Consider the following 70,894-nt stretch of genomic DNA (forward strand, 5'->3'; position numbering starts at 1 on the left):
ATATCAAATTTGCCATATTTTGTGATATCTTGTTTATGGTTATTTTATGGATAATTGTTATGTGAAATTTTCGATGTTGTGAAATGAAATGAGTTTATTAAATACTGTCACTTTAATTAGTGCCATGTGCTTATGGACAATCGTTACACCTCGGCATGTTCCGCCGCCTTTGGTCGGGGTGTGACAGGTGGGTTCCTTTTCGACTCCCATTTCTTCGTTTGAGGCGGTTCACGGGTTGTTAGACAAGTCAGGCCTCGGGTTCGGGTTGCGCTTACGCTTTGAACCAAGTTTGGGTTTGTCCATGTCCTTATCTCCATGAATTATATTATTATTATTATTATTATTATTATTATTATTATTATTATTATTATTTAATACAACACCTACCAACCCTACATATATAAATCAAGACCCACACCCCCTTCTTTCTTTATCTTTCTTCTTCGCCGCCCCTCCTACACTACCGCCGCCACCACGAAACCTCCGGCCACCCAGGCGCTGGCCACAGGAATATTGAGCCTCTCACAAGTTCTAGCCGCATGGAGGTTCCATTCGAATCACACGAGACGAATCGTATAAAAAGGGATCGCACTAAACTAATCGCACACGGGTTTGTATCGCACGACGTTCGAGTCGCGCAAATGGTTTCACAGAATCAATTCGCGCCAATGGTTTCACAGAATCGATTCACATGGAATCGATTCGCACAAAAGCGACGGGACCTGGTTCCACCTGCAACTCGGGCCGCTATGAATGCAGGGCCAGGTTAAGGGGTCTATTTCGGGTCCTTCGGTTGAGCTTCAGCATCGCAACCGGGTTTGGGTTCCTTAGTTTTGGTCGAGCCATTCGAGATTCGAGTTCCGTAGCTTCGTTGAAACCCACTTGCACCGCGCCGTCGCTACAGCTGTGCCTTTCCTTACCACGGCCACTTGCACCTTGTTATCATTTATTATTATTACTAGGTTAGTTACCCATGTAGTACACGGGTTGTAATAAATAAATTTATTTAAATAATAATACAACGTGAAATATAAAAAAGTACGATTAACAGATATGAAGATACATTATATGGTAGAATAAATTACACATTACAAAATATAAAAATAAAAGGCTAGTAAAAAATTCATAAATCGTTAAATATTTTTTGTACACAATAGTTGTAGCTTTATTTGAAATTTTGCTTTCTGTATCAAAACTTAGTAGTTTCACATTGTTTCTATTTCTAACTTTAGATGATGCGACACATAATTGGTCATGAGTTAAATAAATTGTCTAAAAAATAAACCAACCATATATAGTGATTGACCTTAGCTTTTATTAATTTTCATTGCAAATCAAACACGAAGTAAAATATTTCATTCTTTGAAATTAATTATTTTATCTAAAAGGTGTAGGAGTTTTTTAGGAATAAAAGTGTGAGTTCCAGTATTACTTCCGGTTGTGATTTCGGCTTCTATAACATGGTTATCATATTGTATTTTCACATGTAGTTTGGTTTCATTGCATAGACCATTTAAGCAACATCACTTCAACATCATTTTTTTAGGTCTAACTTATGAATTAATAACCTTAGATTTTGAGGCCATTTAGAACATCAGAAAACTAATACTTTCTTGTAAGGTATCATTTTATGTCTGATAGATATCATCTGAATAATGGTATATTTTTCATCTCCCAGAAACATGGATTGCAAACATTTGATAATTACTTGAATGACCTCATTTTTCGGTGCAAGTGTAACTTTCACTAAATAAATCTATATTTTTGAAATCCTTAATAATAAAATATATACAAAGTCAATTTACCATCTAATTAACAGTGTGCTAATGTCTAACATTTGTATTCCTAAAGTAAGAAGTTCTCCTATCCATCTAAAAAACCAAAACATGTAATCTGATGTTTATATTTTTGTGAATTTTTAAGATGATGAACTTAACATAAAACATAAATGATGTGTTGATTAAATAGTCAGTTAAAAAAAAGAATTAAATTGCTACTTTTTTAAACCAACCCGTGGACCGAAACTCATTATAATCATAAACTATTTGGCTTGAACCATGTTTGATACTTTAGTTAGTTAAAGAAACCCACTCGTTTAAAGTAACATAAACACTGAGAATATATCATTAGTAAATTTGTCTTATTTAAGGGTATGAAAGAAAAAAAAATTGTAATGTATTAAATGTCATATATATTTAACAAGTGTAAGTTTATTGAAATTTTAATTATATCATATATATTTTATATGTTAAAGTTTATTGAAATTTAATTGTAAATTAATCTTGCCTCCTTATCTAATAATATAATCTCTTATAAAACCTTCCTATTAATTAAGTAATATAATATATTTAAAACCTTAATTTTTTAAATCATTATTCAAAATCAACGTAAAAATTGGTTACTTATAAAAATCTAATATTAATTTTTTAAATAAAGAAAGAATTATTAAAAATAAAGAAAGAATTATTAGAAAGAGAAAAATGAAAAATTTAAAAGAAAAAAAATGAATTACAAAATTATTAATAAAAAAAAAGAAATGTATTTAATATGAGAGAGAGGAGGGAAAATTTTGTAAGGATCACCATGGTGATTACGTGTGTCACTTAGAATCTTTATTTATTAAATAGTATCGATTATCATTTTTGTTAAACTCTTTGTTATTATTATTATTTGATTCGATTGAAACTCGTCTAAATCGGGTTCATGGTGTCGGTTTCATAAGCTTGTTTTGGTTTCAAACTTCCAAAGTTCATTCATTTATTATTAGATCTAAAAGGAATGAAAACAAGATGAGAACGAACATAAACGATTATGATATACTCATACCTTACGGATTGCTCAGATCTAGCTTGTTTGAAGCCTTAAACGAATCTTTAAAATCTTGGATTTAACGTTGTGTACAGAGGTTTGTGTGTATGGGTGTGTGTGTAGGATGGTTGGAGAAATGATGATGAAATGATGACGATAAGGATAAGATTTAGGGTTTTAGGGGTTTAAATAGGCAAAGCCCAAAGGCTTTTAGACCCATAATTGTGTTCAAGTCTATTAATCTTAATAATCTCATCTTTTCTTATTATTTAATTTACTAAATAACACAACACGACTCGTAACTAAAATAACTCGTCTTATTTAATTAAACTAAATCTCAAAACAAGGATATTACAAAGTGGTTATGTGTTTACCAAAACTTATGGATGCATTATTGTTATTATTGTTATGTATTTGTATTAGAGGACACCAATCACATATTTGACTAATATGAGACATGTGTATAAGTCTATAAGTTGTGTATTGTTTTAAGTAAGGAGGAGCCGTTCTTTCATGAAAGTCGACAAAAAATACACATGGCCGCTAATAAATTGGGGTGAGCAATAACGAATTAAAAACCGATGAAACCGAACCTAAATTAACCTAATTACCAAAAATAGGTTATCGGTTATATTTGTGCTGTCACTTAACCGAGATTAACCGAACCGAACCCATTCATATTTTCATATGTTTTTAGCTTAAATACCTCCGTTTTATACATTTCATGTTTTATACACCGCCATTTCATGTATTCGTACCTTCATTGCATGTATTTATACTTTCATTCATGCATTTATGTACCCATTTCATGTATTTCAAAGTAATATATTTTAGCCAAAAATTGATTTTGTTTAGTAACCAAACCAAACTGAAAACCCAAAAACTAATCAAATAAACAAAACCGGTCAACCAAAACTGATTGGTTAATTTGATTAGCCGAATGCACAGCCTTAGGGAAGATCAACGAAACCGGTTCCTGGAACCGAACCGGTGGACCCGAACCGGTTCCTACCCGATTTTTGTAGGAACAGGACCCTATCTGATTCAACCCGATGATCCGTGACCGGTTCTTGCATTTCTGAGTGGGGGCGGGTAGGAACCGGAACCGAACCGGAACCGGTTCTGGAACCGAACCATCCGGAACCGGTTCCTAACCGGTTCTAGCCGTTGGATCGAATATAGCCGTTGGAAATCGTTTTTTTTGGCCGTTTTTTGACCGTTGGGATCAAAAATAGCCGTTTTTTGGCTCCCCCAAGCACCCCACTACTAGTATAAATAGGTATTTGGTGTCATGGGTTCATCACAACACTCAAAACGCAAACCCGAACGCAAAAAAATACAAAAAAACGCTATTACAACGTTTTGAGTTCTCTAATCTCTTGTTTTCTCTTCTTCTATATTCATATTTGTTGTTATGGCTGCCTCACAATCATCGGTTGGTCAAGGTTCCAACGCCGAAACAAGTTTCGTTCGTATTGTACCTCATAATCGTAATCAAGAGATTTGGTGCAATTGGGATTTGGTTGAATTGAGTGACCATTCATTGAAGGCTCGGTGCAAGTTTTGTGGGATTTATTTAAACCCACTTTCGAATTCAAATTTGAAGAAACACATCGAAAAACCGTATTGCAAGGCGTTGAAAAAGAACGTCGATTCGCAACAAACGCAAATGGATAGTGAAGGCGGAATATTTACATACCAAATTGATCGAGTTCAAGATCGTATGGCGAAGTTTGTGATTCAAGAAGCTTTGCCGTTTAGCCACTTCGACAACCCTCGCTTAACCGCCATGATTCGAGATACGCTTCAACCACAATACACTCACGTAAGTCGTCATACTCTTAAACGTTATTTTTTAAAATTGTGGAAGAAGACCAAAGAGGTACTAATTGCATATTTTGAAAATATAAATACGGGAATAAACTTAACTAGTGATGTTTGGTCGGCTCCACATGGTCTACCCGAATCTTATCTTTGTGTCACCGCTCATTGGGTAGACCCGTCATCGTGGGAAATGATGAAACGCACCATTGCTTTCGAACTCTTTGAGTATCCACATACGGGAGATAATTTGTTTGAAATTTTAGATTATGTTATAAAAACTTATAAACTACAAAATAAAATATTTTCAATGGCATTTGATAACGCGTCGAATAATACATCGGCGGTTGATAAATTAAAATTAAAATATACGCCGATTTGCAATGGTGTATTTTTTCACTCAAGGTGTGTTGCACATATCATTAATTTAATCGTGCAAGACGGACTTGCTTCGGATGAGGTTACATCGGTTATAAACGATTTTAGAATAATGATACATGAAGTTTTTAAGAAAAGTAAAAAAAGACAAATGGAATATAGAAAATTTTGTAAAGATACGGGAAGAAAAGCTTTGAGAACTAATTGGGATGTACCTCATCGATGGAATTCCACTTGCATAATGTTTCAAAGTGCTTTGAAACAAAGAGAAACTTTACAAATGTTTCATTCTAGTCTTGCCGAGAATGATTTGGCAATCCCCTTTTCAAATGAGAAATGGGAAATTATCAATGACTTATCGACTTTTCTTGAAGTTTTTAAAACATCAACTACGAAACTATCGGGAACGTATTATCCGACAAGTCCCTTGGTTCTTTCGGAGTTATTTTTAATCGTTAACAATCTTAAAGAATTTGAAAATAAAAGTCCAGTGTTTTCAAACATCATATTACCAATGAAGTTTAAATTAAAAAAATACTTTCTTGAATTGCCACCGGTTTTTACTTGCGCCGCCGCTTTAAACCCAATGTTAAATGTTACGGGGGTTGAATGTGTGATAGACGAAATTTTTTTAGCCTTAGATATGCATGAAGTTGACCCAAACTTTTCAACAGAGGCAAAAAATGATTTTAACTTGAATTTTAAATTTATGTATGACTTTTATTTAAATAAATATGGGGCAAACATACGCATGCCTATACCGGGGGGGTCTTCATCAAGTTCAAGTGCTACTAGAGTACGAGATCCCATGATTAGCCTTATGAACACCGTTCGCAACGTAACGGCTAAAAAACAAAGGGGTAACACCCCTTCAAGCGAACTAGGAAGGTATAGTGCAAATGATTACTCTACCGGTTTATCCGAAGAGGAATATGGCACTTTTGATGTTTTGGCTTGGTGGAAGGTAAAGGAAACCGAGTTTCCGATTCTTGCCACCATAGCCCGTGATTTACTAACCGTCCAAGCTTCTACGGTAGCTTCGGAATCCGCTTTTTCTCTTAGTGGCAGGGTAATATCGGTGAGAAGAACAAGACTAAATTCGGAGTCGGTGGAGATGTGCATTTGCTTAAAGGATCACTTGGACTCAATCGATCGTATTCAACACGTAACCACTCTCGAAGATGAAACACCACTTGATGTTCGAGTGCACGACGAACAAGAAGGCATTTCTACAAGTAATTCCGAGGAAGAAGTCGCCGCTCAATAATTACGACGAACAAGAAGGCTTTTCTAGAAATAATATGTCACAACTTTATATTTATAAGTTTAATGTTTTGTTAGTTTGTTTTTGAAGATTTTAAAACATGTAACCTTTTTTTTTTGAACTTCTTAAAGTAAATAAAATGAATTTTATGTTAATTGTTTTGTTTATTTTTCATGCTATACAAATACGAATCGTAGTTTAGAATCCAAATCGCAAACGAAAAACGAAAAAAAAAATAAATTTTAACACTGTAACCGGTTGGAACCGGTTACGGTACAGGAACCGGTTTAGGAACCGGTAAGAACCGGTTAGATAGGTTAGGGGTCCGAGGGTGGGAGAACCGGTTCGGTTCCCTAACCGGTTCGAGCCTGGAACCGGTTTAAAAGGGGGTTTTGAATATAGGAACCGGTTCCGGTTCCTAGTCCCAAACCGTTTTGAACATGCCTACACAGCCTTACTCATTATGGACTTTGAATTGGTTGCATAAGATAAGGCTGATAACAAGCCCAATGGGTTTGTCAAGCCAACCCAGCCCAACTTTCTTTTCCAACTTGATTGGGCTAAGACAAACAAATTTTGATCACTCCTATTTTAATCAATATACACAATTTGTTGTTTTTGTATGTAGTTTTCCTTTCTTGATAACTTTGTGTTTGTTTTTGTTTCTTGTTGATTTCCGAGCAGTATAAAATGACTTAAAATATAACAGGATTCGTTTAAAATTTGTTGCAAAGTTGTGGCAAAATAATTAATTGCAGTTGTCTCAAAAATTTTGTAAAACCTTGCGACGATGTTTTTGGTTGTAACTTTGTCGAAGATTTTGTCACAAAAATTCAAAAACCTAATTTGCGATCGGGTTGGCTCACACCAGCCTAATTTGTTGCAAATGTGTGGTTCATCCCCTTTCTACAAATTTGCCAATGGTAACTTGTTATGTAGGTAAAAAAAACCATAGAATTAGAACACCTTTTGCAACTTAAGTGACCTAATTAAGACAATAAAAACATTGAGTGACTTAATTGAAACATCATTGAAACTTGGTTATCATTCTATAAAGTTTTCCCTTTCGTAAATTACAACTTGCATTTGACATTGAAGCACATGCAAAATTTTATAAAAGAAAATTTTTAGCCATTGAACATGTGACCTAAAAGAACTCAGTTATTGATTGAAAGAAGACAATTAAGATATGTTGTATCACACTCAATCGCGTTATCTCTAAATGAATTATTGATCACATAATACACACGAGTTTTTGCATATAAATGCACAAGGCTTATGCTTCTTCCACATTCAACTCAGCAAGTTTAGAGCAGGCTCAGCTAATAACCGAACCGAACCGTACACATCTTTATGGACTTTGAGTTTGTTGCATCAGAGAACGTTGATAACAAGCAGAATGGGTTTGTCGAGCCAAACCAAACCAAGCCCAACCAACTTTATTAGATTGGGCTCACACAAAGAAATCCTGATTTTGATTACTCCTATTTTAATCAGCATACAAACATTTTTGTTTTTGCTTGTAGTTTTAGTATTATTTATAAATTCGTGTTTGTTTTTTATTTCCGAGCATTATAATTGGACTTTACAAATATTAAGTCCTGTGTGATATTTGTTGCAAATTTGTAGCAAAACAATTAATTGCAACTCAAAAATAAGCATAGAGATGATGTTTTTGGTCGTAAGTTAGTCATAAATTTGTCAAAACCCGATGTTTGTTCATACCAACCTAATATTTTACCAACTTATGCTATCTTATCACGGACTAAAAATGTTACATTTTTGCATAAGTAATGACCAATAATCAGCTTTCCCATAGTTCAATATACGCATATGAAGTTTCTTTTTTTGAAAACTTATCCATCCTTGAGGATCAAAACCAAATTCTGATCAACATACCACAAGCCGTTCAATTGGGATACTAGCGAAATTTATCACATTGGGATGCACTTGCCTCTGAACCGGGGAAAACACGCACCTAGGGTCGACACTCATGAACAATCGCCCAAAAGCACGACAGTGTGATGAGATAAAACCCGTTTAGTTTAAGGATTGAGCTAGTGCTTGCCGCCCACTCGCCTAGTCTTCCATCATCACCAGGTTTCCACCAAAACTAAACGGTGGGGGCATGAATCGAACCTGTGTCACATGGAACACAAGGTCTCTCTCTTATCATTCCACTACATATGAAGTAAATTTAGTAAAATAAAAATAAATGAAAATTGATTAATTAACATATATGATTGTTAATTCAAAATATTGTAGGGTTACAAAAACGTACAATATGTTGAAAGAAAAGCAAATTAAAATGAAATAACAGTTGGTTTTGACATTGAAGTATATGCTAGTACAAAAATATATAAAAGAAAATTAAAAAGCATTGAACACATGACCTAAAAAAGTTCAATTATTGACTAAAAAAGACAAATTAAGATATCTTGTGATCTCTAGTGAATTATTGACCACAAAATACGAACGAGGTTTTGCATATAAATGCATAGGACGTTACGCTTCTTCCACATTCAACTCAGCAAGTTCATATCAAAAGGAGGACAACGAGGTATGAATCATACACTAAATTAATTAGCCAAGTTTAATTTGTATTTTTGTTAAGTTTCGAATATAGACCCTTAAATTTATAATAAACGTAAACAGTGCATGACCCGTTGATCACAACAGTTAATAAATAATATTTAGAGAAGTTATTAATTAATCTAATCTGTTTGATACATGCAGCTAGCATGGCAGGAGTACTACAAAACGTGAACATTCCGCATGCAAAAAAGAATGGAGCGGGATTTACTCGGGTCGGAATTTGGGGAATTCCAAGTGGAGATCCTCAGAATAACTGGTCTTTTGAAATTAAGGAAGGTCATAGGCTGCACAGTATAAGGGTTGGTCATGGTGATGATGAGATACTATCTCTCGGGTTCACCACTGAATATAGAGGTGCCTTGAGCATTTCTAACATCTATGGTCCGGATGGCGGAGAAACTACCCTGGTGAGCATATAACTTAATCTTCGACTGTTTAACGCGTATATATATGCATGCACACACAAACATAATCTCATATATACGCTTGTTTGTATATTCAGGTCACGCTTGACTCAGACGAGGAAATAGTTGGGATTCAAGCAAGCTCTCGTATTTTGGGTCGCGGTACAGTAATTTCTTCACTATCTTTTCAAACCAACAAGACCACCCATGGACCTTTTGGCCGGACAACAGATCCAGTGCTTTCCTTACCTTGGAACAACGGCTCATTGGTCGGATTTTACGGCATATATTCAGTAATTGGCGGATATATTGAAGACTTTGGTGTCTATTTAAAACCCCATTGGGAAATTGTGAATGTCGGAACATGGGGAGCATTATGGAATCGTCCGCAAACTCTTTGGTCTTTCCAACTTGACCGAAATGAGCGTCTGGATGAGATAACCATTATTCGTAAAGATGGCATAGAGTCTTTGAGGTTCAACACTTCCGAAAAGGTGGATGATAGATCAGGTGGTGGTGTTTACATAGCGGATAACGTAGTGCTTGACGCCGATGAAGAGATTATTGGCATCAGTGGCACAATCGGAGCATACCCCACCCGTCAAGTAGTACTTTCTTCGATATCATTCAAGACGAACAAAAAAACCCATGGGCCATTCGGTGATGTCAAAGGAGACCCTTTTACAGTCTCATGGGATGATGGTTCTTTTGCTGGACTGTACGGCCTTCAAGGTAGTTATATTAATACTATTGGTGTCTATTTGAGGGCTTCAAACTAGGATATGGGATGAAATGAAATAAAGTCTTTTGAATATGTAATATGCTGGTCTATCATCAATATTATTTTCATGTATTTCTTTGGTTAATTGAATGCTATGTTGTTTAAGCACTTTCATGTAATTTGTTTGTTGGTCTATTATAGTTTGATTTTTTGCTTTCTTTCGGTATCCTAATCTCAATAAACAACGTGATGTTGTTGAAGTAACTCTAATGATGTTCAATATATCTTTGAAACATGGCTTGCTAAACCAGCAAATTCTGGTTGTTTTGTAGTTTAACTAAATTGTGAAAAAGTAACTGTTACATAGGCACAAGGGCTTTCAATAATTTTTTCTCAAAAATCTTTAAAACACAATTATATTTTATTCGTTTTTATTTAACAAAAATTATGAAAAGTGGTTTGAAAGGAGCCTGGCCCCACACCCCAGCCTCCCCTGCCTGTTATTGGCTTAGTGCTCAAATTAAGGGGCTCATGCCCTTGGGGCCTTTAGCTAGCGAAATGGCTTGCATGGCGTTAACTTGATGATGTGTAGTGGGGCGCCATCCCACTACACTTAATCTAAGGTTCAATAAAGTTTGTTTACACATAGAGTAACTTTTCACTCAATTTCCTAAACCACTTTTATTTCGAAAACACTCGTGTGAGGATTAATATATATTTACCTTCAGTCAATGTTTTTTCAGCACTTATTTGTTTGTTGCTAATCTCTTGCCAAGTAGAACGAAAATATGTGGAAATAATTAAAGTGATTTAGATTTTATTAATTTACAAATATTATGTCTCCTACAACCCTAAAGTTTAAACAACAAGAACTGTACAATATTACTAATCATATATCTAAGATAGAAATTTTTTCTTATGGGTTCGTCGTCATTTAAAAAATTGACTTATTACTATCTAGCGTCAAAGTTTTCGGGTCAGTCGGATCACAAAACATATATTTACTTGCGGAATAATATATAGCCTTTTAACTCTAGAATTATTATACCATAACTAAAACTATAGAAACACACAAAAAAATAGCTAATAACCTTAACCCGATCATTTTATCAATAACTTGGTTTGTTTATTTTTAGCAAAGTAATTTTTCAATAATATGTCTGTAAATAATAACAAATATTCTTTGATGATGTATCTTGTTAAGATGATAAAATAAATAAAACCATTAGAAATGGTTAAATTAGTTAAACAAATCTCATTATGAAAAGTAAAAGCGATTCCTCATTTATTTGTGAAAAAGAATAGTAAAAACGAAAATCACATAACTTAAAAACTATTCTAATTAAAAAACAAAAGCCTAGAAAGTTAACATGTTCTCTCTCAAAGTAAAATAAAAACAAAATTAAAAATCATTTTCTAAATCATGTTTGTGCTAGTGATGCATAAAAGCCTATTTAACCTAAAATAATAAATTACCTGCTTTGTTTCTTCTTCATCAAATACACGTAGCTAGAAATTCCACCATTGAAGTTCCTTCCGTCCACCGGAAAAATTTCCGATATGCTTTCTTCACTTTTCGTTTCTTAATTAATGAGTTCAGTCGCAAAAAATGAATGGGTTCGTTCGCTAATACACTACTATATGCTCTAAATAAAACTGAAAATAGAATGGGTTCGGGCGTACCCGAAGACGTATGAGTAGCTCCGCCACTATATATATGGGTTCAAAATTCACCTAAAATGTATTTTGAATCACATAAAGCCTAATATTTCTCATTTACATTTGGCCCGTTAACATATATTACTTATTTACCCATATGAGGCATTAACAAATAATGGTAACGTACTGATCTAAAACAAGTGTAGCATGAATTTTGTTCACACCCATATGTTATCATTAATAATTGATGTGTCATGTACTCATGTTCCACTAGATGTGTCCAATGGGTGCTATATTAATGAACCACTTTGATGCTACTTATATTGCTGAATCATTGCCAAACGAGTCATAATTAACATAAGCAGAATAGTACTAAGGTGGTAATTATGAAATACTTAAAAGTTAAAAATGGTTGGTTCTGTAAATAAAAGCACTATATATTCATAAAGCTTTGCTCTTTACAACCAAAGACACTGAGAAAGATAACAAGAGCATATTATTTATACCCAATTAATACATCATAATCCAAAGACACATGAATCATGATCCATATATATATATGCTTCAAAAACCTAATTTGCGATCGGGTTAGCTCACACCAGCCTAATTTGTTGCAAATGTGTGGTTCATCCCCTTTCTACAAATTTGCCAATGGTAACTTGTTATGTAGGTAAAAAAAACCATAGAATTAGAACACCTTTTGCAACTTAAGTGACCTAATTAAGACAATAAAAACATTGAGTGACTTAATTGAAACATCATTGAAACTTGGTTATCATTCTATAAAGTTTTCCCTTTCGTAAATTACAACTTGCATTTGACATTGAAGCACATGCAAAATTTTATAAAAGAAAATTTTTAGCCATTGAACATGTGACCTAAAAGAACTCAGTTATTGATTGAAAGAAGACAATTAAGATATGTTGTATCACACTCAATCGCGTTATCTCTAAATGAATTATTGATCACATAATACACACGAGTTTTTGCATATAAATGCACAAGGCTTATGCTTCTTCCACATTCAACTCAGCAAGTTTAGAGCAGGCTCAGCTAATAACCGAACCGAACCGTACACATCTTTATGGACTTTGAGTTTGTTGCATCAGAGAACGTTGATAACAAGCAGAATGGGTTTGTCGAGCCAAACCAAACCAAGCCCAACCAACTTTATTAGATTGGGCTCACACAAAGAAATCCTGATTTTGATTACTCCTATTTTAATCAGCATACAAACATTTTTGTTTTTGCTTGTAGTTTTAGTATTATTTATAAATTCGTGTTTGTTTTTTATTTCCGAGCATTATAATTGGACTTTACAAATATTAAGTCCTGTGTGATATTTGTTGCAAATTTGTAGCAAAACAATTAATTGCAACTCAAAAATAAGCATAGAGATGATGTTTTTGGTCGTAAGTTAGTCATAAATTTGTCAAAACCCGATGTTTGTTCATACCAACCTAATATTTTACCAACTTATGCTATCTTATCACGGACTAAAAATGTTACATTTTTGCATAAGTAATGACCAATAATCAGCTTTCCCATAGTTCAATATACGCATATGAAGTTTCTTTTTTTGAAAACTTATCCATCCTTGAGGATCAAAACCAAATTCTGATCAACATACCACAAGCCGTTCAATTGGGATACTAGCGAAATTTATCACATTGGGATGCACTTGCCTCTGAACCGGGGAAAACACGCACCTAGGGTCGACACTCATGAACAATCGCCCAAAAGCACGACAGTGTGATGAGATAAAACCCGTCTAGTTTAAGGATTGAGCTAGTGCTTGCCGCCCACTCGCCTAGTCTTCCATCATCACCAGGTTTCCACCAAAACTAAACGGTGGGGGCATGAATCGAACCTGTGTCACATGGAACACAAGGTCTCTCTCTTATCATTCCACTACATATGAAGTAAATTTAGTAAAATAAAAATAAATGAAAATTGATTAATTAACATATATGATTGTTAATTCAAAATATTGTAGGGTTACAAAAACGTACAATATGTTGAAAGAAAAGCAAATTAAAATGAAATAACAGTTGGTTTTGACATTGAAGTATATGCTAGTACAAAAATATATAAAAGAAAATTAAAAAGCATTGAACACATGACCTAAAAAAGTTCAATTATTGACTAAAAAAGACAAATTAAGATATCTTGTGATCTCTAGTGAATTATTGACCACAAAATACGAACGAGGTTTTGCATATAAATGCATAGGACGTTACGCTTCTTCCACATTCAACTCAGCAAGTTCATATCAAAAGGAGGACAACGAGGTATGAATCATACACTAAATTAATTAGCCAAGTTTAATTTGTATTTTTGTTAAGTTTCGAATATAGACCCTTAAATTTATAATAAACGTAAACAGTGCATGACCCGTTGATCACAACAGTTAATAAATAATATTTAGAGAAGTTATTAATTAATCTAATCTGTTTGATACATGCAGCTAGCATGGCAGGAGTACTACAAAACGTGAACATTCCGCATGCAAAAAAGAATGGAGCGGGATTTACTCGGGTCGGAATTTGGGGAATTCCAAGTGGAGATCCTCAGAATAACTGGTCTTTTGAAATTAAGGAAGGTCATAGGCTGCACAGTATAAGGGTTGGTCATGGTGATGATGAGATACTATCTCTCGGGTTCACCACTGAATATAGAGGTGCCTTGAGCATTTCTAACATCTATGGTCCGGATGGCGGAGAAACTACCCTGGTGAGCATATAACTTAATCTTCGACTGTTTAACGCGTATATATATGCATGCACACACAAACATAATCTCATATATACGCTTGTTTGTATATTCAGGTCACGCTTGACTCAGACGAGGAAATAGTTGGGATTCAAGCAAGCTCTCGTATTTTGGGTCGCGGTACAGTAATTTCTTCACTATCTTTTCAAACCAACAAGACCACCCATGGACCTTTTGGCCGGACAACAGATCCAGTGCTTTCCTTACCTTGGAACAACGGCTCATTGGTCGGATTTTACGGCATATATTCAGTAATTGGCGGATATATTGAAGACTTTGGTGTCTATTTAAAACCCCATTGGGAAATTGTGAATGTCGGAACATGGGGAGCATTATGGAATCGTCCGCAAACTCTTTGGTCTTTCCAACTTGACCGAAATGAGCGTCTGGATGAGATAACCATTATTCGTAAAGATGGCATAGAGTCTTTGAGGTTCAACACTTCCGAAAAGGTGGATGATAGATCAGGTGGTGGTGTTTACATAGCGGATAACGTAGTGCTTGACGCCGATGAAGAGATTATTGGCATCAGTGGCACAATCGGAGCATACCCCACCCGTCAAGTAGTACTTTCTTCGATATCATTCAAGACGAACAAAAAAACCCATGGGCCATTCGGTGATGTCAAAGGAGACCCTTTTACAGTCTCATGGGATGATGGTTCTTTTGCTGGACTGTACGGCCTTCAAGGTAGTTATATTAATACTATTGGTGTCTATTTGAGGGCTTCAAACTAGGATATGGGATGAAATGAAATAAAGTCTTTTGAATATGTAATATGCTGGTCTATCATCAATATTATTTTCATGTATTTCTTTGGTTAATTGAATGCTATGTTGTTTAAGCACTTTCATGTAATTTGTTTGTTGGTCTATTATAGTTTGATTTTTTGCTTTCTTTCGGTATCCTAATCTCAATAAACAACGTGATGTTGTTGAAGTAACTCTAATGATGTTCAATATATCTTTGAAACATGGCTTGCTAAACCAGCAAATTCTGGTTGTTTTGTAGTTTAACTAAATTGTGAAAAAGTAACTGTTACATAGGCACAAGGGCTTTCAATAATTTTTTCTCAAAAATCTTTAAAACACAATTATATTTTATTCGTTTTTATTTAACAAAAATTATGAAAAGTGGTTTGAAAGGAGCCTGGCCCCACACCCCAGCCTCCCCTGCCTGTTATTGGCTTAGTGCTCAAATTAAGGGGCTCATGCCCTTGGGGCCTTTAGCTAGCGAAATGGCTTGCATGGCGTTAACTTGATGATGTGTAGTGGGGCGCCATCCCACTACACTTAATCTAAGGCTCAATAAAGTTTGTTTACACATAGAGTAACTTTTCACTCAATTTCCTAAACCACTTTTATTTCGAAAACACTCGTGTGAGGATTAATATATATTTACCTTCAGTCAACGTTTTTTCAGCACTTATTTGTTTGTTGCTAATCTCTTGCCAAGTAGAACGAAAATATGTGGAAATAATTAAAGTGATTTAGATTTTATTAATTTACAAATATTATGTCTACTACAACCCTAAAGTTTAAACAACAAGAACTGTACAATATTACTAATCATATATCTAAGATAGAAATTTTTTCTTATGGGTTCGTCGTCATTTAAAAAATTGACTTATTACTATCTAGCGTCAAAGTTTTCGGGTCAGTCGGATCACAAAACATATATTTACTTGTGGAATAATATATAGCCTTTTAACTCTAGAATTATTATACCATAACTAAAACTATAGAAACACACAAAAAAATAGCTAATAACCTTAACCCGATCATTTTATCAATAACTTGATTTGTTTATTTTTAGCAAAGTAATTTTTCAATAATATGTCTGTAAATAATAACAAATATTCTTTGATGATGTATCTTGTTAAGATGATAAAATAAATAAAACCATTAGAAATGGTTAAATTAGTTAAACAAATCTCATTATGAAAAGTAAAAGCGATTCCTCATTTATTTGTGAAAAAGAATAGTAAAAACGAAAATCACATAACTTAAAAACTATTCTAATTAAAAAACAAAAGCCTAGAAAGTTAACATGTTCTCTCTCAAAGTAAAATAAAAACAAAATTAAAAATCATTTTCTAAATCATGTTTGTGCTAGTGATGCATAAAAGCCTATTTAACCTAAAATAATAAATTACCTGCTTTGTTTCTTCTTCATCAAATACACGTAGCTAGAAATTCCACCATTGAAGTTCCTTCCGTCCACCGGAAAAATTTCCGATATGCTTTCTTCACTTTTCGTTTCTTAATTAATGAGTTCAGTCGCAAAAAATGAATGGGTTCGTTCGCTAATACACTACTATATGCTCTAAATAAAACTGAAAATAGAATGGGTTCGGGCGTACCCGAAGACGTATGAGTAGCTCCGCCACTATATATATGGGTTCAAAATTCACCTAAAATGTATTTTGAATCACATAAAGCCTAATATTTCTCATTTACATTTGGCCCGTTAACATATATTACTTATTTACCCATATGAGGCATTAACAAATAATGGTAACGTACTGATCTAAAACAAGTGTAGCATGAATTTTGTTCACACCCATATGTTATCATTAATAATTGATGTGTCATGTACTCATGTTCCACTAGATGTGTCCAATGGGTGCTATATTAATGAACCACTTTGATGCTACTTATATTGCTGAATCATTGCCAAACGAGTCATAATTAACATAAGCAGAATAGTACTAAGGTGGTAATTATGAAATACTTAAAAGTTAAAAATGGTTGGTTCTGTAAATAAAAGCACTATATATTCATAAAGCTTTGCTCTTTACAACCAAAGACACTGAGAAAGATAACAAGAGCATATTATTTATACCCAATTAATACATCATAATCCAAAGACACATGAATCATGATCCATATATATATATGCTTCAAAAACCTAATTTGCGATCGGGTTAGCTCACACCAGCCTAATTTGTTGCAAATGTGTGGTTCATCCCCTTTCTACAAATTTGCCAATGGTAACTTGTTATGTAGGTAAAAAAAACCATAGAATTAGAACACCTTTTGCAACTTAAGTGACCTAATTAAGACAATAAAAACATTGAGTGACTTAATTGAAACATCATTGAAACTTGGTTATCATTCTATAAAGTTTTCCCTTTCGTAAATTACAACTTGCATTTGACATTGAAGCACATGCAAAATTTTATAAAAGAAAATTTTTAGCCATTGAACATGTGACCTAAAAGAACTCAGTTATTGATTGAAAGAAGACAATTAAGATATGTTGTATCACACTCAATCGCGTTATCTCTAAATGAATTATTGATCACATAATACACACGAGTTTTTGCATATAAATGCACAAGGCTTATGCTTCTTCCACATTCAACTCAGCAAGTTTAGAGCAGGCTCAGCTAATAACCGAACCGAACCGTACACATCTTTATGGACTTTGAGTTTGTTGCATCAGAGAACGTTGATAACAAGCAGAATGGGTTTGTCGAGCCAAACCAAACCAAGCCCAACCAACTTTATTAGATTGGGCTCACACAAAGAAATCCTGATTTTGATTACTCCTATTTTAATCAGCATACAAACATTTTTGTTTTTGCTTGTAGTTTTAGTATTATTTATAAATTCGTGTTTGTTTTTTATTTCCGAGCATTATAATTGGACTTTACAAATATTAAGTCCTGTGTGATATTTGTTGCAAATTTGTAGCAAAACAATTAATTGCAACTCAAAAATAAGCATAGAGATGATGTTTTTGGTCGTAAGTTAGTCATAAATTTGTCAAAACCCGATGTTTGTTCATACCAACCTAATATTTTACCAACTTATGCTATCTTATCACGGACTAAAAATGTTACATTTTTGCATAAGTAATGACCAATAATCAGCTTTCCCATAGTTCAATATACGCATATGAAGTTTCTTTTTTTGAAAACTTATCCATCCTTGAGGATCAAAACCAAATTCTGATCAACATACCACAAGCCGTTCAATTGGGATACTAGCGAAATTTATCACATTGGGATGCACTTGCCTCTGAACCGGGGAAAACACGCACCTAGGGTCGACACTCATGAACAATCGCCCAAAAGCACGACAGTGTGATGAGATAAAACCCGTTTAGTTTAAGGATTGAGCTAGTGCTTGCCGCCCACTCGCCTAGTCTTCCATCATCACCAGGTTTCCACCAAAACTAAACGGTGGGGGCATGAATCGAACCTGTGTCACATGGAACACAAGGTCTCTCTCTTATCATTCCACTACATATGAAGTAAATTTAGTAAAATAAAAATAAATGAAAATTGATTAATTAACATATATGATTGTTAATTCAAAATATTGTAGGGTTACAAAAACGTACAATATGTTGAAAGAAAAGCAAATTAAAATGAAATAACAGTTGGTTTTGACATTGAAGTATATGCTAGTACAAAAATATATAAAAGAAAATTAAAAAGCATTGAACACATGACCTAAAAAAGTTCAATTATTGACTAAAAAAGACAAATTAAGATATCTTGTGATCTCTAGTGAATTATTGACCACAAAATACGAACGAGGTTTTGCATATAAATGCATAGGACGTTACGCTTCTTCCACATTCAACTCAGCAAGTTCATATCAAAAGGAGGACAACGAGGTATGAATCATACACTAAATTAATTAGCCAAGTTTAATTTGTATTTTTGTTAAGTTTCGAATATAGACCCTTAAATTTATAATAAACGTAAACAGTGCATGACCCGTTGATCACAACAGTTAATAAATAATATTTAGAGAAGTTATTAATTAATCTAATCTGTTTGATACATGCAGCTAGCATGGCAGGAGTACTACAAAACGTGAACATTCCGCATGCAAAAAAGAATGGAGCGGGATTTACTCGGGTCGGAATTTGGGGAATTCCAAGTGGAGATCCTCAGAATAACTGGTCTTTTGAAATTAAGGAAGGTCATAGGCTGCACAGTATAAGGGTTGGTCATGGTGATGATGAGATACTATCTCTCGGGTTCACCACTGAATATAGAGGTGCCTTGAGCATTTCTAACATCTATGGTCCGGATGGCGGAGAAACTACCCTGGTGAGCATATAACTTAATCTTCGACTGTTTAACGCGTATATATATGCATGCACACACAAACATAATCTCATATATACGCTTGTTTGTATATTCAGGTCACGCTTGACTCAGACGAGGAAATAGTTGGGATTCAAGCAAGCTCTCGTATTTTGGGTCGCGGTACAGTAATTTCTTCACTATCTTTTCAAACCAACAAGACCACCCATGGACCTTTTGGCCGGACAACAGATCCAGTGCTTTCCTTACCTTGGAACAACGGCTCATTGGTCGGATTTTACGGCATATATTCAGTAATTGGCGGATATATTGAAGACTTTGGTGTCTATTTAAAACCCCATTGGGAAATTGTGAATGTCGGAACATGGGGAGCATTATGGAATCGTCCGCAAACTCTTTGGTCTTTCCAACTTGACCGAAATGAGCGTCTGGATGAGATAACCATTATTCGTAAAGATGGCATAGAGTCTTTGAGGTTCAACACTTCCGAAAAGGTGGATGATAGATCAGGTGGTGGTGTTTACATAGCGGATAACGTAGTGCTTGACGCCGATGAAGAGATTATTGGCATCAGTGGCACAATCGGAGCATACCCCACCCGTCAAGTAGTACTTTCTTCGATATCATTCAAGACGAACAAAAAAACCCATGGGCCATTCGGTGATGTCAAAGGAGACCCTTTTACAGTCTCATGGGATGATGGTTCTTTTGCTGGACTGTACGGCCTTCAAGGTAGTTATATTAATACTATTGGTGTCTATTTGAGGGCTTCAAACTAGGATATGGGATGAAATGAAATAAAGTCTTTTGAATATGTAATATGCTGGTCTATCATCAATATTATTTTCATGTATTTCTTTGGTTAATTGAATGCTATGTTGTTTAAGCACTTTCATGTAATTTGTTTGTTGGTCTATTATAGTTTGATTTTTTGCTTTCTTTCGGTATCCTAATCTCAATAAACAACGTGATGTTGTTGAAGTAACTCTAATGATGTTCAATATATCTTTGAAACATGGCTTGCTAAACCAGCAAATTCTGGTTGTTTTGTAGTTTAACTAAATTGTGAAAAAGTAACTGTTACATAGGCACAAGGGCTTTCAATAATTTTTTCTCAAAAATCTTTAAAACACAATTATATTTTATTCGTTTTTATTTAACAAAAATTATGAAAAGTGGTTTGAAAGGAGCCTGGCCCCACACCCCAGCCTCCCCTGCCTGTTATTGGCTTAGTGCTCAAATTAAGGGGCTCATGCCCTTGGGGCCTTTAGCTAGCGAAATGGCTTGCATGGCGTTAACTTGATGATGTGTAGTGGGGCGCCATCCCACTACACTTAATCTAAGGCTCAATAAAGTTTGTTTACACATAGAGTAACTTTTCACTCAATTTCCTAAACCACTTTTATTTCGAAAACACTCGTGTGAGGATTAATATATATTTACCTTCAGTCAATGTTTTTTCAGCACTTATTTGTTTGTTGCTAATCTCTTGCCAAGTAGAACGAAAATATGTGGAAATAATTAAAGTGATTTAGATTTTATTAATTTACAAATATTATGTCTGCTACAACCCTAAAGTTTAAACAACAAGAACTGTACAATATTACTAATCATATATCTAAGATAGAAATTTTTTCTTATGGGTTCGTCGTCATTTAAAAAATTGACTTATTACTATCTAGCGTCAAAGTTTTCGGGTCAGTCTGATCACAAAACATATATTTACTTGGGGAATAATATATAGCCTTTTAACTCTAGAATTATTATACCATAACTAAAACTATAGAAACACACAAAAAAATAGCTAATAACCTTAACCCGATCATTTTATCAATAACTTGATTTGTTTATTTTTAGCAAAGTAATTTTTCAATAATATGTCTGTAAATAATAACAAATATTCTTTGATGATGTATCTTGTTAAGATGATAAAATAAATAAAACCATTAGAAATGGTTAAATTAGTTAAACAAATCTCATTATGAAAAGTAAAAGCGATTCCTCATTTATTTGTGAAAAAGAATAGTAAAAACGAAAATCACATAACTTAAAAACTATTCTAATTAAAAAACAAAAGCCTAGAAAGTTAACATGTTCTCTCTCAAAGTAAAATAAAAACAAAATTAAAAATCATTTTCTAAATCATGTTTGTGCTAGTGATGCATAAAAGCCTATTTAACCTAAAATAATAAATTACCTGCTTTGTTTCTTCTTCATCAAATACACGTAGCTAGAAATTCCACCATTGAAGTTCCTTCCGTCCACCGGAAAAATTTCCGATATGCTTTCTTCACTTTTCGTTTCTTAATTAATGAGTTCAGTCGCAAAAAATGAATGGGTTCGTTCGCTAATACACTACTATATGCTCTAAATAAAACTGAAAATAGAATGGGTTCGGGCGTACCCGAAGACGTATGAGTAGCTCTGCCACTATATATATGGGTTCAAAATTCACCTAAAATGTATTTTGAATCACATAAAGCCTAATATTTCTCATTTACATTTGGCCCGTTAACATATATTACTTATTTACCCATATGAGGCATTAACAAATAATGGTAACGTACTGATCTAAAACAAGTGTAGCATGAATTTTGTTCACACCCATATGTTATCATTAATAATTGATGTGTCATGTACTCATGTTCCACTAGATGTGTCCAATGGGTGCTATATTAATGAACCACTTTGATGCTACTTATATTGCTGAATCATTGCCAAACGAGTCATAATTAACATAAGCAGAATAGTACTAAGGTGGTAATTATGAAATACTTAAAAGTTAAAAATGGTTGGTTCTGTAAATAAAAGCACTATATATTCATAAAGCTTTGCTCTTTACAACCAAAGACACTGAGAAAGATAACAAGAGCATATTATTTATACCCAATTAATACATCATAATCCAAAGACACATGAATCATGATCCATATATATATATGCTTCAAAAACCTAATTTGCGATCGGGTTAGCTCACACCAGCCTAATTTGTTGCAAATGTGTGGTTCATCCCCTTTCTACAAATTTGCCAATGGTAACTTGTTATGTAGGTAAAAAAACCATAGAATTAGAACACCTTTTGCAACTTAAGTGACCTAATTAAGACAATAAAAACATTGAGTGACTTAATTGAAACATCATTGAAACTTGGTTATCATTCTATAAAGTTTTCCCTTTCGTAAATTACAACTTGCATTTGACATTGAAGCACATGCAAAATTTTATAAAAGAAAATTTTTAGCCATTGAACATGTGACCTAAAAGAACTCAGTTATTGATTGAAAGAAGACAATTAAGATATGTTGTATCACACTCAATCGCGTTATCTCTAAATGAATTATTGATCACATAATACACACGAGTTTTTGCATATAAATGCACAAGGCTTATGCTTCTTCCACATTCAACTCAGCAAGTTTAGAGCAGGCTCAGCTAATAACCGAACCGAACCGTACACATCTTTATGGACTTTGAGTTTGTTGCATCAGAGAACGTTGATAACAAGCAGAATGGGTTTGTCGAGCCAAACCAAACCAAGCCCAACCAACTTTATTAGATTGGGCTCACACAAAGAAATCCTGATTTTGATTACTCCTATTTTAATCAGCATACAAACATTTTTGTTTTTGCTTGTAGTTTTAGTATTATTTATAAATTCGTGTTTGTTTTTTATTTCCGAGCATTATAATTGGACTTTACAAATATTAAGTCCTGTGTGATATTTGTTGCAAATTTGTAGCAAAACAATTAATTGCAACTCAAAAATAAGCATAGAGATGATGTTTTTGGTCGTAAGTTAGTCATAAATTTGTCAAAACCCGATGTTTGTTCATACCAACCTAATATTTTACCAACTTATGCTATCTTATCACGGACTAAAAATGTTACATTTTTGCATAAGTAATGACCAATAATCAGCTTTCCCATAGTTCAATATACGCATATGAAGTTTCTTTTTTTGAAAACTTATCCATCCTTGAGGATCAAAACCAAATTCTGATCAACATACCACAAGCCGTTCAATTGGGATACTAGCGAAATTTATCACATTGGGATGCACTTGCCTCTGAACCGGGGAAAACACGCACCTAGGGTCGACACTCATGAACAATCGCCCAAAAGCACGACAGTGTGATGAGATAAAACCCGTTTAGTTTAAGGATTGAGCTAGTGCTTGCCGCCCACTCGCCTAGTCTTCCATCATCACCAGGTTCCACCAAAACTAAACGGTGGGGGCATGAATCGAACCTGTGTCACATGGAACACAAGGTCTCTCTCTTATCATTCCACTACATATGAAGTAAATTTAGTAAAATAAAAATAAATGAAAATTGATTAATTAACATATATGATTGTTAATTCAAAATATTGTAGGGTTACAAAAACGTACAATATGTTGAAAGAAAAGCAAATTAAAATGAAATAACAGTTGGTTTTGACATTGAAGTATATGCTAGTACAAAAATATATAAAAGAAAATTAAAAAGCATTGAACACATGACCTAAAAAAGTTCAATTATTGACTAAAAAAGACAAATTAAGATATCTTGTGATCTCTAGTGAATTATTGACCACAAAATACGAACGAGGTTTTGCATATAAATGCATAGGACGTTACGCTTCTTCCACATTCAACTCAGCAAGTTCATATCAAAAGGAGGACAACGAGGTATGAATCATACACTAAATTAATTAGCCAAGTTTAATTTGTATTTTTGTTAAGTTTCGAATATAGACCCTTAAATTTATAATAAACGTAAACAGTGCATGACCCGTTGATCACAACAGTTAATAAATAATATTTAGAGAAGTTATTAATTAATCTAATCTGTTTGATACATGCAGCTAGCATGGCAGGAGTACTACAAAACGTGAACATTCCGCATGCAAAAAAGAATGGAGCGGGATTTACTCGGGTCGGAATTTGGGGAATTCCAAGTGGAGATCCTCAGAATAACTGGTCTTTTGAAATTAAGGAAGGTCATAGGCTGCACAGTATAAGGGTTGGTCATGGTGATGATGAGATACTATCTCTCGGGTTCACCACTGAATATAGAGGTGCCTTGAGCATTTCTAACATCTATGGTCCGGATGGCGGAGAAACTACCCTGGTGAGCATATAACTTAATCTTCGACTGTTTAACGCGTATATATATGCATGCACACACAAACATAATCTCATATATACGCTTGTTTGTATATTCAGGTCACGCTTGACTCAGACGAGGAAATAGTTGGGATTCAAGCAAGCTCTCGTATTTTGGGTCGCGGTACAGTAATTTCTTCACTATCTTTTCAAACCAACAAGACCACCCATGGACCTTTTGGCCGGACAACAGATCCAGTGCTTTCCTTACCTTGGAACAACGGCTCATTGGTCGGATTTTACGGCATATATTCAGTAATTGGCGGATATATTGAAGACTTTGGTGTCTATTTAAAACCCCATTGGGAAATTGTGAATGTCGGAACATGGGGAGCATTATGGAATCGTCCGCAAACTCTTTGGTCTTTCCAACTTGACCGAAATGAGCGTCTGGATGAGATAACCATTATTCGTAAAGATGGCATAGAGTCTTTGAGGTTCAACACTTCCGAAAAGGTGGATGATAGATCAGGTGGTGGTGTTTACATAGCGGATAACGTAGTGCTTGACGCCGATGAAGAGATTATTGGCATCAGTGGCACAATCGGAGCATACCCCACCCGTCAAGTAGTACTTTCTTCGATATCATTCAAGACGAACAAAAAAACCCATGGGCCATTCGGTGATGTCAAAGGAGACCCTTTTACAGTCTCATGGGATGATGGTTCTTTTGCTGGACTGTACGGCCTTCAAGGTAGTTATATTAATACTATTGGTGTCTATTTGAGGGCTTCAAACTAGGATATGGGATGAAATGAAATAAAGTCTTTTGAATATGTAATATGCTGGTCTATCATCAATATTATTTTCATGTATTTCTTTGGTTAATTGAATGCTATGTTGTTTAAGCACTTTCATGTAATTTGTTTGTTGGTCTATTATAGTTTGATTTTTTGCTTTCTTTCGGTATCCTAATCTCAATAAACAACGTGATGTTGTTGAAGTAACTCTAATGATGTTCAATATATCTTTGAAACATGGCTTGCTAAACCAGCAAATTCTGGTTGTTTTGTAGTTTAACTAAATTGTGAAAAAGTAACTGTTACATAGGCACAAGGGCTTTCAATAATTTTTTCTCAAAAATCTTTAAAACACAATTATATTTTATTCGTTTTTATTTAACAAAAATTATGAAAAGTGGTTTGAAAGGAGCCTGGCCCCACACCCCAGCCTCCCCTGCCTGTTATTGGCTTAGTGCTCAAATTAAGGGGCTCATGCCCTTGGGGCCTTTAGCTAGCGAAATGGCTTGCATGGCGTTAACTTGATGATGTGTAGTGGGGCGCCATCCCACTACACTTAATCTAAGGTTCAATAAAGTTTGTTTACACATAGAGTAACTTTTCACTCAATTTCCTAAACCACTTTTATTTCGAAAACACTCGTGTGAGGATTAATATATATTTACCTTCAGTCAATGTTTTTTCAGCACTTATTTGTTTGTTGCTAATCTCTTGCCAAGTAGAACGAAAATATGTGGAAATAATTAAAGTGATTTAGATTTTATTAATTTACAAATATTATGTCTCCTACAACCCTAAAGTTTAAACAACAAGAACTGTACAATATTACTAATCATATATCTAAGATAGAAATTTTTTCTTATGGGTTCGTCGTCATTTAAAAAATTGACTTATTACTATCTAGCGTCAAAGTTTTCGGGTCAGTCGGATCACAAAACATATATTTACTTGCGGAATAATATATAGCCTTTTAACTCTAGAATTATTATACCATAACTAAAACTATAGAAACACACAAAAAAATAGCTAATAACCTTAACCCGATCATTTTATCAATAACTTGGTTTGTTTATTTTTAGCAAAGTAATTTTTCAATAATATGTCTGTAAATAATAACAAATATTCTTTGATGATGTATCTTGTTAAGATGATAAAATAAATAAAACCATTAGAAATGGTTAAATTAGTTAAACAAATCTCATTATGAAAAGTAAAAGCGATTCCTCATTTATTTGTGAAAAAGAATAGTAAAAACGAAAATCACATAACTTAAAAACTATTCTAATTAAAAAACAAAAGCCTAGAAAGTTAACATGTTCTCTCTCAAAGTAAAATAAAAACAAAATTAAAAATCATTTTCTAAATCATGTTTGTGCTAGTGATGCATAAAAGCCTATTTAACCTAAAATAATAAGTTACCTGCTTTGTTTCTTCTTCATCAAATACACGTAGCTAGAAATTCCACCATTGAAGTTCCTTCCGTCCACCGGAAAAATTTCCGATATGCTTTCTTCACTTTTCGTTTCTTAATTAATGAGTTCAGTCGCAAAAAATGAATGGGTTCGTTCGCTAATACACTACTATATGCTCTAAATAAAACTGAAAATAGAATGGGTTCGGGCGTACCCGAAGACGTATGAGTAGCTCCGCCACTATATATATGGGTTCAAAATTCACCTAAAATGTATTTTGAATCACATAAAGCCTAATATTTCTCATTTACATTTGGCCCGTTAACATATATTACTTATTTACCCATATGAGGCATTAACAAATAATGGTAACGTACTGATCTAAAACAAGTGTAGCATGAATTTTGTTCACACCCATATGTTATCATTAATAATTGATGTGTCATGTACTCATGTTCCACTAGATGTGTCCAATGGGTGCTATATTAATGAACCACTTTGATGCTACTTATATTGCTGAATCATTGCCAAACGAGTCATAATTAACATAAGCAGAATAGTACTAAGGTGGTAATTATGAAATACTTAAAAGTTAAAAATGGTTGGTTCTGTAAATAAAAGCACTATATATTCATAAAGCTTTGCTCTTTACAACCAAAGACACTGAGAAAGATAACAAGAGCATATTATTTATACCCAATTAATACATCATAATCCAAAGACACATGAATCATGATCCATATATATATATGCTTCAAAAACCTAATTTGCGATCGGGTTAGCTCACACCAGCCTAATTTGTTGCAAATGTGTGGTTCATCCCCTTTCTACAAATTTGCCAATGGTAACTTGTTATGTAGGTAAAAAAAACCATAGAATTAGAACACCTTTTGCAACTTAAGTGACCTAATTAAGACAATAAAAACATTGAGTGACTTAATTGAAACATCATTGAAACTTGGTTATCATTCTATAAAGTTTTCCCTTTCGTAAATTACAACTTGCATTTGACATTGAAGCACATGCAAAATTTTATAAAAGAAAATTTTTAGCCATTGAACATGTGACCTAAAAGAACTCAGTTATTGATTGAAAGAAGACAATTAAGATATGTTGTATCACACTCAATCGCGTTATCTCTAAATGAATTATTGATCACATAATACACACGAGTTTTTGCATATAAATGCACAAGGCTTATGCTTCTTCCACATTCAACTCAGCAAGTTTAGAGCAGGCTCAGCTAATAACCGAACCGAACCGTACACATCTTTATGGACTTTGAGTTTGTTGCATCAGAGAACGTTGATAACAAGCAGAATGGGTTTGTCGAGCCAAACCAAACCAAGCCCAACCAACTTTATTAGATTGGGCTCACACAAAGAAATCCTGATTTTGATTACTCCTATTTTAATCAGCATACAAACATTTTTGTTTTTGCTTGTAGTTTTAGTATTATTTATAAATTCGTGTTTGTTTTTTATTTCCGAGCATTATAATTGGACTTTACAAATATTAAGTCCTGTGTGATATTTGTTGCAAATTTGTAGCAAAACAATTAATTGCAACTCAAAAATAAGCATAGAGATGATGTTTTTGGTCGTAAGTTAGTCATAAATTTGTCAAAACCCGATGTTTGTTCATACCAACCTAATATTTTACCAACTTATGCTATCTTATCACGGACTAAAAATGTTACATTTTTGCATAAGTAATGACCAATAATCAGCTTTCCCATAGTTCAATATACGCATATGAAGTTTCTTTTTTTGAAAACTTATCCATCCTTGAGGATCAAAACCAAATTCTGATCAACATACCACAAGCCGTTCAATTGGGATACTAGCGAAATTTATCACATTGGGATGCACTTGCCTCTGAACCGGGGAAAACACGCACCTAGGGTCGACACTCATGAACAATCGCCCAAAAGCACGACAGTGTGATGAGATAAAACCCGTCTAGTTTAAGGATTGAGCTAGTGCTTGCCGCCCACTCGCCTAGTCTTCCATCATCACCAGGTTTCCACCAAAACTAAACGGTGGGGGCATGAATCGAACCTGTGTCACATGGAACACAAGGTCTCTCTCTTATCATTCCACTACATATGAAGTAAATTTAGTAAAATAAAAATAAATGAAAATTGATTAATTAACATATATGATTGTTAATTCAAAATATTGTAGGGTTACAAAAACGTACAATATGTTGAAAGAAAAGCAAATTAAAATGAAATAACAGTTGGTTTTGACATTGAAGTATATGCTAGTACAAAAATATATAAAAGAAAATTAAAAAGCATTGAACACATGACCTAAAAAAGTTCAATTATTGACTAAAAAAGACAAATTAAGATATCTTGTGATCTCTAGTGAATTATTGACCACAAAATACGAACGAGGTTTTGCATATAAATGCATAGGACGTTACGCTTCTTCCACATTCAACTCAGCAAGTTCATATCAAAAGGAGGACAACGAGGTATGAATCATACACTAAATTAATTAGCCAAGTTTAATTTGTATTTTTGTTAAGTTTCGAATATAGACCCTTAAATTTATAATAAACGTAAACAGTGCATGACCCGTTGATCACAACAGTTAATAAATAATATTTAGAGAAGTTATTAATTAATCTAATCTGTTTGATACATGCAGCTAGCATGGCAGGAGTACTACAAAACGTGAACATTCCGCATGCAAAAAAGAATGGAGCGGGATTTACTCGGGTCGGAATTTGGGGAATTCCAAGTGGAGATCCTCAGAATAACTGGTCTTTTGAAATTAAGGAAGGTCATAGGCTGCACAGTATAAGGGTTGGTCATGGTGATGATGAGATACTATCTCTCGGGTTCACCACTGAATATAGAGGTGCCTTGAGCATTTCTAACATCTATGGTCCGGATGGCGGAGAAACTACCCTGGTGAGCATATAACTTAATCTTCGACTGTTTAACGCGTATATATATGCATGCACACACAAACATAATCTCATATATACGCTTGTTTGTATATTCAGGTCACGCTTGACTCAGACGAGGAAATAGTTGGGATTCAAGCAAGCTCTCGTATTTTGGGTCGCGGTACAGTAATTTCTTCACTATCTTTTCAAACCAACAAGACCACCCATGGACCTTTTGGCCGGACAACAGATCCAGTGCTTTCCTTACCTTGGAACAACGGCTCATTGGTCGGATTTTACGGCATATATTCAGTAATTGGCGGATATATTGAAGACTTTGGTGTCTATTTAAAACCCCATTGGGAAATTGTGAATGTCGGAACATGGGGAGCATTATGGAATCGTCCGCAAACTCTTTGGTCTTTCCAACTTGACCGAAATGAGCGTCTGGATGAGATAACCATTATTCGTAAAGATGGCATAGAGTCTTTGAGGTTCAACACTTCCGAAAAGGTGGATGATAGATCAGGTGGTGGTGTTTACATAGCGGATAACGTAGTGCTTGACGCCGATGAAGAGATTATTGGCATCAGTGGCACAATCGGAGCATACCCCACCCGTCAAGTAGTACTTTCTTCGATATCATTCAAGACGAACAAAAAAACCCATGGGCCATTCGGTGATGTCAAAGGAGACCCTTTTACAGTCTCATGGGATGATGGTTCTTTTGCTGGACTGTACGGCCTTCAAGGTAGTTATATTAATACTATTGGTGTCTATTTGAGGGCTTCAAACTAGGATATGGGATGAAATGAAATAAAGTCTTTTGAATATGTAATATGCTGGTCTATCATCAATATTATTTTCATGTATTTCTTTGGTTAATTGAATGCTATGTTGTTTAAGCACTTTCATGTAATTTGTTTGTTGGTCTATTATAGTTTGATTTTTTGCTTTCTTTCGGTATCCTAATCTCAATAAACAACGTGATGTTGTTGAAGTAACTCTAATGATGTTCAATATATCTTTGAAACATGGCTTGCTAAACCAGCAAATTCTGGTTGTTTTGTAGTTTAACTAAATTGTGAAAAAGTAACTGTTACATAGGCACAAGGGCTTTCAATAATTTTTTCTCAAAAATCTTTAAAACACAATTATATTTTATTCGTTTTTATTTAACAAAAATTATGAAAAGTGGTTTGAAAGGAGCCTGGCCCCACACCCCAGCCTCCCCTGCCTGTTATTGGCTTAGTGCTCAAATTAAGGGGCTCATGCCCTTGGGGCCTTTAGCTAGCGAAATGGCTTGCATGGCGTTAACTTGATGATGTGTAGTGGGGCGCCATCCCACTACACTTAATCTAAGGCTCAATAAAGTTTGTTTACACATAGAGTAACTTTTCACTCAATTTCCTAAACCACTTTTATTTCGAAAACACTCGTGTGAGGATTAATATATATTTACCTTCAGTCAATGTTTTTTCAGCACTTATTTGTTTGTTGCTAATCTCTTGCCAAGTAGAACGAAAATATGTGGAAATAATTAAAGTGATTTAGATTTTATTAATTTACAAATATTATGTCTGCTACAACCCTAAAGTTTAAACAACAAGAACTGTACAATATTACTAATCATATATCTAAGATAGAAATTTTTTCTTATGGGTTCGTCGTCATTTAAAAAATTGACTTATTACTATCTAGCGTCAAAGTTTTCGGGTCAGTCTGATCACAAAACATATATTTACTTGGGGAATAATATATAGCCTTTTAACTCTAGAATTATTATACCATAACTAAAACTATAGAAACACACAAAAAAATAGCTAATAACCTTAACCCGATCATTTTATCAATAACTTGATTTGTTTATTTTTAGCAAAGTAATTTTTCAATAATATGTCTGTAAATAATAACAAATATTCTTTGATGATGTATCTTGTTAAGATGATAAAATAAATAAAACCATTAGAAATGGTTAAATTAGTTAAACAAATCTCATTATGAAAAGTAAAAGCGATTCCTCATTTATTTGTGAAAAAGAATAGTAAAAACGAAAATCACATAACTTAAAAACTATTCTAATTAAAAAACAAAAGCCTAGAAAGTTAACATGTTCTCTCTCAAAGTAAAATAAAAACAAAATTAAAAATCATTTTCTAAATCATGTTTGTGCTAGTGATGCATAAAAGCCTATTTAACCTAAAATAATAAATTACCTGCTTTGTTTCTTCTTCATCAAATACACGTAGCTAGAAATTCCACCATTGAAATTCCTTCTGTCCACCGGAAAAATTTCCGATATGCTTTCTTCACTTTTCGTTTCTTAATTAATGAGTTCAGTCGCAAAAAATGAATGGGTTCGTTCGCTAATACACTACTATATGCTCTAAATAAAACTGAAAATAGAATGGGTTCGGGCGTACCCGAAGACGTATGAGTAGCTCCGCCACTATATATATGGGTTCAAAATTCACCTAAAATGTATTTTGAATCACATAAAGCCTAATATTTCTCATTTACATTTGGCCCGTTAACATATATTACTTATTTACCCATATGAGGCATTAACAAATAATGGTAACGTACTGATCTAAAACAAGTGTAGCATGAATTTTGTTCACACCCATATGTTATCATTAATAATTGATGTGTCATGTACTCATGTTCCACTAGATGTGTCCAATGGGTGCTATATTAATGAACCACTTTGATGCTACTTATATTGCTGAATCATTGCCAAACGAGTCATAATTAACATAAGCAGAATAGTACTAAGGTGGTAATTATGAAATACTTAAAAGTTAAAAATGGTTGGTTCTGTAAATAAAAGCACTATATATTCATAAAGCTTTGCTCTTTACAACCAAAGACACTGAGAAAGATAACAAGAGCATATTATTTATACCCAATTAATACATCATAATCCAAAGACACATGAATCATGATCCATATATATATATGCTTCAATTCTTCCCTTCATGCATAAGTTTCAACCTTAAGTAACCCTGCAAAAAATGCATTAATCATTAAAATCACTTTTAATTAAAGAATTAAACTATATATATCCATGCATATTCAAAGCTTAAACATACTTGGAGCAGTCAGTGCTAGGGCTGATCTTGTAACCAACGTTGACACCACATTTTCCGGGCAGGCTGCCTGCAAAGCCGAGATTAATACCCGAGTTAGACGCGTACACGCCCTTCAAGCAACCGCAAGTGGTTTGACGGTCAGGTGTTGACTTTGCAGCATTATTGAGCCCTCTAACCCCAGCACAACAAGCTGGTGGCACCGCACCACCTTTGGTCAGGTACCCTAAGCATGGAGCCAACGCACTGACCACCTGACCACAGTGATCGCCTCGGTGCATGGCATCCCAACCACCATGCACACGAGTACCAAACACATAACCTTTGTTGCCATCTTCGCCATTGTATGAAAGTATATGTAATTGGTGCAAATAAATATTGTGACAAAGGTGGATATTTATATTGGTGTTTTGTGCATGTTCATGCGAGTGTCTTATGCTGAAATGAAGATTTGATTTTAGTGGTTGGAGGTTGGGACTGGTGTTAATTATGAAACATTAAATGTTTTTGATGTTTGAGTGTGCCTAACTTGTGTAAATAATTGAACTCGTGTAGTTGTTTTAGCAATCTATTGCAATCGGTAATAATGATTGAATGCAATTATAGAAGACAAATAACCTAACCTAATGTTCCTGACAATTTGAAAGGCTTTAAATATATGATATAAACTTGTGAACAACCATGTCAACACAAACAATCGTTAAATAACATAAAGAACAAACACAAACTTGTAATAAACTATACATAAATGGACCGATACGAGTGCTTTGAATAAAGATCGACGACCAAAATATATAATCCTAGGTTAGTAATTCGTTTTAGACAGAAAAAAAAAAGAGTTATAAAGTAGGCTATACTTATGACGGACCGTGGCCAGGTGATGCAAGTGATGTGATGGTGGTGATGTTAGCAACGAGTGTTGCGGCTATGATGGTGGTAGAGAGAAATATTCACTCGAGTAGTCGAGTCATGAGTCATGAGTATTTATAGATTTATAGATAAAAATAAAAAAAGTTGACTCATTGTGTATAAACAAAATAAAACTCTTAATAATATCTAAGGTCATGGAATTTAACTCTGGGTTTTTCAAAACACTAATTATTGCGTGAAAATTCTGTTAGAATATTCATTCTTTTCAACATATATGTTGTTTCTCTTCACTTTCTTAAGCTTTTTTGATTTGTCGGGTAGCTAGGTATGCCGGCTAAAAGAATCGCTTCTCGTCTTGCTTGCAAGAGTATAAGCAGTAGATTTTGAGCCTATATGAGCTAGAACTCTTTCAACTCATTAGAGAAGGTGCTTTAGTGGCGATTTCCCTATTAAACAATAACAAATAAATTAACATACTTTAAAGGTTTTAAGCACACTTCTTTTTCTTTTAAACCCACTAAAAACAAATTGAGATTGCCCAATTAAACACTTAAGAGAAGCCCACTAAATAAAGCCTACATTAAACCCATAATTGAGAATGGGCCACTTTAAACTAGCAATTTAAAATACTCATTCGTTAAACCGCGATTAGGCTATTAGCCCGTTTAGAAAAAATAATTACTCAGCATTAGAAATTGCGTTTTTTGGGAGAATAATTATATACAAGACCTCATTTTTTAGTACTTGTCAGGGCTCTTGAAATCTCGAAGACGGGCTTGTCTATTACAAGGATTATAACTTATAAGGGACAATGCCTATTAAATGATGGAAGTGTTTACAAAACTCTTCTGTTAGGATTTTTAACTACTGTTACATTGTAGGATATAATTGTGAACACGTAATTAAAACTAATTAATAATTTAGCACCAAATAAGAAACTTCTTTAAAATATGAATATTTGAAACATAAAATACAGGAGGTAAGTGTTAACTAACCAGACTGCAAGTTTAGTTTGGTTGGAATAATTGGGTTCCGGACAAGGTAGGAATTTAGCATGGCGAGTCCGAGTTGAATAGAGTACCCGTAATGACATCTTTGGTTAGAAGAAATATTAGTGTGATCTCGCTAAGTTGCCCGACTTGAGCAGAAATGGAAGACACGGCCAAACATCTTTTTGTGGCTTGAGGTTTGGCGCAAACGATTTGGCAGGTAATATCATTGTGGTGCAGTATTCCATTTTTTTTTTTTTTGCTTTGCTTTTAGCTTTCGCGGCCTTTTGGATTTTCATAAATACACTAAATTTCCAAGGAGAGAGGAGAAGGTATTTCATGCCATTGTCTAGTTACGGTGTGGTGTATATGGAAGGTGTTCAATGATATGGTTTTCAATGATAAAGCAGTTTCGATAGAGAGCGTGGTGAAAGTTAATACACTTAGTTATCTTTGGGTTAAAAATAAATTGGGAGAGATGTTGGTATCGTGGAATGATTGGCAGTGGCTAGCAACTTCTTGGCCCGGTTTGTAAACTATTTTTAAGTTATTGGTAAAACTATTTTGTTGGTCGTTTAAAAAAAAGAAAAAAATTAAAAAATAAAACCTCATAATATACTCTTTATTTAAATATAACAACACTTCTAGCCCAGCCCAACTTGCTTTTTTAATCTGATTGGGCTAAGACAAGCAAATCTATATTTTGATTACTTAGTCTCTTATTATGATCCAAGGAAATTGGCATAAAACTAGAATGAGGTTACATTGTTAAAATATATCTTTAAAGTTGTATATCAATAAACATAATAAAATATTGTATAATATCTATGATTACGAAACTCAGGTTTTTCCAAAATACCTAACATGTAAAACTCTTATTCGATTAACTGCGCAACAATTTCATTCTTTTCACTTTGTTGCGTCTCTTTGATTGCTTTTGCGGCCAATTCTTCTAGTTCCTTTGCTTTTGCCTCTGCCTTTGCTTTCGCCTCTCCATTTTCCTTCCTCTTCACATCAAAAAACTCAATGAGTCCACCAAGAGCAATGTCAGGATCACCGTCCTTAAGTAGCTGCTCTGCTACTTCGGCGGGGGTTATCTCCAACTTCCCAAACAAATCCTCAATTTCTTCAAACTTTTTATGCTCGGTGATACCAAGATAGTTAGAAGCCAACAACCTGAACCCACATGGGGTGCAGTATGACATGTTAATGTGAACATCCATGCGACCAGGGCGAAGAAGTGCAGGGTCCAGCTTGTCTTTTCGGTTTGTGGTAAATATAATAATTCTTTCATCACCACAACTTGACCATAAACCATCGATAAAGTTCAGAAACCCCGATAACGTCACCTAATTAAGGAAAAAAAACATCATCATCATATTCATAATCAATGCATTACCTTTTATTGTTATTATCTATTACACCAAATTTATTTAAATAATAAATTTCAATTATTAATAGCAAAAAAACAAGTGAGGAGAATTAAACCATCTTGTAATAAAGAGACCAAAATTAATTTTTAAACACATATATCAATTAACAACAAATAATAATGAAGGATAATTAATGTTGAATCACACATTAAATAATCACAAAAATAATAATAATAATAATAATAATAATAATAATAATAATAATAATAATAATTACTGGCCTTATTTTCTTCATGAAACCCTCGCCGATGACTTCCTCTAGCCATAGCCATAACTTTAGCCGCTTGTGCATCGGCTCGATCATGCAACTCGGCCGAGCAATCAATGTCTTCAACCACCAATATTGACCGGTTTGCCGTAGCCACCAGCAATCGCCTCAACTCGGAGTTTGACCTAATGTCAGTCAACTCCAAGTCATAAATATCAAAATTTAAATAATTAGCCATTGCGGCAATCAAACTCGACTTCCCAGTCCCGGGTGGACCATACAACAAGTACCCTCTTTTCCACGCCTTCCCGACTTTCCTATAATACTCTCTCCTCTCCACAAACCGGTCCAAATCCTTAATCACCATCTCCTTCACACCCGCATCCATTGCCAACGTGGCAAACGTCGCGGGGTGGTCTAAATTGACCGACGTCCACACCGTCGGATGGCTCGAGTACGCCATCCTCGAATCAACCGTGAATAACTTCACCGTTTTCTCCTCTAGTTTCCTAGCTTTCGCGTCGTTGATAATAAACGGTATATACTCGTTTAACGCGAGATCTTTATGTTTTCGGTTAAACACGAGCTCCAACGATCGTTTATCGGATCTACTAGACGACCCGTTTTCGTCATGGTTAAAATATTCACGTGTAGCCGTCTTCTTAGAAACCAAAGACCACGTGAACTTGACACCATTGTAAACATCGGTATATGTTTCGTTAATTTCCATAGCCACATTAATGTTTTTCTCACTAGGGTTTTTCGTGATCATCAAACGTTGAATGTCGGGGGACACACGCGTCGATAAGTAAAGTTGTGTCGCGTTATATATCTCGTTGTCACGAAACCCATCGTGCTCGTAGATTATTAATGTTAGTTGTCTAGACAACTTGTTGATGAAATTGCGTAGGCCGAAATAAAAGTAGTCTTGTAACTCGGGGGGCAAGTAATCGTGTGCGACGCTGCGGGCCACCATGGCAGCCGCAGCGACGGATCCGATGGTGGAAACAACAGTTTTCGCGATTGCGATTTTCGATTCGGTTGAGGAAGTCATTGTGGAAATGAAAGGGGGGGATTTAGGGGTGGTTTGTAAGGAAATTGAGATGAATGTGTGTGTGTGTGTGTTGTTTTATTGTTGAAATAATGTGATGTTTATAGAGTGGGGTGGGTGTTGACTTCGTTTACTTTGAATATAAGGTCTGATGGCAATTTGACGTATGTGATGGTATCTAGAAATTGCAATCTTGTTTCATAAAGTTACAATAATTAATAATATTGTATCAAATTTATGAACTTTTTTCCATTACTTTTTCTCTGTATAAAAATAAATATTTTGTCTCCTTTGGATAATAATAATAACAATAATAATAATAATAAAAGCTAGTAATAAATAATTACTAATTTCGCCTACAATATAAATTTTAATGTATATGGTACGACATGTGATACATAGATGGGTAATATAAAGAATTTGATACTTATGGTCCACATGACAAGATAAATCGAGTATAAAACTTAATTTGTATTAAATTCTTTTTGATTTTTTCTTTTTTCTTTTTTTGTTTTTTAATAAACATATTTAACAAATCAACTAAAGGAACACTATATTTCTTAGGTATTATATTTTCATTTCGTATCGTCGTAACAACCGGGTTCGAACGTTACATAATAAAAATATAAGGGTGTTTTGATACCCTTTTAGTTATATGACGACTATATTTTTAAGTTTTTTCTTTCGTTTATTGCATCAAGTGCATCGAAATCTAAAATTATGTATACAAAACAATTGTTATACACTATCAACAGATAGAAATCATAGAATACTTGCATTGAAGGGAAAATTAGAAATGGGTGTTGTTAAATTAAATTATGAGGTAGGTGGTGTATAACTGTACATGGTTGTTTGTGCAAGTTAGTTATCAAAAATCAGATTATCACAAATTTAATGATTTTGTTAATATTATTTTTCCATGTAAACTTAATGTCACATATATCAAATCACTCTAGGAAATTAATTATTTGCCCTTTTGTTATCAATTTCAACAATAGTATATTTTAAATACTATTAATAATGAAACCCACTTGAATAAATATTTAATTTTAATTAAAAAGTCTTTTTTTTCTCTGTTTTTCTTTAAAAAAAATCTTTTTATCCTTTATTTTATTAATTTTTTTATTCTTTGTTAATTGACACACATACTTACCTAACCAATTAACCTAACACTTTATATTTTTTTAGTTTATTTTTAGATTTTTGCTGCATCGGATGAGCTTTTGACCCTACATAATAAATATAAGCAGCAAACCAAACACGTTTTGATAAACTTTTAGTTATATTACGACTAAATTTTCTAGTTTCTTTTTCGTTTACTATAACGAGTACATGTAAATCGAAAAACTTTATGCATGCTGCAACGTGTGGCCTTATCTAGCTAGTTACTATTTATCTAACTATATAAAACTAAGTTATCATTTTAACCTTTTCTTTTTACTATTTTAAATTATTAGTATTGTTGACTAAAATTTAAGTCACGGAGCATTCACATCCTATCTCCCATCACCTAAAATTAAACTAAATCATGTTTTTTCTAAATTTGTTTTATCACTTATAGAAACTCGTATATTTTATTCTTTAATATTTATCTCAATTCATTAATGATATTTATTTATTTTTCTTTTTATTATTCCCTTTCTCTTCCAATAACATCCGTTCATAAAATTATATTAAAAAATAAATATGAGAGATGGCTAGTGATAATAAATTCAGGGTTTGGATGGTTTTCCTATAAAAATATAGGGGATGAGAATGAAGATGCGGGATGGGATGGAAGGCTATTTCCTATCTTATTTTTGGTCATTTTCCACTAAATTTAATAGTAGGGTTGGGAATACCGAATATGGGATATGATGTGAATGCTCTAAATTTTCTTTGTGTTTTTATCATAAATAGTTTAATTAAATTGAAATATTGTATAACGTTTTTTGTTTAGACAAACATAATTAACTAATCTAAATAATAAATCTTCAGAAACAATATTTCTTATTAAAAAAAGAGCATAAAAGAAAATTCTGTATTACAAAACACGATATTAGTTTTACTCATAGCATGATGAGGACAAACATTAGCTCTATTTTAAATCCTAAAGAATAGAAAAACCGCACTCGTTTAAAGAACAACAAATATTATTTCATATGAAAAAAAAATAACAAAACAAAAGTTAACTAAAAAGCTTAAAATAAATTTATTATACAAGTATACAACAGAAGCAGCAGCATTAGCATAAGCTAAATATATTATTTGAAAGTTTAATTTAAGTGACTAAAAGTAGTGGTGTATTCTAGATTTAGAGTAGAGGTGGGCAAATAAACCGGTTAATTGAACCGAAACCGAACCGGTTTGAAACCGATCATGTAGAAACCGGTTTGGAACATACTGACATCGTAGGTTCGGAACTGGTTTGTAATTTTCTCCACCAAAAACCGGTTCCAAACCGGTTAACAGAACCGAAACCGGCCAAAACCGGGCAAAAACCGGTCAAAACCCGAACCAAAACCGATCTTAACATTGTAATAAACCGGTTTCAACCCGAACCGAAACCGATCATAAACCGGTTTTGACTTTTGTTGACCAAACCGAACTGATTTTAACCCAAACCGGTTTTGATCTAAACCGGTTTGTGCACCTCTAATTTAGAGGGGTCCATTTAAAATCACCCTCATGAAAATTGTAAGGTTACATCTTTCATAATATCATAACTATTTCTCAAAATATAGTCACACTTTAGGTGAGCACTACATGTCAAGTATCTTCAATAAAGAGGGGTAATACTAAATATGGTATTGGCCGCGAGCTTTATTCGTGCACAATCATCTCTACTTGGACACAGGACACAGAACGTCTGATCTACATGAGCCTTGTGTATTACAGGCTAATAAATTCCGTGTAATCATTTCTGGACGTGTAACGTGATTTGGACCGTAAGCCACTGTGGCATAACCTTACCATGACAACTTTTCTATTTCCTTATTCGTTTAGGAGATTGTTGAATTATTGGGATACTAGGATATAGCTCGTGTGATACACGGGTGGTAAAAAATATAACAAAAAAGTTAAACTGAATAATATGTATAATAGCATATCTTATTAATTCATAAGATATGAATAATTTTCTAAAATACATAGATTAGTAAGAATAATTTGTATTTGTATTAGAACATAAAAATGGAATATTGTGAATCTTTACCAATTAAGAAAAAAGAGAAGGTTATCATCAATTCATTTTAGTTAAGTTGGTGAGTCACAAACATTTTAAAAGTAAGGTAATGAGTTTGATTCCCACCAACAACATGTTTTTCATTTTATCATTCATAAAGTGAAAATTGTAAAAATGGAAACTTATATACTTGCTAGAGGTAGATTTTTTTCATTGAACTTTAAGAGTGTTAATTTTAATTCAATTGGACTTTAAAAAGGGTGTTGATCTTAATTCAATAATATTGATTTGGGAGATTGTTAACTATTGAGATATTTTCCGAAATTTGACTTTTGAAAAGAGTTTCGTATGTAACTAAATAATAAAGTGGGACCCACATATAGATATGTAGATTATATGAATTCAAAAATGGGTGGCTACTATTTATAAGACGAAGTATAGTATAGTTAACAAATTATAAGACGAAAAGAAATAATATTTTACGAAAAATTAGTACCGCTCAAAAAATGTAAGGTTGGAAGGTGTGGTCTTGTGGTGACCATCAGGTTCACTGGTACCGCCAAAATGAAGCCAAACGAGGTAGCTACCATGGAGATCCCGAAGAACGAAGGCAAATAAAGCCAACAGGATATGAAATCAGGATGAATGGCACATACCAAAATGCTTCTCGATCCACCCTTACCAAACACACTTTCAACGTGCCTTAAAAAGCACAACTTTTTATGGAAATTTTGTTTAGTGATAGATTGGATAGTCGGTGTGGACAACTTGCAATATTTAGTTACAATTACTTGATGGCTATTGCTCACTAAAAAGTCACTATTGACACATTTTAGAAGACTATTCTAATTTTCTAGAGTTTATGTCCAACACCTAATATAGAAAAAGTAAGATATAACATGCACACCAAAGTTGTTTAACCTAGAGATATTATCGTGTATCTTAAGCCTTTAACTCTTAAGTTTATCATAAGTTCAAATCACACTTGAAACAAGTATAAATAACTCTTGCATATTAAGTGTTCATGATTGTGGACCTGATCAAACATAATTTGAGACCGGAGCACCGTTGTCATTTGGTTTAGGTTGGATCAAAACCGTGTATAAGGCTAGGAATAATAATTAATGCTCCCTAAGAGACACTTTTCGTCACATCATCATTACCCTTCTAAGTAAAAAAACATGTGTGATGGAGAATCCCTTTGCAATCATTACATTTCAAGAAGAGTCAGCCCAAACGGAGGACGACAGACCCAGGTTAATTATGCCAAGAGGCCTACAATTGTTAAAATACATTTTGTATATTTTATATATAACTTTGTTTTAAGTATGCAAAATGAAACTTTTCGATGAAATGAAAAGAGTGGTAGTCTATGGAATCAAAGGTCATTGTTCAATCCTCATTGGTGGTGTTATTATTTTTATAGAATAAAACTCTTCTTTATGTTTTATATGAGCTATTTTAGGAACTTCTTCTTCTTCTTCTTATTATTATTATTATTATTTCCTTTATATCGTAACGGGCTTTGAAAATGCAACTTAATTAGTAAAATTTTCAAATTATTTATCACATAATTAAAAAACTGATTTCACAGGCCCATTTTATACTTGTCCCGAGCCCCAAATTTTAAGGGATTTTCGAAGACGGCCTGACTTCAAAACACATATGAGCTTTATTGTAAAAACGGTCATGCCATTTTTACGCCCTATTATGCCCTGATGATGATGTATGAGCCTTATCCATCCATATAATACCTTTATAATCTCTATTACACATGACCATTTAGGGAGTTAAGGTTTTTAAAAAATCTTTTTGTTGGTTCCGAATTGGAATTTCATCCACAAGGACAAACTAAATTATTTTAATATCTGTATCATTTGATTAAATACATATTGAAACTTGAAAGTATGAAAGGGTTCAAAGTTTTGACTTCTAACTCATCTGATGTTGTACGTGTATAATGGAGAGGTAGATAAGAGTCATAACTTGTATGATGGGGGAGCTATGGCTTTTAGAATGAAACAAGTTGAAGAACCCGCGATGCGGCGGCTTGAATTTGATTCACAAGTGAATCCTAACGCTTACGTCCGTTATTTTGTAGGAAAACCCGATAGAATCCAAACTCTCTCTCTCTATAGATGTTTTAAACTGGTGTGTTATGGCGGGGACACGACGATAACCTGGTTCATTACGATATCATCAAAATAGAAGTTTTGTGAATAAAGTTGGAATACTAAATTGTGTCAAAAATATAAATGCATGAAACCTAGATGGCTTAAGTTTGAGAAGATGTAACTTTTGTGGCCAAAGTTGAAAATTTAAAAGTTTTCAGCTTTGTTTTTAAAAGTTTGGTGGCCAAAATGAAAAGTTTTAAACTTTCTAAAAGTTTTAAATTAATTTGTTTTTAAAAGTTTGATGGCCAAAGTGGAAATTTTGTCTTTTAATATATAACTAGTATTTTCAACCCGCACGTTATGGCGGGATCGTTAAACCGAACTGTAATGTATACATAAAATCATTAAACCACGTACTCGTGTTGGCACGCGTTAACTCATAAAATTTTAATCGAGACATAAAACACTATCGTAATTGTATTCGTAATTTAGGTAAACCAAATGGAAGTTATTAACCAAAATTTTTTTTCTTTATTTATAAATAAAAATGTACATTAAAAAAAAAGACTAAAACTCTTTTAAAAGAAGTTATTAACCTTCCCTTTCATAAATTAATTATATTTTTGTAAACCTAAAACTAAAAATGGAAAATAAGGCATAACACCCATTTGCCCATTTCATCATTTTTTTTTCACCATCTTATAAAAAGAATAAACCCACCACTGATCATCCATCTAACTTTTCAAGAATCATTGCAATGTTTTAAGAGAGAGCATTCATAATCAATCTATCAAACTTTCCTCTATCTTTAAAATATATTTTTTTTAAAAAAAACACACTCCATTTCTTTAAATTTTCAATCATTTCATTTTATAACCATAAATTACAAAAAGTTGTTACATTAACTTTCCATGTAAAAAAAATTACTATTCATTATTTATCAAATTTATATGTGTATAAAAACAAGAAAAAATAAACATTTGTGAATAAAACAAAGATAAAAATAAGGAATACGACTCATGAAAATATTTAATATCTTCATTCCTTAAATATTAAAATTTGAAAGCCTTTTCTAAGTAACCTAAAGATGATTTTGTACAATCAAAACAGTTCTAAGGTTAAAATTACTTCTTTTTTAAATACATGATCCAAATTATTATTTTGGATAATCAACATGTTTTGAATTCTTAATCAGCTTGATACGCAAATCTGATTCATTCACATGGAATTGGTTCATCGATTTTTTTCAATAATTGTTCTTTGAAAATATTTAATATATCAATTACACATTTATTACTAGTTTATATGTTTTCAACTTATAAATTTGTATTGTAATAACTTTTCCTCAAGTTTATTATGCTATATAGTAATTACTATTTGATCAATTATTAATCCTTAAGTTTTTGTGTTAGTCATTATGTATTTGCTTGAGTATTGTGATCGATATTAACGTTTTTCATTATCTCATCACCTAGTAATTCGGTTACACCTCTCTCTATATATAAGCGTGCGTCATGGTTAATTAGTATATGAAAAACGTTTATAATTTTATAATAGTCTTTGAATATGTTTTTTTTTCAATGTTTAATATAACAAAATATGCATAAAGGGAGAGTAAATACACATTTTAAGTTTGTTTTTCAATGTTTAATTCATTTATTGATAAATTAATATAAACTTACATATGCGTTGCACATATAAATAGAAAAAAAAACATGTTTTCAACAATTAATCAGTTTGATACGTAAATCTGACTCACTTACACGGAATTGGCTTGCTGATTTTCTTTAATAATTGTTCTTTGAAAATATTTAATATTTTATATACACATTCATTTCGAGTGTGTGGCAATTTAGTATATAATTTACATTAAGTGCTCTCAACAACATATATTTCAAGTGTGTGACAGTTATGATTTTCATGAGTTGTTTTTTTACTCGTGATTTACATACAATTGTAGTTTATATTGATTCACTAATAAATTAATTGAACATTGGAAAAAAAAACTTAAAAACGACGTCTTTACCGTCTCTTTAGACGTGCTTCGTGAAATTATTATTTAATACCAATATATTTAGATATCTTAGAATTATTTAATACCAATACATTTAGATACCTTAGAATTATTTAATGCCGATACATTTAGATTGGAAAAATTAAAATGTAAAGGGGAACAAAAGTGAGAAGTGTGAGAAGAATTTTTGGTTAAAAAAAAACTCTAAAAAAGAATAAAAAATTATAACTTAAAATAAAAATAAAAAAATAAAAAACTAAAATGTTTCTCCGTCGTTCCCGTTCAAAAAAAATGACGAAAATGCACAATGGCAAAAATAAACAAAAAACACAATGATAACTAAAAAAGATACAACAGATCGTAAAATATAACAAAATCTCGAACAAAATATAATACAATGTTGAGTAACATAACACAATATCAAGCAAAAAAAAAAGACACAATTTTAAGGAAAAAAGAAAAAATCAATGACAAAAATAACAAAAACACAATAATAAATAAAAAGACATAATAATTTTTTTCCTTCAATATTATGTTTTTACTTTTTTTTTTAAATGAGAAAGACGATAAAACTTTTTTTTTCCCCCTTAAAAGAGTGATGGTTACTTCACCCGAAGAGAAGACAAATGAATTGGTTTTGTGGCTATTTCTTAGCAAACCAAAATAACTAGGCTCTTCTTTTTGGAATCCTTAAAAGAGAATATATAATGGCATCATAAATTCCAAATGAACCTATAATAACTACATATGTTTGTTACAGTTACAAGCTTTGCCATGGTTGTAGCAATTGCAATAAATAATAATAAATTATCAAGAAAATAAAACATGTGACAGAAGTTAGCAAAAATTTTAATTTCATTTCACAAGAAAATTGAAAATCTCACTAGCAAAATTCCTCCTCAACTTCATCTACATTGTTATAAATTAACACACTTTCTCCATTAGCAAACACTTGTTCCTTTAAAGACAACAATCCCAATATGCAACACATATCTTCCCATTGAGGATTTGAATGATCACCAGCTGCAAATGCAAACACACAATCCTTAATCTTAATCCAAGACCATCCAGGCTCCTTTATCACACCTTTTATCCTCATCAATCTCCTCACTTCTGCAGCCTCCCTCCACTTACCTTTAACCGAATACAAATTCGCCAACGTTATATGCGTCGACGCACAATTCGGGTCCATTTCAAGAATCCTTTTCGCAGCATGCGCCCCTAAGTCAACGTCCCCGTGTAACCTACACGCCCTCAAAAGAGTTGACCAGACTACATCGTCGACGTTATATGGCATGTTGGCTATCATGTTTTCAGCTTCAAGTAACCATCCCGCTCTACAAAGGAGATCAATCATGCAGCCATAATGTTCTTTAGATACTTTAAGTTTGTAGTTTGTGATTTGGTTGAAGTAATGAAAGCCCCGGTCAACTAGGCCCGCATGGCTACATGCGGTTAACACACCGATGAAGGTGACCGTGTCGGGTGTTAGACCGACTTTAACGAGCTGCTCGAACAGGTCTATTGCTTCTTGACTCGACCCGTGCTCAGCATACCCATTAATCATCGCAGTCCATGACACAATATCATTATGCTTTGCTTTGTTAAATATGTTTAAAGACTCATTTACGCACCCGCATTTTGAATACATGTTAATCAAACCGCTTCTTACCATAGCCGTATGATCCAAACCGACACGAATGCAGTGAGTATGAACTTGCTTACCTTGTTCAAGAATCGCCATATTTCCACATACACTTAATACACTCGAGTATGCAAACTCGTTTGGTTTCGGTCCGTCTTTTCTCATTAACGAAAGGTATTTAAAAGCTTCTTCTCCAAAGCCTCCTTGCGCATACCCACCGATTACCGTGCTCCACGAAACAATATCTTTTTCGGTCATTTCATCAAAAGCAATCGAAGATAAACTTAACATCCCGCATTTTGAATACATTGTCATTATCGAGTTCCCGACCGACATACAACTCAGAAGCCCGTTAACCAACACATGACCATGAAGCTGTTGACCTAAATCAAAATTTCCAATATTTGCACAACTAGAAATAACTGCTGCAAGAGTGTACTCATTGGGGACAACTTCTGATTCACGCATTCGCAAGAACGCTTCAACCGCCTGAAAATCTTGACCCGTTTGAACATACGATGTGATTATCGTAGTCCACGAAACCACGTCTTTCGTTGTGATTTTTTCAAATAAATACAACGCATAATCTGCTTTCCCGCACTTGCTATACATGGTTGTAAGAGTATTCACAACGAATGAAGTTGTTTCAAATCCTTTCTTTAATGTTTGCGCGTGTATTTCTTTACCCGTGTGGATCAAACACGCGTCAGCACACGCTTTTAACGCAATAGCTAAGGTATACGAATCATACGTCATATTGTTTCTACACAAGTTGGCAAAGTAAGAAATCCCCTCCATATTAAAACCAGCACGAACCAGCCCGGTTATTACTGCAGTCCAAGAAACCACATTCCTTATCGGCATCTCGTTAAACACCCGACAGCCTTCGTTAACTTTCCCGGTTTTCATATACATGTCCAAAAGAGCACTGCCCACAAAAACTGAACTCACGAAATCAGTTTTTACACAGTACCCGTGAAGCGATTCGCCTCGTTTAGAACTGTATATTATACCACATGCTTTGAGTGCTAAACTAAGTATAAACGGGTCCATTCGCTGTGAGGGCCAAGCCCACATGGCGGAAAACAACGATAACGCTTCGGATGGATCCGAGGACTTAACGTAGCCAGAAATGATGGTCGTCCATGTTACTTCATCTCTGTGAGGCAATTCATCGAACACTTGGCGTGCATGGCTCAAGTTACCTGATTTCACAAGGCTTTTAAGCTCAGTGTTGATTTGGAACATGTTGAATTGGGTGGCATTGTGGGGTTGTTGAATTGATGGGTGGTTGATTGTTTGAGTATAAGGAATGTATGAGGTTGTGTATGATCGCCTGATGCGGATTCGGGTGGATATAAACATGGCTAGTCAACTTATTTTGCATACATGATTAAATACTGAAAGCTTCCAGTAAGTCGATGTTGTGTGGCGTAATTCACATAATGGTGGTTTACCGAAACAAACTAGTGTTATCAAACAGAAGAAACCTTTAGAAGAATCTAGGTAAAACAGACGCGACGTCTAACTTGATCTTAATTTTAAAAAAATAACGTTGAAAAGAATTTGTTTAAAATTAAAATTAGGGTTAAATAGACAAAAAAATAAATAAAATATGGTTAATCAAAAATAGGATCTAAAATCGAAATGATGGTTGTGACTTGTGAGTGAGATGGATTTATGTTTACTGTATCGAGTCAAAATGTTGAATATTTTCGAATGTATGAGACTGTAAGGACTCTTGTTTTCGTCTTGCCAATGGCCTGGTTGCATATTACTAGGGGTGCTCATCGAATAGAATAACGAATGTTTAAGTTAATCGAATCGAATAATCCGAATAATTTATTTTTTTGCTATTATTCTTATTCGAATAAAAGTTGAACTATTCGATTTGAATTCGTATTCGTATTATATACCATATTCGAAATTCGATTCAATTCGTATTTGAAACTCGAATTTGAATCGAATACGGACCAATTTCGAATAAATTCGATTTGATTCAGTCTCCCATCTGCCAAATTGCTTTGTTGCTGCATTTATTGCATAAGACATAATACCGAGGTCGATCCATCTCAAAGCTTGTTAAACTTGTTTTACATGCGACACGACTATGCTATAATTTAGATAGACATTAACAAAGTTGTATTAACTATGCTTATACTCACAGTGAGAGAGTGATAGTGTGCATTGTAACAGTTTATAAATCAATATTCTGTTGGATGATGTTTTGTAATTTGTAATGAATACCATGTTGTGTTCCGTTCCTTTTGCGAGCAGGTCGGCAAGAGTGATCATGGAATCCAAGGGCAGGGTTGCATGTGTGTCGCTTGCTTCTTTGAATCTGATTGCAATAGATGTGTCTTGTTAGTAGTTGAATATTACATTTTTGTAACAGTTTAATAATAGCGTATGCAAATCTGTATTCGAGATGTTATTGTACGCAATATAACTGATATATATATATATATAAATATTGTGATAAGCTTTCGATGTAATAGCCCAAGTTTAGCAGTGGTGAATTTGGGTCGGCAGTGGTGGCGGCTGCTGATTCTAGCTATGATTTCCCGGCAACGAATTAAAGATGCTTTAGAATTTGAATATTTTCAAATGGTATATTACAAGTTATCAAAATAGAAATAAGTAGTAACATGATACACTTACAATTAGTGACCTCATCCACTTGTAACATTTTCCTCTATTTGATTTCATTTATGATCAATCATGCTTTTTTTGTTTAGATCACCTGCAGGCTGCAGATGATTGAGTTGACTACTACTTTCATCCCTACTGTACGCCAAACAAACATACATACCAAATAATTAAGTACATGAACCAATGCCACTAAAGTGAACACACATATCTAACAACTAATTTATAATGGCAAACTACTTATGTGCATAAGAGGTCCTCGACGGGCCATGAGGAAAAAACTTCATGTTAACCTGCATAACAGAAATTTAAAAAGAAAAAAAAAAAGAATAAGCGATTTAATAAGCATTCTGCAACACCCTAAATTAGTTTTAGTGTAAATATGCCGTCATAAACATATTGGTAATCAACAACCTAAAGATAACTCTAACTTCATTTAATTGAATATGACAATATTCCTATAACCAAACTTGTCTTAGGTAGGGTTTAGTAACATAAGTTCTAAGATTATGAGTTCTTTCTATCTAAAGATGGCCAAAAAGCCATATATATATATATATAAGCCATATATATATATATATAGTTAGCAAATTCGTCTTTAATTTTTTTTTAGTTTGTCTAATTGCTTCTATAATATATGATTGTTTATTGGATTACATCGAAACAGAAGGCAAGCGGGCAACAAGCTGCGCCGCTACCCCTTTTTGAATCACAAAACCCAATCTTTTAAAAACTATATTTGCTGATCTTGGAGTCATAACGTTACTATGCATGACCCGCTGAACACGGGTAAGTAGTTCCACAGCTCTTTAATTAACTTGTTAAATTTCACAAACGATTAAAAGTCGACGGCATCGACGATTAAACGAAAATGAAAATACCAATATCTCTGTTCGAATAGAGACGAATATCAACGTAAAAGCCTTGGATTGAAGAAAGGTTGAGAAGAGAACAAAAGGCTGGAGTCGCACCACGTGTCCAACTGTTTATGCTTTAAGAACAGTAGAGATTAGTGAGACAACCGAAATCTCACATTTAATATATATAATTTGGATTGCATAATTAAGATAATCATTGTATAGTTTATTTTTAAGCTATTCATTTATCCGCTAAAATACAAGACCATATATATATTGAGTCCTAATTAAACAAATATAGCCATCGACTTGTCATTTTTATGCAAATTAACAATTGAAAATAGTATAGATAAAATGCATAGAGAGGTAAAAGTGAGACCAACTTGATGTAATTAATAAAGTCGTCGGCACGAGACCTAACCTGACATGACAATAAACCACTTTTGAATGATATTTTTGGTCCGTCATAGCCACAAGTTTAACAGTCCCATGAGTAGAGTTGTTCAAAAAACTCGAATTCACCATGGCTTCAATCATGAACTACCCTACCCATGAGTGGTTCGGAATTATACAACAAAAATGTTAGAAGTTGGTCTTTGGAGGTGTCTATAAACAATTGCATCTTTTCTTACACTCTTGCATCTATTCCAGGCTATCTACATCGTCAAAACAACAATATTGTTTTGGATTGTTAGCATCATGTTTATTTTGATTAACTCTATACCGAGTGATGTGGAGTTTTTTCGGATGTCACCCGTTGGCAACGCAAGCATATTAGGCGTCAAATACTGTTGGGTTCGTAGGCCTTGTTGGCCCGGTTTATTATATGAAGTCAAAAGAGGAGACGGGTGTGGGCGGTCGGGCCCAAGCCCGGCCCGGTTTAGATTTCTTGCATAATAATTTACTAACCCTAGTTCAGTCTCTATATAAACAACATTATGTACTTGTAATATTTGGTCACTCAATAAAGATATACCTAGTTGCCACCCGTGGACGTAGGTCAGTTTAGACCGAACCACGTTAAATCCTCGTGTTCGTTTACTGCTTTCGTGTGTGTGTTCAGTTTTGTGTGTGCGTTTAATCCTAACAAGTGGTATCAGAGCTTAGGTTCAGATCACGCGAAGAACACGTTGAACCAGCCGAGTCGCCGCCAAACCATCCAGCCGCCGCCACCCTACTGCGCTAGGGTTCCGCCGCCGCCTACGGTTTTCCGATCGCCGTTAGGGTTTCCGCCGTTGTTTCGCCGCTACTAAACCCAGCCCGCGCGATCTGCGTTTTTTGTTGGTTCTGTTTGGAAGCAGTCATACACTACGCTCGCCTGAGATCTGAGGACCGTCTGGTCAGGTTTAGGGCAGGAGCAGTGTGTTCGTGAACAAGAAAGACATTAAGGGCTTGTTGGATTGAGAATACTCATTGGGCCGTGAAAACAAGGTAGGAGCCCGATCTGTTTTTTTTTAAAGCCAGAATATTTGAGATTTAACTTTCCTTTAGTTTGGTGTGGGCGTGAGAACACAACAATCACCACAAATATTATTATTTGATTTGTGTTTCTTGTGCTTGCAAATTATTGTTGTCCCACGTGAAAAAAAATAAGGAAAGCCAACCACAAGCCACCATCAAGAAATAAATAGTTGGGTCAATATCCGACTAAGCAAAGAACCAGCGAATCAAGATCCTATTTTCGTTGAAGAACAGTTTCAAGTCAGAAGAAATTTAAAGAAACTTAGAACCAGTGCCAACCGCGTTTGTCAGGTTTATCGTTTCAGTTTAAAGTTTCGGTTTCTGATTTACAGTTCGTTATTCCGCTGCACGTTAAATAGGTTGATTGTTTAACAGAGTTCAGTTGAACAGTCGTTAAGTTCAGGCTCGTGTTGCTGTGTCTGTCTCTGTTTTTTATCCAGTTTTTCGTTTTAGTCATTGTTATGGCAGAAGACGGAAAGTTTTCGATACAGAAGTTTGACGGACAGAAGTTCGGTTGGTGGAAGATGCAGATTGAGGCACTACTTTGTCAGAAAGACTTGGATGTAGTGCTTGAGGATGAAAAACCAGAAAAGCTGTCAGAAGCAGATTGGAAGAAGTTAGACAAGAAAGCTAGGGCTTGTATTACTTTGTCGTTGTCGGAAGATGTGGCGTTTAACATCATGAAAGAAACCACAGCACGTGGTATGATGGAGGCGCTATCCAACATGTATGAGAAGCCTTCGGCAGCGAATAAGGTCTATTTTATCAGAGAGCTAGTGACAACTCGAATGAAAGAGGGTGGGTCAGTTACAACTCATATCAATAATCTTAATTCGATCTTGTCCCGCTTAGTGTCAGTTGACATTAAGTTTGATGATGAAGTTCAAGGCCTCTTGTTATTATCCTCTTTGCCCGACAGTTGGTCGCAAACAGTGACTGCAGTTTGTAGTTCGTCTACAAATATTACTTTCGATGGGATTCGAGATCTGATTCTGGGAGAAGATTCAAGACGCAGAAGTTCAGGTGAATCATCAGGCAATATGCTAGTCACAGAAGGTAGAGGTAGGGGAAAACAGCGAGGCAGTGGGAGCAGGAAGAGGAGTCAGTCTAAGACTCGTAAGGATATTGAATGTTGGGGTTGTAAAGAGAAAGGACACTTCAGGAATCAGTGTCCGAATGGTAAGAAAGAGGTGAAAGTTACAGAAGACGACACAGATGACGGGGTCAGTAGTGATGAGGCTTTGGTTTGTAGTGTTGAGAGTAGCGTTGATGCTTGGGTGATGGATTCTGGTGCATCGTTTCATGCCACTCACTGTAGTGAAACGATGAAGAATCTTAAATTTGGGGATTTTGGAAAGGTTCGACTAGCGAATGATGATATTTTAGAGGTTACGGGTATGGGAGACGTTGATTTGATAACTTCAGCCGGTACTTCTTGGACTTTGAAAGACGTGAGGGTTATTCCAAGTTTGAAGAAACGTTTGATTTCAGTTGGGCAGTTGGATGACCAAGGGCACGATGTTAAGTTCGGGAATGGGCAGTGGAAATTAGTCAAAGGGAATCTCGTTGTTGCTCGTGGAAAGAAAATGGGTTCATTGTATATGGTCGGCATGTCATCAAAAGGAGTGGATCCAGTTTTGGTGAATGACAAAATCCGGTTCACAGAATCTCGTGGGCAGAAGAAGGTTCGTTTTGCAAGTAACAAACCCAGAGCCAAAGTGAAGATTCAGGATGAACGAGCTAGGAAGGTTAAATCAGTTGGGGGACATCGTGACAGTGGGAGCACAGATCGTGTTTCAGTTACAGTTCCAGGTCGACAGTGGATTAAGAAAACCAGTATTCCAGCTGTAAAAGTCTCTCCAATGAATTACTTGCTGAATATGGAGAGTGTTTGTTCTCAGGTTATCTCAGGATCCGGTAGTTCGTTACAGTGGGAGCCGGTAGGGACAGAGAATGGGTCAGGGGCAGTTTCAGCCGTGACTGACGTGTTGGAGCTCCGGGGAGCTTCAACGGGCCTTCTGGTTAATTGATGAGAAGGCGGTGGCAACTAGAAGAAGTTTAATGTTCAGATTACAGAAGTACAATCAGGAGTGCAGACGAGAGTACTCAAGGCCTCCGAGTGGGAGATTGTTGGGTTCGTAGGCCTTGTTGGCCCGGTTTATTATATGAAGTCAAAAGAGGAGACGGGTGTGGGCGGTCGGGCCCAAGCCCGGCCCGGTTTAGATTTCTTGCATAATAATTTACTAACCCTAGTTCAGTCTCTATATAAACAACATTATGTACTTGTAATATTTGGTCACTCAATAAAGATATACCTAGTTGCCACCCGTGGACGTAGGTCAGTTTAGACCGAACCACGTTAAATCCTCGTGTTCGTTTACTGCTTTCGTGTGTGTGTTCAGTTTCGTGTGTGCGTTTAATCCTAACAAATACATTACAGTCAAGTGAAAGAGGGCGCCATCCTCTTCCACGTCGTTCCAGTGAGGCCGGTCAATTCTTCTTTTGGATCTTTAGACCGTTGTGAGTGATGCAATGATAAATATGGTTCTTTTTTGTATTATAACTTGGTTAGCTAACCCTCCCAATTATACATGTTTTATGGGTTATTTAATGTCCAACTGTTTACATAACAGTGATGTGTCATTACCTTTTATTAATTAGCCATTCTTCACGACAAATAGTCTTATGAAAATATGAAGTTGAAACATAGAAATTCATGATGGTGGTAATATGCAGGAGTGTTCATAATTTTATTCGAATTCGAAACATTTGAAATTCGTTTCGATTCTAATTCGATTATTAAGATTCGAATTCGTTTTCAAAAAATTCGAATTCTATTCGATTTGTATTCGTATTCGAGTATAGTAATCGAATACGAATTTATGATTTATTATTCGATTCGATTCAAAATTATATATAGATACATATATATATATATATGTGTGTGTGTGCACATACATATATATATAATTTTTTGTTTGGGTCCATCCATAAATAATAAATGTCAATGACAAAATATTTAAACCCTGTTGCACATGTTATTATTTTGGGGAAAGTGAATACGGTGCTGTCACACGCTTAAGCTTAGACGGAAAACTCCTCAAAACTACGTCGTTTTGATTAAAAAACAACTAAAAATAAATCATTTTATTTTGGTATGCCACCATTAATTCAATGAGTTCATTTCATCTATAATTTTATGAACAGTTGAAGAATACTTTTATGAACAGTTGAAGATGCTCATGTTTTTTAAACTATAATTTGATTTAGTTTAGTTTGTGGGAAGTAATCTTAACTTTGACTTGTCTGTTATGTTCTCATAATTTTTAAACTCGTAATATGAGTGCTGTTAAGTTCATGGGGCTATTTGTTGAGTTCCCAGAACCTTTCTAAACCTATGTTATTTTAGTTTCTTTTTGGTAAGTCGTGGGCTATCAGTTAATTTAGTTAACTGTACGTTTTAAGCTTTGAACTTTTTTGAACATATGGCTTTCAAGTTTTTGAACTCTATGTTATTTGAGTTTTGGTATTTGACCTATATATAAACTCACTGAATTAATGGTGACATACCAAAATAAAATAATCTATTTTTAGATGTTTTTTAATCAAAACGACGTAGTTTTGAGAAGTTTTTCGTCTAAGCTTAGGCGTGCGACAGCACCGTATTCACTTTCCCCATTTATTTTTTATCCCATACTATTATTTAAATTTTGAACTTACTATTCTCATAATATTGTAGCAACTTTAAACTAATGCATGTGCTATGGTAAGTAAACTTTACCAATTACAAATATAGCAAAAGCATACATCTACATGAATTGTTTGTTAGGAAACAGCTTTAATTAGCTTCAAGATCACCGGCACTGATTAACTAATATATTAGAGGTCACACACATTGGACGCATCAGCGAAATAATAGCTAAGAAAATACACACCACAGTTCTAAAAAGTAGATCTGACACAACAAAAAAGAGGACCTCAGCTACTTCCACGTGCCCAATAATCAAACGGCAAAAACACTTCGATAGCCTTTCTTTAACGAAGTTGTGTATGCTTCGTTAGGTAAGAATGCCGCCGTTAACATTTTGTATGCTCCGTCTGCTCTATATCCATCAGCTTTAGCATTTTGATACACTTCATCTACTCTCAATGCATATTTTAAGCAAGAAGTCAGTAGCAATATAACTGTTAGGTTTAACATTTTGTAACAAAGTTATGTATGCTTCGGCTAGATATCATGTAACTAAACTTTCTATGCATATTTTAACTAAGAAATCAGTTGCTCATGTAAGTTTTTTTCATGTAAAACTATGTATGCGGATGTTAGGTCTTTACGTTTTCCCTACACACTAGCAGTTACAGAGAAAAAATAATAACCGGCAATTCCATGCCCGAAATTGCCCCCGCCGCGGAGAGCGGGCGAGCCAACTAGTTTATATTATAACACCAATTTTTGCAATGAAATTGAGATGGTTGTTTTTAGACTTTTAGTGAAGCATGAGAAAGTAATAGTTTTTTCTAAGCCACAGGCCCACAAGCAATAATCATCTTTTTTTTCCTCATGGCTTGTCGGTTTGTGAATTCCATGAATATTCGAAAAGATGAGGGTACGGTTTTACATATACTTTTTTAATAAAATTGTTAAGTGTAAAATAGTCATTTTATATAATTTAGCGGACCTTTTAATGAAGAATGCCACATGGTCCTTATCGAAGTCCTTGCGTGGCACCTCGATTACCTTAAGGCTATCTATATTGTCTGGCTTACTAATATGAGTAACCAGTTTCCTTCTATCATAGATTCATTATAGGTGAACAGAACTACGATAAACTCTACGCTAAAAGTGCAAGTACTTTCGTTGCACGAATTTCCTTAATTGTTGAGGCTTTTCGGATGAGATACATGAGTAGTCAATCAACCTAAGTGTTATAACACAATTGTATATATAGGATCTTCAAAACTTTTGGCACGTAGCATTCTCCCACCACCAAAAGACGTACGTGCTCATGCATTATCCACGACAACACCCTAAAATATCGGCTTCACTTTGCCTTCTTGGCGAAAGGGACGCTCTATACACTAATCCCAATGTGCATGTACCATTTTTCGGCCAAAATAATTCAGTCTCAAACCATCCCTGGACATGTTCCTTACTTGATAGTCGCTGTACTGTTCATAGAGGTTACAAACATATGACTAATCATATATACTTTTATAAAGCTTCAATTTAGATTATATTTATTTTGAAAGTAAGAGTTGTCTATTTAAACATTAATTGCATAGGTTTATTCTATAATAACGTTAACTTGTGTGTGACCAATTCAACAGTATGAATGGGTCCAAACGATTCTTTTCACTTGGATATATAGTTAAAGATGAAGCAACACTAAACCAAAATTAAATACTATTTGAATTTAGAGCATTTTTGAAATACGTAATTTAATTAGAACATGTAAACATAGAATTGAAATCATTTTATTGCCTGCAAAGAAGAAGATTAGTATGATTCATAGAGTGCGAAAACATAATAATTTTAAATATTTTAGTGATTTAAATAATAAAATTGATTTATTAATAGGCAATGCCATCATACTGGGTCCGTTTTAAAAATCGAATTACATTATAAATAATTTAAGAACTAACATTATAAAAAAAAATTAACTATTTCATCTTTTTGGTGTGAATGTGAATGCAAAATATTGAGAAACCTATAAAATAAAAAACGATTAAAATGAAAATAAATAAATAACTAATATTTGAAAATCAAGCTAATAGAGTTATATTATATGTCAAATATTGTTTAGAATTATCATAATCTTTGTAATTCTTATCTCAAAATAGGAGATATACTTTGTAATCAGTATATATAGGGAGATAATGAATGAGAGGAATTCGAAGGATAATAATTTCTATCATGGTATCATTAGCCTAACTTCCTCTCCAAACCCTAGCTGATCTTCTCTTCATCAGCGGCTCCTCTCTCCTCCCTCCACCCTTCCGCACAATCTTCCTCTCCTCTCCCTTCGATCATGGAGACCAAAATACATCAAGCCATAACCGTGTCCAACATCAAAAACTTCATCACAATCACCTTGGACAAAGAAAGTGCCCAATATGTAACATGGTCGGAGTTGTTCAAAATCCACTACACAGCCTATCTCGTAGCCGACCACCTTGAACCACGGGTGACAACTTCCTCCTCCTCTACACCACCGGCGACGGACAGAGACAAAGATCCGGCCACCCCACCACCCGAAGATTCCTGGAAACGGCTTGACGTCATTGTTCTACAGTGGATATATGGAACATTTTCGATCGACCTCATACAAACCGTCATGAAGAAGAATACCACGGCCTATGACGCGTGGATTGCTTTGGAAAACCTCTTTCAAGATAACAAAAGTTCTCGAGCACTACATCTCCAATCAAAGCTCACACATACGAGTCTCGAAAGCTTCAAAGACATGGCTGCGTATTGTCAAGAGGTAAAGATAATAGCTTATCAATTGTATAATGTTGATGTGCCGTTGTCACAGACCCAGTTGGTGCTGCAAGTTCTCAGTGGGTTAATCGAACAATACCGGACGATTGCAACAGTTATACGCTCCACCAATCCTCTACCGGACTTCAACAAAACCCGTTCTCGCTTGTGTTAAGAAGAATTTGAGATGAACAGCCATGCTCTCCAAGCCGCTTAAACAGCCGGGTCGGCTCTCCAGGCTTCGGCCTCGAGGTCGGATCCGCAATAGCATGACAACAGCCCTCATAACAGGACCGATCCGACATCTGAACGCGCCCGGGGACGCAATCGCGGACGCGGCAGAGGACGTGGGCGAGGTTCTTTTGGCAGAGGACGGGCAACTCCCTTTTCTCCTCAGCCATACACTCCATGGGCTCCTTTTCTCGGTTACTGGCCCAACATGGGTCCGGCCCAATCCCAATGGCAACAATGGGCTGCCTCCCCGCCTTGCCCATATCCGACCGCTAGCAAACCACCATCCTCAGGTCAAGGTATTCTCGGAGCAAAACCCGCTCAAGCTTATCCCATGGGTTATACTCCTACTGACATTGAACAAGCACTGCATACAATGGCTCTCAACCCTCCGGAGCAACCTTGGTTCATGGACACTGGTGCATCGAACCACATGACAAACAATCCAGGTAACTTTACGTCTTTTTTTAATAATGGCATTTTACGCAATATTATTGTGGGCGACGGTAATACTATTCCCGTGATCGGACAACGCAATCAAACCCTTAACCCACCCTATCCACCCCTAAAATTAAATAATGTCCTTCTCGCCCCTAATATTATTAAAAATCTTTTGTCGGTTCGTCGTCTCACAACCGACAGCCAAGTATCTATTAAATTTGACCCGTATGGTTTTCTTGTGAAGGATCTCAAGACCAAGGCTCGTATCCTACGCAACAATAGCTCCGGGGATCTCTACCCTCTCACACCTCAAATTCTCTCAAAGATCCGCTCAGCATCCTCCTTTGCTGCTCTTTCACAAGACGTGTGGCATCAACGCTTGGGCCACCCGGGATCAAATCTATTGAAATTTCTTAATAAGTCTAGTTATATTCATTGCAATAAATTTAATTCCAAACTTTGTCAATCATATGTTTTTGGTAAAAGTACTAGACTTCCATTTACTAATTCTAACACTTATACTTCTATGCCATTTGATTTATTACACAGTGATCTATGGACCTCCCCGATTATCAGTACCGGGGGTCACCGTTACTATATATTGTTTGTTGACGATTTCACATACTTTCTTTGGACACATCCCATTAACCACAAATCCCAAGTTTATACAATTTTTAAACAACTCTCAACCTTGATTCACACCCAATTTGAACGAAAAATTAAGCAATTTCAATGTGATAATGGGAAAGAATATTCTAATCATCCTTTTCAAACATTTTGCAAAGAAAACGGAATGACATTCCGCTTCTCATGCCCCTATACATCTTCATAAAACGGCAAAGCGGAACTCAAAATTCACTCAATAAACAATATTATACGCACCCTCCTTGCCCAAGCCAACCTACCTAACAATTTTTGGCACCATGCCTTAGAAGTTGCCACGTACCTAATCAATATCCTTCCGAGCCAAACACTCCAAACTCAAAACACCTACACATCTCCTCTACAATCGAACACTGTCATACGAGCACCTCCGTGTGTTCGGATGTCTTTGCTATTCTCTCATCCCTCACACCACCATACATAAACTACAAAACCGATCCACACCTTGTGTTTTTCTCGGTTACCCCAACCAATACCGCGGGTACAAGTGCCTTGACTTATCTACCCACAGAATCATAATTTGTTGTCATGTCCAATTTGACGAAACAATCTTCCCATTCAAGAATGTCGTCCGACCAGCCCTACAAGACTACAAGTTTCTAACTGATTCTATCAATCCTATTTACTGGACCCATATTGACTCCAACACTCAAATAAACAACCCCATATCTACCCAAGTCCAACCTTTGACAACACAATCCTCACCTCCCCAAGCCCAACCCTCGATAGCCCCACCCCAACATCCTATTGTCTATTCTCGCTGGCCAAGAAATGTTCAGACCCCTTCAAACTCTACTCCCACCCCTCCTACTTCCCAGAACTCTCGAACAACCACGGCTCACCCTCAACCCGTTGATGCCATTCCCCAACCCAACTGCACTGTCCCACAACGAAACGTTCGTACCCGGGCCATGGGTGGAATGGTTAAACCCAGAAAACTATTTAACCAAAACAACTCCTCCATCACTTCCATCCCTCGTAATCCTAATATTGCCTTGTCCACACCCGAATGGCGCCAAGCAATGCAGGTTGAATTCAATGCACTTATTAAAAATGAGACGTGGGAACTGGTTCCACGGTCACCAGACATGAATGTTATACATAGCATGTGGCTTTTTCAGACGTGGGAACTGGTTCCACGGTCACCAGACATGAATGTTATACGTAGCATGTGGCTTTTTCGCCACAAATTTAAATCAGATGGGTCGTTGGAAAGATATAAAGCACGACTTGTTTGTGATGGTCGAAATCAACAAATGGGTGTCGATTGTGGGGAAACATTCAGTCCCGTTGTCAAGCCGGCAACGATTCGGACCGTCTTATCATTGGCTTTAACCCATTCGTGGCCGGTTTACCAGTTAGATGTTACCAATGCCTTTTTACACGGATCTCTTAAGGAAACCGTGTATATGTATCAACCGTTGGGGTTTCGACATAGAGACTATCCCGATTACGTTTGCCGGCTCAAAAAGTCTCTTTACGGTCTCAAACAAGCACCACGTGCATGGTACCAACGGTTCACGGACTTTGTCACCACATTAAAGTTTGTTCAAAGCAGGTCCGACAACTCTCTATTTGTCTACAAACATGGGGCGGAAACAGCTTATTTACTAATTTATGTGGATGATATAATTCTGACCATTTCCTCCGACGCCCTCCGTCTAACACTCATGGCCAAGCTCGCATCGGAATTTGCGATGAAAGATCTCGGTCCTTTAAGTTATTTTCTCGGGATCTCGGTTAAAAGAAACGGTAACACTATGTTTTTGTTGCAAAAGTCTTATGTAGCTGATATATTGGAACGAGCTGGTATGTTCGGGTGCAAGTCGCTACCTACCCCCGTCGACACAAAATCAAAGCTTAGTGCCCACAACGGAACCGATTTTGAGGACCCAACTCTCTACCGCAGTCTGGCCGGAGCACCTCAGTACCTCACGTTTACACGACCAGATATTTCATACACGGTTCAGCAGGTTTGTATGCACATGCACTCACCAAAATCATCACACTAGCATGCCGTCTTACGTATCCTTTGTCATATTCGAGGGTCCGCAGACTTTGGTCTAACTCTCGGCCCTACGCGTTCTCAGGCGTTATAGGCATACACTGATGCAGATGGGCAGGTTGCCCAGACACTCGACGTTCCACGTCAGGCTACTGTGTCTATTTTGGCGATAATCTCTTATCGTGGTCATCCAAACGACAAAGTACTGTTTCCAGATCTAGTGCCGAGGCAGAATACAGAGGCATTGCCAACGTAGTAGCGAAGATTTGCTGGCTGCGTAACTTGTTATTGGAATTGCATCATCCTTTATCGGTTGCCACATTGGTATATTGTGACAACATCAGTGCTATCTATCTTTCGGGCAATCAAGTACAACATCAACGTACGAAGCATATCGAAGTGGACATCCATTTTGTTCGGGAACAGGTACATCGTGGCCACGTTCGTGTTCAACATATCCCAACCCGCTACCAGATAGCCGACATTTTCACCAAAGGTCTCCCGAAGATATTGTTTGACGACTTCAGATCCAGTCTCAGCATTCGGCCACCTCCCGCTTCGACTGCGGGGGTGTAATAGAGTTATATTATATGTCAAATATTGTTTAGAATTATCATAATCTTTGTAAATCTTATATCCAAATAGGAGATATACTTTGTAATTAGTATATATAGGGAGATAATGAATGAGAGGAATTCGAAGGAAAATAATTTCTATCACTAACCAACCAACCACTAATATTCGAGTTCAGAGTTAACAACCCAACGTCATAAATTAAATTCCCAATAAAGATGATTAAAGAGTACTTATACAAACTGATCAGACTGTGTATATGGTTTTCAGTTTAATAAGTCAGCTCGGTTCTAAAAATACTATCAACAAAACATAACAATCACATTATTTAATATTAAACTACCAAAATAGACCGATCAAGAGACAGATATGGTCCACAAACCTACACGATGAGATATGTGCAAAGTGCATAACGATGAGGACTCAAATAAAAATCATTAAATAATTATGACCAAATAAACAACTCTTATCCTCTCATGCGCCATTAAATAATCATTTCATATCTCAAACGTCATATTACAATATTATATCATCTAAAAAACTGTTTCTTTTTTGTTTTTGCATAAATATTGTACCTATTATATTAAGAAACTTAAGCCTACACATACCTAGAATCTGGTTTAATTTTGGTTGGAGTTAGGTGCATTTTCTGAATAGAAATATAGCCGGATACACAATAGTTATGGTCCGAAAATAAAATTCTAATCCGCAATTCCAAATTATTTGAAGCATCATATATCCAAAAATTTCGATATCTGAATTTTTGAAACATCATAAAATTCTGGTATCCGAAAATTTCGATATCCGAATTTTTAGATGAGCGTTCGAAGACATTTTAGAAAATTATTGATATCCAAATTATGTGAATTTTTTTTTCTAGAATTTGAATATCTTTAGGAATTATGTGAATTTTTTTTCCTATAATTTGAATATCTTTAGAATAACCTAATCTGAAATCTCGAATATATGAACATAAAAGTAAAAGTATGTGCTCAAAATTCAACTGTAAAAAAACTGTATAAAAAACATATACTTAATTATATATACAAGTACTGTAATTATATAAGTAATTATATAAATAATTACACTATGATCAAATTAAACCACTTAATCTGCGTCGATAGCATGCTGATTTAATTTGTATTTAATCAAAACTCTTAACAATAATGAATCTACATGTTAAATTAAACACGAAATTGAGGTGTTAATAATTTTGAACAACTTTATTCATTCAATCAATTAAAACAAAATCAATTCAATAAATTACAGGCTTATTAGCAGCAGCATCCCAGACACCTCCTTCTTTGAGGTACTGAACGTACCTCGAGAACTCGGGTTTGGCAGTCACCTTCTTCTTGCGGTTCTTCCGCTCGAATAAGCTGAAGAACGGGTGCACTTTGCTCACCTTCTTGACCTGTTTCGCCACGGGGTCCACTTTCAGTACCGGTTTCGGTTCGAGGACAAATTTCAAGGGGTGATAACCGAAGAAGTTGGCGGGAAGAGTCGTTGATCTGATCATTTTAGGTACCGGTTCGTGTGATAGCTGTTCGTATTGGCGGTTGTTTCGCCGTGTGCTGATTGATCTCAACATGTCAATTGATTGATTGATTGTGGAGATAGAAAGAGAGTGTGTAATTGTTGAAATAATTGTTGGGCGGTGAATGAAGGTTATAAGGATTTAAAGCCACTTTTAAAGGGGTGGAAAAATGAAAGAAAATAAATGCTGTTTTTTAATGCATTTGGGATTTGTTTGGATATTAATGTAATATTGTATTGTATGGTCTTTGGAAAGTGTGGTTGAATTGATCTTTTCTTAAACTAAGAGTTTTTAGTTATAAACATATAAGTTGAATTCTTTTTTTCGTAAGGAGAAAAAATGGTTGGTTTACTTTTGGGTTATAACTACTGGCTTACACTGATGTTTAAGGGTGAGGGTAAATCGGGTAAGATCCGTCATATTTGGACGGATCTGACTCAGTTTACAGTGCTTAGAATACAATATAGTCGATTTTCAGGTTTTGCGGATTCAAATAAATCAGATTTGAAAGTTCCTAGCTTATTGGGATCAACATTAGAATAGCAAAACCGGGTTTTTTGGGTCGGTTTCTAGGACCAGTCCATTATCTGGTTCAGGTACTAATAACTGGGTCTAGGACCCGAGCCAAGATAACAATAAGGTCAATCTCTGGGTCTAATTTTTACCATTAATTGGGTTTGAGGTTTGGAGGGTAAGACTTGTTTGATCATTCTAATGATGCTCATCCATTAGTGCGTCTCTGATGCAAACTGGGTCGCTTGTCTAGATGAATGTCGGTCTTTAAAGGTATTTGCTATCTATATGAGCTCTAATCTTGTCAACTGGACAAAATGAAAACAAAAAGCATTATCCCGGTCATCAACAAAGTCAGAATACAAAGTCGTGGTTGATACCGTTGTTAAATTCCAGAGATTAAGCTAGTTGAATTTTAAGGTCTGTATGGCACGACAATTAAATTAAAAGGGGCCGTCTACTTAGAAAAATAAGAGCATTAAGTCGAGACTGGAAGGCTGGGTACTATTGGAGAAGAGAATAATGATTATTTTGTACGAAAAATGAATGTAATAGAACATTTTTAGGTCTGTACATATCTGATAAGTTATAATAATGACTATATATGTAATTTTTAAAGAAAACAAAAGGTATCAAACTTACACTATTAACATAGCACATAGACCAATCAGATTTTTTTAAGCAGGACACGAATCTCATATTTTATAGATGTTTAAGAGACTTTGTTTTTGTCACTGGACCACCAACCTTAACTTTGTCCTTAAAGTTTCTCAAGTAAAGTCATTTAAACTGGAATGCATACATTCGGTTTGTGTATATATTTAACTAAAAACTTTAACTAATAGGTATGTGACTAAAAACAGGAGGTTGCATGTTGGACCAATGGATTTTCTCATCTATGAAAAGTTTTTTTCTGGAGACAGAATAAAGATGGTAAGGTGAGTTAATGTTCCGTCAATAATTCAAATGACTGTTAAAAAAATAAAAAAATAAGTAATTATCGTATGTAGTATATATTTATAAACTGCACAAAAACTTATTAATATTTTATCAAATGTATAAAAAGTCATTCATCGGAACACAAGCAATCCCTCGCAATTCATTCAAAATTAAAGTCAACGCCTTAGCACATGAAATTACTTTGAATATAATTTAAATTTCTTTAATCCAACAAAAACATCATAATTAAAGTGATTAGAAAACTTTGGGCCACCTATTTGGACTGTTACATAAGGCTGAGGGGTGTGGGGCTTTAACGGGGGCGCGAGAGCCCCTCCGCTCGCGCCCCCAGGCGCGAGCACCACATCACCGGGGCGCGAGAGGGGCGCGAGCACGAAAAACAAAGCAGGCGCAAGCCTGTTCGCGGGACCAGTATGGCGTAAAGGTGCATGGGATTGTGTGAAAGAGCCGTTGGACATTTAAAATGAGCCGTTGGGCTCTTATTTAATAAAAAAAAAGTTTTTTCTTCCTATATATAACCCATTTCACATAAAACAATTACCACAACTTCAAAAAAAAACCCAAAATTAACCCATCTTCCAAACTTTTTTTTAAAAACATGGCTAGAAATTGGTACCCAAACCTAGATTCAGATTATATTGACGACGATTTATGGTCGTCACCGCACCAATCGATGTTTTATTCGGAGCCGCAACAATCATCCGGCTTTCAACCATCCAACATACAACCGTCTCCTAACTTTGTTGTTCCGGAGACACAAGAATCACACGGTGAAGCTACGGGACAAAGAAGACGCGCCCACCGGAAAAAACAAGTTGCAACGGACGGGTCGGGACCGGCTTCGACTCCGAGGACGAAACGGAAAACCACTCCGTGGTCATCGGATGAGAAGGAAGCCTTGTGTCGGGCTTGGATAGTCATTTCTGAGGATCGGCGTTGCGGTAATTGTTTTAACGTTTTTAAAAATGATTTTTAATAAAAAAGTTAAATAAAAAAGTTAAATGACTTACAAATTTATTTATTCATTTTGCAGCCGACTACCAAAAGAGCAAGATTTTTTGGACAAAGGTTAGGGAGACGTTCTATACGCTCGTTGGGAGTACAGAGCGGAACCCCGATATGATTTCAGGTCGGTGGTCCGAAATCAGAAAATTTGTCGGCTTGTTTACTAATCTTTTCAACAGGAACAGCGGTCGTATGAGACCAAGTGGCAGTGATGATTTGGCGGTTTACAATTTCACTGTCGAAGAGTGGAAGCGGGAGTGTTTGCGGAGGTATGGGACGGTGAAGACGTGGGACGATGTAAAGTTGTGGGAGAGGTTGAAAAGGTGTTCCAAGTGGGTTGAGCTGGTGGCGCCGGACGTTGATGCGGAAGTACGGCCGAAACGGACTAAAACAAGTTCGTCCGGAGCGTATAGCACTTCAATCGGGTCGGATTGCCGCGTTGGATTCGACCTAAACATTGCGGGGGAGGAAACGTCTTCACCGCCGAGGAGGCGGCCATTGGGACGGGACGCCAAGGGGAAAAAACCGGCTGAGGGGGAAGCCGTAAACATCGCCAATCTTGTTGAATCCCTCAATAAATTCAACAAAACCATGGAGGTGGTCTCTAATGACAAAAAGGAAAAAAGTCGAATGAGAGATTTGGACTTCCTTACTAGAGACTTCAGTAACCTAAATCCGGTCGATCAAATGCTAATGGAAAAGCAAAAGGAACGTATCCGAAAGAGGTTGATCGAAGAAGACCAAGCCGAAGAATAAGAATAATGTTTTTTTTAGTACTTTTATTTTTATTTTATTTTTAGATATTAATGTGTTTTTTCATTAATGTGTGTTTTTTTTAATAATTTATGAGTTTTTTTAATAATACGTTTTTTGAATATATTTATAAAAAAATAAAAAAAAAATCCGCTGGAGCCCCTGTGTAACACCCGACCGATGGCGGATTATACATCGGGGCGCCACGTATTTGTTTCATTACTCGTGACACTATTTGGGTGTCAATATTTAATAAATACATTTTCATTGCGCACGCGCAGAACACGATTCGTAAAGTAACATAAATCATATCATAACTTAAAATATTCAAATAACATAATTTGTCTTGTTACATTTTAATCTAGGTCCAAACAAAAAGAAAACATCCTACGTGTCCTTGAGATTCCCAAAAGCAGCTACAGCAAACCTGAACATGTGTTAAAATAAAACGTCAACACTTGCGTGTCGGTGAGAAATCAAGTTTAATAGATATAAATAGATAATGACAAACACTGCGCGCAACATGTGCTTAACTGAGGTTTAACATAGGGTGTAATCAGATTGTGATCAAGCCTAAATAGATCATAGCTCATAGTTCAATCCGTGCTCCCAATCGAGCACAAAAACAATTAATCATACGTGCATGTGTAAACAAAACAAGAAAACCGTAAACGATAGGTCTTCCGTGTTCATCTAATGGATCCATGAAAACTTCGGAATAGGCCGAACAAAGCGGTTAATGATTCACACATACAAATAAACAGCCAAGTAAACGTCCATAACACATGGGGTTTTGCGCACATAAATTTCATAAACAAGTTTAAGACTCAAGTTGTACGAACACATGAACATCCCAAAACGTTAAAAATAAAAGGGGATTAAGTACGAGATTACTCACCTGAAAAAGGTGTGTTGAAAGATAATGCAAGAACCAACTTTTAAACAAGCACAAGTTAACCTATAAATAAGAGGTTATTGGTTTAACGATTGGTTTTTTTGTCTTGAATAAATGCAGTAAGTATCGATTTTTGTTAGTTAAATAAATTAAAACAAAATATATATATTCATATTTACCGAGATTCTGGGCAGAACAGAAGAGAAGACGGAGGCAAAGAGAGGAGTGGAGTTGCAGAGGAACTACGGCAGAGAGCAAAGGGAGAGAGATTTGGGGAGTGTTTAAGTGTAGTATGTGTAGTGTTAAGAAATTAGCTTAATTTATAGGAAAACCCAAGGGAACACAATCCCTTGAAAAGGGGAAAAGATCTTATCAAATCAAGCAAAAGATATTAAAAAGCACAAGAAAACAAAAGCAAAAGATACTAAAAGATATGCCGGCAGCTGCAGGGGATGGGGAAAAGCTGACAGGTTACAGATCAAAGCATGTGAGGTGTCAGATAAAGCACTGTTCAAGACATGCAAAAGAAGATTTCAAAAGATTATGTCAGTCACTTTTTCTGTCAACCAATAGGATTGGTGCGCATGCTGCGCCGAAAGTGGCTCTTCGGACAGATGTCGGAACTGACCTACAGTGCTCATACAAAAGATAAGATATTTCAAAAGAATACAGGCTGACCTAAACTGAAGAAAAGACTTAAGGTCCAGCGCGAGAAGACTCGAGCGCGCGCGCGAGGGCGAAGGCAGACAGAGAACAATCCTTAGCGCGCCGCGGGAAGAACTATAATCCTTAGCGCGTCGCGGGAAGAACTACAATTCTTAGCGCGCTGCGGGAAGAACTACAATTCTTAGTGCGCTGTGGGAAGAACTATAATCCTTAGCGCGCCGCGGGAAGAACTACCATTCTTAGCGCGCTGCGGGAACAGTTCGCCTCGCGTATCGCAGGAACAGATGGTCTTCGCGCAGGCTTCCTTGTAAGGAGTCTGGCGCGTGGAGCTGCGCAGACATCCTTAGGCGGGAAGAATCAAAGGACAAACAAAGAGTTAAGAGAAAAGGGGGTTCAAGGCTCAAGGGTTTAAGCAAAGGGGCGGGACGGCGACAAGAGAGACAAAAGGGCGGGACGGCGGAAAAGAAATTATTATTATTAGTAAGTAATATAAAAACATATATATATATATATAATTTATTTAATGTTAAATTTACAAAGATTAATAATCAAATTTTAAATCTTAAAAAAAATCGGATTCGAAAACGGGTACCTGGGTCGGGTCGGATTGGGCAGTTGTCACACCCTGCTGGAGCCCTTCCACACCAGGGCCAGGGGCTCCACCGGGGGCTCCAACACCCCCCTTATCCAGTTTCTCTCTCTGCCACACGTCATAATATTATTGGCTGGAGCCCCCACTCGCGCCCCCATTAGAGCCCCCCACACCCCTCAGCCTAACGTTCAAAGAATTCAAGGGGTCCTGACCACGTATCACTGACCTAAATAATATTATTATGAAAGGAAAAGGTCGTACTTAATTCTTATTAGTTATTATAGTTGGTTGTTTCTTATCAATTGAATTGTTGGTTGTTTATGGTTAATTGAATTGTTGATTGTAAATTACATAGTTTATTCGTGGTTAAAAAGTTAAATGATTTGAGTTTTTAATAAAAACAAGCATATTATTTACAAAGTGTAAGTAAAGTTCTAGAAATCGGATTTACATTCGTTATTAGAGTTATTTTTTAGTGTAGCATTAGTCTCATTAGTATACACAGGGGAAGTTCAAATAAGAACCAAACAAATGTCAGGAACTGTGGTGAGCGTAAGCTTACATTGCACCACCCCACTCATGCTAACAAGGTATAAAACAAATCTTAATAATATATTTTTTTTTCAAATAAACAAATCTAACAAAGCGGACCTAAAAAGGAAAAAAGAAAAACAGAATTTGTACACTTTATATATAATGGTAAAGAGGGAAATACCCCACATCTAATGGGAGTAGCATGTAATAGTCAAATGATGCAAGCTATTGGAGATATACGCAAGACAAAGGGGCCTAACTAGGACCATGATGCAAAAAAAGGCTGAAGGCAAAATGTTAAATGTGTAGCTAACTAGCTGTTGTTATTTAAGGACCACATTTATATTCTACCTTATTCTAATTTTAATGGGTGTTGCATGTTGCCATTGTTGTGAATGACATGAAACTTTCTTTGTTTCTCTATAACCTTTTTTTCTATTTTTTTTTAATTTAATATTTCTTGGATATTCAATTTTGACAATGGATTTTGTTAAAAAGAGAGAATCATTTTGGGTTTTCATAAATGCCCTTATAACAAACAGATTGATTTAACGAAGTTAAAAACATGGAGTTGATCATGATAAAAAACAATAACTAATAGACAAAAAAACAACAAATAAATAAATAACACTAGACTAAAAATGATAATTTTGGATCAAACAACCGGGGCTAAAACCGTTTTTAACTCTTTCAAATAGAAATTAACACAAAACAGTTTTCGTTTCGATGTGTAACATCCTACTTTTTATTGTAATAAAATTTGAATATTATAATTGATAATATAAGATTAGAAATATTCGTTTGAAGGGTGTGGGCATAGTCTAGTTCAATCGATTCAAAAGTTGGACTGAAATGTCAAGAATTGCTTACTCTAGTGAATATTTCTCTCTATCACCGATCATTGTAGCAACAATCGTCGCTGCCATCACTCGCATCACCTATGGCCTCGATCCGTCGTAAATATATAGTCTCGTCTTGAACGGAAAGTGACCAAAATGTCTAATTTACCAGTCAAAGTAAGCATATATGCCCATTTAACCAGTTTTCCCCAAACTGCCCACTCCAAATCCAGCCAATCTGCCTACTAGATAATCATTACCCGACAAAATTTCAACCAACGAGATTCTATCACACGTCAAAAATCTTTTGGAAGTCAAAATATCTCGGCAGAAGCTAAAAGAAATTCGTCAAAAGACAAGATAAAATTCCACCGGAAGGCGAAAAATCGCTTTGGAAGACAAAAATCTCATCGGAAGCATTAAAAATTTTGTCATACCCTAAAAAACCGTTGGAAGCACAAAAAAAGAATCTCGTCGGAAGCCAAAAAAATTCTCATTGAAAGACAGAGAGAACCTCGTTGGATGCCTAAAATATCCCGTCAAGACGCCTAAAAATCACTTCATCGGTTTTTGAAAAAATCTGGGTATCTTGACCAGATAGTGACAGTTTATTGTGGGTGACATTTTGGAAGAACCCCGTTTAATAAGTACGTTGGTTGAATAGATTTGGAGTGGATATTTTAGAAGAACCCGTTCAAATGGACAAAATGTTTATGCTGACTAGTCAAATCTTTTTTTTTTCTTAAACGAATTATTTCAACCTAATGTTATTTTAGTCGTCAATATTTTTACATAAAGACTCACATCGGTCCGTTTATGTTGACTGCAAGTTCGTGTGTGCTCTTTAACCTTTTGAACGATTATTTGTGCTTTAACATGGTTGTTCAAAAGTTTATATCACATTTAAAGCATTTCAAATTGTCAGGAAAGCCATTTAGGTTCTTTGTCTTCCATATTTGGATTTGATCATTATT

General features: G+C 35.1%; 7 protein-coding genes and 1 pseudogene across 7 annotated transcripts; 6 read left to right on the forward strand and 2 right to left on the reverse strand.

Moving 5' to 3' along the window:
* The first annotated feature begins 9,012 nt into the window (after positions 1 to 9,012).
* Positions 9,013 to 10,049, forward strand: LOC143626289 (mannose/glucose-specific lectin-like). The gene is made up of 2 exons (XM_077096428.1): positions 9,013 to 9,273; positions 9,369 to 10,049. Exons 1-2 carry the CDS (start codon positions 9,013 to 9,015, stop codon positions 10,047 to 10,049), a joined length of 942 nt encoding a protein of 313 aa, XP_076952543.1.
* Positions 10,050 to 14,122: 4,073 nt separating this feature from the next.
* On the forward strand, positions 14,123 to 15,159 carry LOC143626291 (mannose/glucose-specific lectin-like). The gene is made up of 2 exons (XM_077096429.1): positions 14,123 to 14,383; positions 14,479 to 15,159. The coding sequence occupies exons 1-2, from the start codon at positions 14,123 to 14,125 to the stop codon at positions 15,157 to 15,159; spliced, it is 942 nt and encodes a 313-aa protein (XP_076952544.1).
* A 4,073-nt stretch (positions 15,160 to 19,232) lies between these two features.
* Positions 19,233 to 20,269, forward strand: LOC143626292 (mannose/glucose-specific lectin-like). Its single transcript, XM_077096430.1, has 2 exons — positions 19,233 to 19,493; positions 19,589 to 20,269. Exons 1-2 carry the CDS (start codon positions 19,233 to 19,235, stop codon positions 20,267 to 20,269), a joined length of 942 nt encoding a protein of 313 aa, XP_076952545.1.
* A 4,071-nt stretch (positions 20,270 to 24,340) lies between these two features.
* LOC143626293 (mannose/glucose-specific lectin-like) lies at positions 24,341 to 25,377 on the forward strand. The gene is made up of 2 exons (XM_077096431.1): positions 24,341 to 24,601; positions 24,697 to 25,377. Exons 1-2 carry the CDS (start codon positions 24,341 to 24,343, stop codon positions 25,375 to 25,377), a joined length of 942 nt encoding a protein of 313 aa, XP_076952546.1.
* Positions 25,378 to 29,450: 4,073 nt separating this feature from the next.
* Positions 29,451 to 30,487, forward strand: LOC143626294 (mannose/glucose-specific lectin-like). The gene is made up of 2 exons (XM_077096433.1): positions 29,451 to 29,711; positions 29,807 to 30,487. Exons 1-2 carry the CDS (start codon positions 29,451 to 29,453, stop codon positions 30,485 to 30,487), a joined length of 942 nt encoding a protein of 313 aa, XP_076952548.1.
* A 5,025-nt stretch (positions 30,488 to 35,512) lies between these two features.
* LOC143626364 (AAA-ATPase At3g50940 pseudogene) lies at positions 35,513 to 37,593 on the reverse strand (annotated as a pseudogene).
* Positions 37,594 to 45,503: 7,910 nt separating this feature from the next.
* Positions 45,504 to 47,630, reverse strand: LOC143626365 (putative pentatricopeptide repeat-containing protein At3g47840). The gene has a single exon (XM_077096484.1). It carries the CDS (start codon positions 47,628 to 47,630, stop codon positions 45,504 to 45,506), a length of 2,127 nt encoding a protein of 708 aa, XP_076952599.1.
* A 9,631-nt stretch (positions 47,631 to 57,261) lies between these two features.
* LOC143626366 (uncharacterized) lies at positions 57,262 to 57,888 on the forward strand. Its single transcript, XM_077096486.1, has one exon. It carries the CDS (start codon positions 57,262 to 57,264, stop codon positions 57,886 to 57,888), a length of 627 nt encoding a protein of 208 aa, XP_076952601.1.
* Positions 57,889 to 70,894: the final 13,006 nt, after the last annotated feature.

Source organism: Bidens hawaiensis, unplaced genomic scaffold (assembly GCF_021521415.1).
Source record: "Bidens hawaiensis isolate Kalapana, Puna unplaced genomic scaffold, B.hawaiensis_p1.1 tig00004357_1, whole genome shotgun sequence".
In the NCBI taxonomy this organism is placed as follows: domain Eukaryota; kingdom Viridiplantae; phylum Streptophyta; class Magnoliopsida; order Asterales; family Asteraceae; genus Bidens; species Bidens hawaiensis.

Coding starts and splice junctions, on each gene's coding strand:
- LOC143626292 (XM_077096430.1), top strand. CDS start 19,233: ATGGCAGGAGTACTACAAAACGTGAACATTCCGCATGCAAAAAAGAAT. Junction 19,494..19,588: donor ATGGCGGAGAAACTACCCTG/GTGAGCATATAA, acceptor TTGTATATTCAG/GTCACGCTTGACTCAGACGA.
- LOC143626366 (XM_077096486.1), top strand. CDS start 57,262: ATGGAGACCAAAATACATCAAGCCATAACCGTGTCCAACATCAAAAAC.
- LOC143626293 (XM_077096431.1), top strand. CDS start 24,341: ATGGCAGGAGTACTACAAAACGTGAACATTCCGCATGCAAAAAAGAAT. Junction 24,602..24,696: donor ATGGCGGAGAAACTACCCTG/GTGAGCATATAA, acceptor TTGTATATTCAG/GTCACGCTTGACTCAGACGA.
- LOC143626365 (XM_077096484.1), bottom strand. CDS start 47,630: ATGTTTATATCCACCCGAATCCGCATCAGGCGATCATACACAACCTCA.
- LOC143626289 (XM_077096428.1), top strand. CDS start 9,013: ATGGCAGGAGTACTACAAAACGTGAACATTCCGCATGCAAAAAAGAAT. Junction 9,274..9,368: donor ATGGCGGAGAAACTACCCTG/GTGAGCATATAA, acceptor TTGTATATTCAG/GTCACGCTTGACTCAGACGA.
- LOC143626291 (XM_077096429.1), top strand. CDS start 14,123: ATGGCAGGAGTACTACAAAACGTGAACATTCCGCATGCAAAAAAGAAT. Junction 14,384..14,478: donor ATGGCGGAGAAACTACCCTG/GTGAGCATATAA, acceptor TTGTATATTCAG/GTCACGCTTGACTCAGACGA.
- LOC143626294 (XM_077096433.1), top strand. CDS start 29,451: ATGGCAGGAGTACTACAAAACGTGAACATTCCGCATGCAAAAAAGAAT. Junction 29,712..29,806: donor ATGGCGGAGAAACTACCCTG/GTGAGCATATAA, acceptor TTGTATATTCAG/GTCACGCTTGACTCAGACGA.